The following is a 72,089-nucleotide window of genomic DNA, read 5'->3' on the forward strand; positions in this document are numbered from 1 at the left end:
TATACATGCAAATAAGAACTTCCAAGGTATTATCCTAATCTAGCATACAAAAACAATGAGTGTAACAAGATAGAATACATACCTTTTTGATGTAGAAAGTCTTCATGAAGCTTGAGTGCCTAGTGCCCCAAGTGTGACACCTCAAATGGAATCACAATCACCAAAACACTTAGAATAACTTGAGAGAATTCTACAACTCATGAAATCGGCTAGCCCTTTTTCTTCACACACTAGTGTGATTCTAGTCAAGAATAAGATGTTTATATAGTTAGGGTTACACCATGTAAACCCTAATTGACATGGCCTTTCATTTCCATGATCCATGGGTACAAATACACCATGGAGCATACATGAACCATCCTATGGGTTTTAGCCCAACTTGATTATCCATGGATCATTAGCCCACTATACAAGTATGGATGATTTACACAATCAACCCATATATTTAATTAGTCTTCTTTTGATCACTTAATTAATCCTAGATTAATTCTTGATCAATACTAATTAAATAATCTTATTATTCTTATTATTAATATACTAGAACTTATAATATATTAATAACCATAAGTGTCTTATTTCTCTCATTATAGTCTATCCAAGTGCATGATGGTATGCAACCCAAATGGACCATGCCGGGTCGGGTCAAGTCTTACCAATTATAGTTATGGACTTAGACATTAATCCAACAATAAGTTCTAGTATATTAATAATAAGAATAATAAGATTATTTAATTAGTATTGATCAAGAATTAATCTAGGATTAATTAAGTGATCAAAAGAAGACTAATTAAATATATGGGTTGATTGTGTAAATCATCCATACTTGTATAGTGGGCTAATGCTCCATGGATAATCAAGTTGGGCTAAAACCCGTAGGATGGTCCATGGATGCTCCATGGTGTATTTGAACCCATGGATCCATGAAAATGGAAAGTCATGACAATTAGGGTTTACCCTAATTGTAACACTATATAAAGATCTTATTCTTGACAAAATCGGCAACTAGTATTAATCAAGAAAGGGCTAGCCGATTTTCATGAAGTGTAGAATTCTCTCAAGTTATTCCAAGTGTATTTGGTGTTGTGTGAACCATTTGAGGTGTCACACTTGGGGCACTAGGCACTCAAGCTTCATGAAGACTTTCTACATCAAAGAGGTATGTATTCTATCTTGTTATATTCATTGTTGTGTATGGTAGATTAGGATAATACCTTGGAAGTTATTATTTGCATGTATAATAGAGAAAACATAGATCCAAGGTATTTAGGGTTGCATGTACACTTAGGAGTGTTAGAATGCTCAAAACCCAACAGTGGTATCAGAGCCTATGCTTGTTTTCTTGTTATACTTGCAAAAGAAGCTGGAAAATCGAGTTTTGATGTTGTCTGCCCAGCAGACTCGCCGAGTCCAAGGCAAAAAGCATCCAACTCGCCGAGTTGGTTCGTGCACTCGACGAGTTGGACCCCCAGACAGCATAAATTCGACTTTTTTGGCTGGAATTGGACTAGGAACATTACCCTAAGATGTTTTTGAACTTATAAACTTGTTTTTGATGTGGTAATGTTCATGCTAATCCAATTTCAAAGATAATTGTCAATAGATTCATGTTTTGTATTAGTTTAAGGTTTAGACTAATTACATGAAAAAGTTTGATTTGAATTATCTTGTTCTTATGAGTTGCTTAGATTAATAGAAAAGTTGAGTGAAATAGTTGTTTTCAATCCAAATTAATCTAAGAGTTGATTCTAAAATGTGTTTTTGTAACTTGTCCTCAAGTTATATGAAAAGTCACATTTAAGTTTCATAAAACTCATAATAGTTGGCAAAGGTTACAAAAATGAAGAGTCTAGTTCTAATTAAATGGTTTTATGACTCCATAATTTGTCCTCAAGTTATGGAGGTTCAAGAGTCTCTTCATTAAATAATAAATTAAAAAAAAGTGTAACCTTAATTAATTCCATAAGTTATAAAATAAAGAAAAGTTAATTCTTTTATTAGTTTAAAGTCTTCCATAACTTGTCCTCAAGTTATGGAACTTGAAGAGTTTTTGGATTAAAACTACTTTAAACACATAAGTTATGGAATTAATTAGTTTTGAATAGTTTCAAAACTTGCCCTCAAGTTTTGGAATTTGTAAAGTTTTCTCTTATGAATACTTTAATTCCAAGTTAGCCCTTATAATTTTAAAAGTTAAAATTCAACCCTTATACTTTATAATATTATAAGTTAATAATATATATATATATATATATATATATATGTATAAGAGTAAAGTCAGTCTTACCGCTAGTACGCCTCATTCACGAAGCCGGTCTATAAGGTGGGTATAAGGTTGTTGCCTATAAAATGACAACTTAATGGGTGTCCACTCTCACCCACCGCTTGCTTGACTGGTGGAGGGTCGTTAGCCGAACGGGTTTGACAGGACTATAATTCTCCCTTCATTAAAAGTATTAATGATAAATACTAAGTAACTAAACTCTTAATAATACCCAATCTTAGTTACTTAGGAAAATGTGAATAAGGTGCTAATCCATGAAATTACACATTGCACTTTGTTTAAGTCGGTTAGTGGAGCGTGTGTGGTTAACCGGCACACTAACTCGTATTTAACAAGGTAGGTAAAGGGTAACTTAATGTTTATCATAGTATCGATGGAGTGTGTGTGGTTAACCGGCACATCGATTGAGGGGTAAACACTTAAGGGTACCAAGTAATTTGCATGGTTACTTCACACCTTGTTTTGTGATCCTCGGCATCCCAGTTACAAAACCTGAAGGGCACACTCGAGATTGAAACATGCCATTGAACAGTTCAATGAATTTCAAAGATATAAGAGTTTCAAATCCAATTAAAACCTAATAATACATTTCGTTTATCTTGGTGGAAATTGGTGAATCGTCATTCACCTACCTTCAAATATTTTATAGCTTGGATTACGGCATACCTCTTCTAAGTTATAAAATAGTTTGTTGGGTCCTAGCCTTAATATTTCATATTGGGTGTCATATTAAGGACTTAATATCAACTATCTTGAATAACTCCCAAAAGATGTCTGGTTTAGACATTTATGATCTTCCCAAATCTCTTGAAACAAGCTTTCCTAAATGAAGATGATGTCCCTTGGAAATCATACTTCATTCACCTCCTCCAATTATTCTCCCCAACCCACAAGTTCTTGAAAAGTTTAAGGTCACTCAAGCCCAATTGGCAAGGCAAGGTCTAGGTGTGGTCACGTCTTGGAGATGTAGTCACATATTGACAAGCCGGGAGAGTTGGGTGTCAAAGTCTTGAGAAAGTTGGTGGTTCAATCACTTTCTAAGTCACATAGTGAGTTCCTTTAGGACACCTATGAAACAGACTATGACAAGACCCTTAATGATCTTATCTATTTGTTAATATCAACTTCCTTAAAACTTGATGGACATTGACAATAGTGACACAGGAAATCCAAGAAAGCATTCTCTTCCAAATGGAAAGGGATCGGCCATAGTCGACTCGGTTGACCAAATGGTAAAGAGAAAAGCTAAGTCTATGATAGTCCCGTGTACCATTATCAAAGGGTCCATATGTTTATATTTCCAAAGAAAGGGGCATTGGTTACGAAGCTGCCAAATTTACCTAAAGATGTTAATGTCAATAAGTTTGACACTACTTCAGGTAAAGTCCACTATCTAACTCTGCTAAGTTTCTATTCTGAGATTCTTGATACATGATGTGACTGGGTCACATGGAGATGTTTTAAGAATCAAAGAAAAGTGAAGAAACTTAAAGAAAGAATATGTCGAATCTGATCACATAGATGGATTTCTATCGCATAGTTTGAAGATTGGATTCTTGAGCCACTTCTTAGGAGTTATGATATATTGCTTAGGAAAGGATAGCAACAAAGTTTTCATGTGCTTTTGCACTGTAAGGATAGTTTTTCCGCAAAGTTTTAAAATAAAAGGAAAATTTTGATTTTATTTATTTTAAAAATATCCTTACAATGGCATTTGTGGAAATTTTTGTTGCTTATAAGATTCCATTAATAGCAAGAGTGGAAATATGAAATTGATTCTTTCATTTGTGGTAATATCTAAATTTATCAAATAAGGAAAGATTCTCATCACCCAAGTTTCAATTTGACCGGAACTTGGAATCATGCAAGTTGTAGAGCATGATGAATGAGAACTTTCAAGTATTAGAAAATTAAGACTAACTACTTGTTCACGTGGATGTGTGAGTCAAGTAACGGACTAAGGGATCGAGTACACATTCTTGTGCACTGATTAAGTCCACCACAAAAGATCGATAAGATTATTCGTCATAATTTACTAAAGCTTAGTAAATATGATTATACTTAAAAGCTTAAGTGTAACTCTGAGATATTGGAAAAAGGTTCCAATGTATGACAGAGCGAATAAGAAGAATCAAATTAGGCAGAAGGATAAAAGTTTCTCAAATCTGAAAAGATGGGAGAGTACTTTAGTATCAGTTTTTATGATCATCTTAATGATTTAGAGACCTTATCACAATTCATCCTCTAATTGCTTTCTTATAGCTAAGAAGAGGAGCTATGAATTGGTGAAGTGGCTAAATCAAGAAGATGAGTCATACTTCGTTCCAATACAAGTCTTAGAGTCATACTCCAAGATTGTAACTTGAGTGACATGTCTTAAAGAAGGTTTAAAACACATGTCAAATGTAAGAGTAAAAGTTTTCTACCCTTGTACACAAAGACCAACTTAGGCCAATTGTGTGAAGTGTTTGTCTTGATTAGAATCTGCACTATCTCTTGGATGTTTGACAAAGGAGTCTTATATGTCAAGAGGACAGTGGGAGTCTTAAAGGTCTTGAAAGTCTCAAGAACTAATCAAGAATAAAACCTGAAGTTCTTCACTAGCACACGACTTGAGGTTTATAAGCTATCGTGTTGATATATTCTGTGCCCATTCCAGTTAAAGTTGGTTGTGCATATGAGTTCTTAGAGTTCTCAATTTGTTGCACAACAACTTGGAAGCAATGGCAGGCCCTTGAGCTGCCAGGTGGCAAGAAATTAAGATTGAGTTCAGTCCATATGAGTTTGGATTTGTCACTATCCTTTCCTTGTGACTATGGTTTTGACAATTCACATGGATAAGAACACATACACCATTAAATCTAAGTGTCATAAGGTTTCTCTCCGATTCATGAAAATGATGGTGAAGAAACACTTTCACTAAGTAGATTTTAGCTTAGATAGCAATTGTGATATTTGCATTCTCAAAGTCGTTAGTAGAGCGTGCGTGGTTTACCGGCACACTAACTTGGACTTGTGAGAAGTGGCAAAAAGGTCTAACCATTATGATTACGACATCCCTCTTCATAATTGTTTAGACACACAAGTGTGCTATCTAAGGGAAGGTGTATGATTTTGATAAAGTCTTATCAAAACAATCTAGTATCAGAAATCTGAACTTTGGTAAGAAAGTCAATGAAGTATTGATTTCTAGAAGTCCAGCTGATTTATGAGTACATGTCAAAGCTAGTGGGAGCATAAGTGTTATGCTAATAATCATCATGTTAGTGGGAGCATGATAATTATGATAAAGGTTGCAAGTTAGCAATGTTAATTATAGAAAACCAAAGTTTCAATTGGGAAAGAGTTGTTTTGCTATAATTAAGGGAGAGGAAATTATACTTCATCTCAAATCTATAAGCTTAGATCGTGAGGTTTTAATCATTTAGTCAAGGAAATATATATGAATTTCATGTTGGAATGGCTCAACATAAGGAAATTCTGTATATGGGTCCATTATTTGCGTTCTAAAATTCGATTATGATTACGGCATCCCTTTTCATAATCTGAATTATGAGAACTTGGCAAATAGAAATGGAAATGTTATAGCAAAAGACTGGTTTAGTCTTTATGTGAGACATCATGAATCGTGTCCCATATGCTTCGGATATAGGATCGATTACATGTGCTATATTCATCCATTCTAAAATTTTCCTAATGTCTGGGGCATTAAGAAGTGAAAAGGTTTAGAACTGGATGTGACTAAAAAGGATTAAACAGTTGTCGAGGACAATCTAAGGTTTACCAAAGACTGGGTGCTCAAGGACAGTTGGAAGTATAATGATAATTTTGGAAGGACCATATTGACATAATCTGTAAGGAGGCAACTCCTGTTCAGAAGTGATAGTCAAAATGGAATATTGAAATGTTTCAAAGTTAGAATTTTCAATCTGTTTAAGATTAGGAAACTTAATGCAAGAAGGATGTTTCCAAGGAGTTGATCTCCTTTAGAATACTCTGTAATGATTGTTGTCAGGTCTTTCTGACTTTATGCATAATCATTACAAGAGGATCAATGCATATAAGTTTAGAATCTAACAGATTTCAGTAAATGACATGAATTTGGAATTCTTGTATTTGCAGTAAGGATTTGGGAGTGTGAAAAGAGAATCATTGAAGTTATGTTCAATTGATCTAGTTCACAAAGTAAAGATCATAGACAAACATAGTATGCATACTTGGTGTGTGGCATGACTAGTGTTTAGAAAACATAGTGTACATGCTTGGAGCATGGGACAACTATTGTTTTAAATTCAAGAATAAAGTTGATAGCTGAAACAGTATACAATGAATAATGTGTAATCATATGGTGATAAATAAAAGGTGTTTTATTTATGTTCATAGGTTTTGATACCATATTGGATTCAATTATTCTTGTGTTTCATTTTGCATGTTTTGACTTCCAGAATAAACTAGGTTATTCTTCCGGAATGACTAAGTTATTCAAACCATCCACAGTCGGTCATATGTTGGAAGTAGATATGAATTAAGACTGTCATGATGGGTTGTAGAGGTCTAAGGTGTTGGACAAGGCTACAACAATCATGAGTGCTCATAAGTTCTGAGTATTGGATTCAACCCACGCTCATTGGAATCACTTCATGGATTTTATCACGAGTGATCATGAGACGATAATATCTTATATTCTTCAAACCTAGAGATATGAGTTGTTACTATGAGTTGGTTGTACATTGATTGCATGAAAATGCATTTGGTAACTCGGTGCTATAAAACGTGCCTTTGTGTATGATTCAACAAGTAGTAGAACAAGCCATATGAGTCGAAGTTTATCCGTTCCTTTTACCTTCGGGATAAAAGCGATATCTGTGGGCCCCTCGATGATTTGATGATGACAAATGGAAGTGCTCGGCCGGGCCAGGACTGATTTGATTTGTTCAATTAGCCAGTCGTCATAAATCGGAAATCGGGAAACAACAAATGGACAGAGAGAATGATTATAATCCATGTCTCAGTCCATATGATATCTAGAATGGAGGAATATATGATCCCTTATCTAATGGACAAGTCATTGACAAAGGTCAGAGTTCATCTACAAGGTCAGAGTTCGACAGAAGCTTTTGAGAGCTACGATTGCCAGTTGGTTCCTGAAGTCATACGCAATATTAGTTTTAGACTTATCCAAGTGGGAGACTGTTGGATTAATGTCTAAGTCCATAACTATAATTGGTAAGACTTGACCCGACCAGGCATGGTCCATTTGGGTTGCATGGCATCATGCACTTGGATAGACTATAATGAGAGAAATAAGACACTTATGGTTATTAATATATTATAAGTTCTAGTATATTAATAATAAGAATAATAAGATTATTTAATTAGTATTGATCAAGAATTAATCTAGGATTAATTAAGTGATCAAAAGAAGACTAATTAAATATATGGGTTGATTGTGTAAATCATCCATACTTGTATAGTGGGCTAATGCTCCATGGATAATCAAGTTGGGCTAAAACCCATAGGATGGTCCATGGATGCTCCATGGTGTATTTGAACCCATGGATCCAAGGAAATGGAAAGTCATGACAAATAGGGTTTACCCTAATTGTAACACTATATAAAGATCTTATTCTTGACAAAATCGGCAACTAGTATCAATCAAGAAAGGGCTAGCCGATTTTCATGAAGTGTAGAATTCTCTCAAGTTATTCCAAGTGTATTTGGTGTTGTGTGAACCATTTGAGGTGTCACACTTGGGGCACTAGGCACTCAAGCTTCATGAAGACTTTCTACATCAAAGAGGTATGTATTCTATCTTGTTATATTCATTGTTTTGTATGCTAGATTAGGATAATAACTTGGAAGTTCTTATTTGCATGTATAATAGAGAAAACATAGATCCAAGGTATTTAGGGTTGCATGTACACTTAGGAGTGTTAGAATGCTCAAAACCCAACACTCATTTGCGACATAATTCCTCAAAAGGGCTAAACTTGACAACAAGAGAAAAGAAGGAGGATTGAATAGTTGTACCTGAATCTTGGGATGTTACATCCGATCTGTCCTCAAACCGATGATTCCGCCAAACCTCCAAAAAATCATTCCACTGGCATTGCTCTATCCCTCCCTAGGAATCCGACGAAGGTTACTCGGGTCCCAACCTATACCAACTCGATCTCTGATAGTAGCGAATTTATGATTATCCATGATTATCCAGGGCATAAATCCTAAGAAAAGAAACTACAAGGGGAGCCTCGTTTAACCATTTTTCATGCCAAAAACTCGTAGAAGCACCATCTCCTACCCTAATTGGGCATAAAGAAAGAAGATCAATTCCACGATCTCTAAGATTCGCAAGCATGCAAATAAGGAGACGTAGGTTGATTTTGAGACCCAAAGCGAGAAAAAAACATCTAAGAATACGAAGAATATGAGTAGCATCATCCAAACTCCAAGGTGAAAGAATGACAACATTGTTTGCATAAAGGAGATGTGATATTTCTATATCGCCAATAGAAATACCCCTGATGACATTGGCCGTCAGTGCTGTATTAAGTGCCACATGAAGACCCTCCATAGCTAAAATAAAAAGAAAAGGAGATAGATGATCTCCCTGCCTCAAGCCCCTTTGAATCTAAAACTCCTGAGTAGGAGAACCATTAACCAAAACAGAGGCTCTAGCAGAACTAAGAATCTCCGTGATTCACCCACGCCACTTGGCCCCGAATCTGATAATGCTCATGATTTTAAGAAGATAGTCCTAGGAAAGAGAATCATAAGCCTTCTCAAAATCCACTTTGAAAATCAGGAGAGGATTTTTAGAAGTTTTGCACCACGCTATGACCTCATTGAGGAGAAAATGACCTTCTAAAATATGTCTACCCTTTATAAAGGCAGACTCCTCTGGACTAATCACAGAGCCAATAACCATCGCCAATCTGTTAGCTAAACGTTACCAATAATCTGGTATTTGCAACCGATTAAGCTAATGGGTCTAAAATCACAAACAAACTTCAGGCCTTTGACTTTAGGGATGACGGTAAAGAAAGAAGCATTGCAACCTTTAGGAATTTTTGAATGAGTATGAAAATGTGTAACAAAAGCCACCAAATCCTCCTCCAAAAGATCCTAATATCTCTTTATGAACCCAAAAGTAAAACCATCCGGACCCGGGGAATTTGGAAGACCTACAATCCCAAATCGCTCTTTTGATTTCTTCCCAAGTAAAAGGAGTCTGAATAAAATGAATACAAGACTCCGGAAGAGAAGGAAAAGGAGGAACCATCAGTTTTAGGTCTAATCCCTTTCTGGCGCGAGAACAAAGACTGATAGAAATGCTGAAATTCCTCCTTCGCCCGCCCTGGGTCATCTACCCAACTATCGTCACTATATACCCCTCGAATTGTCATTTGACGCCTACAACACCATGGAAAAAACTTGAATTCTCATCCCCTTCTCTACCCCAATGAATCTTCGCCTTCTGAGCTAAATCAATGTAAGAAATATGATCTAACTCGTTTAAATCCTTCTGAATCGAAATCCATTGTTCATGCAAATCAATCGACTCGTTATTGACCATTAACCGAGCATCAATAGATTCAAGGGTCTCCTGCAATTCGTTTCTTTTTTACCCCATTCGATCCTGAGAAGTAACATTCCACACTTTTTGACGAATTAGTCAATTATGTTATTTATAAAAAGGCAGCCTTTTGTTTTAGGAAATTATGACGTCCAACTCTTTGTATAGTTTAAGACTTTAAGTAAAAAAATTCAGATTATTACAATATTTTTAATATCATAAATAAAACATGTGGATGACAGTTAGGTGCTGTTTGTTTTTTTTTAAAACCTCTTCAGACCTCTTATTGTTGCGCGATTCAGTACACGCGCAACACTTTTCATCTCGTAGTTGTTTGTTTTTTAGAAGTCTTCAGAATAAAAAAAACATTTGCGTTTGTTCTATTTGAGGCATCACTTGTATTGTCTCTTCCAACTTCATTCAACATTTTCTTCTTTTTTTCTTACTGAAATCTTGATTATATATTTGTTGAAATCTTGTTGAATTCATGTTTCACCTTCTTTTTTTTTCGTTTTTCGTTTTTTTTTTTGTGTATTCTTGCTAAATGATTTTTTTTCGTTTTTATATTATTGAATAATGATAATTTCTTACAGAAATATCATTATTTTTTTGTTGAAATATCATTATTTTTTTACTAAAATAAATTCTTTTCGAAATGTCGTACATTATTAAATTTTCGGTATTAAAAAACTTTTTTGGTTATATAAAATCAGTTTATTTTATTTTTTTAATATCTGCAGCAATATACAGATGTTAAAAAACAAGTACGCATCGTATTACAGTCTACAGCCGTTTGGTTCGCCTCTTCTACTACAGAAAAGGTTGTAGAGATGGTCTGCAGACTTCATAAATTTTTGTTTCAAAAAAACAAACAACACCTTAGTCTCTATTGCTTGTGTCTTAGTAAAATTTAATTGTTAGTACACCATGTTTAAAAAATATAACTATAAACCCCACAAAATAACAGATTTTATGATATTAACATATGTTATTAAATATTAGTGATCGGGTGTTGAAAATATAACACCTTTTCCGCTATAGGAAAAGACCAAATTTGACAAAGACAGTTAAACAACTTATAATATTATATTAAAATAATTCATATAAATGAGTTAAATACATAAAATAAAATAGTAAGGATGAATATGAATCAGTTTAAGTTTGGGTATAAACAAATCAAACAAAAAAAAATAAATTTTTTTATTGGAAAACATGTCGGTTTAGGGTTTTTGGGTTTGGGTTCTCGGCCTTTTCAGTTTGAACCTGTGGGATCTCAATTTATGGTTTTCGTTTTTCTTTTTAACCATTTTATAGCACTACATTTTGGTGATCATCATCTGATGCTCCTATTCAAAGCACGTCGCTATAAACAAATTCGAACAAAATCAAAATGAAAATACGTTACTATAAAGTGTAAAATGAAAATATTTGATGAATGTGGTTTTATCCTCTACGTACTTAGCATGTGAAAGACGAAATAAATTCTACAGTTCAATACTTAGCATCATAGCATGTTTTTGTTAAATTAAAGTTTGGTGAAAATACCAATAACTCAGCATATTTCTTTACTTGATATCACAGCTAACATTTGCACTCTTATGTATTCTCATTGAGTCTTATCTAACCAATAACTTCATATATATCTTACATGATATTAGTGGATTAACACATCATTATGTATTATCATTTAACCTTTATTTTGATGAAAAGTGAGTGTCTCGTATCGTTACAAATAATGATGCCTTTTTGGAAAAGGAACTTTCCTAACGAGAGTTTCTGGGTCAGCTTTTCGTATACCGACTAATCATCCGTTGCGAACATGAGGCTATGCCCTTGAATCAATTCAGACGAACCTCTATGGCTACTGGAACTAAGTAGTGCAAACGAACCTCTATGGCCACATGGGTTCAGTAGTTCCAGAATTTGAATATGAGTAAATATGTTATCTACCATATCTTTCATATGTCTCACTAAATCACCACAACCCAAGTAGTTACAAATAATGACTCCTTTAAAGAGTAAACAAATGATTCCCTATATATCTTACACTAATATATTAACTTAATTGTGTATTATGATACTTCATATTTATTTTTGTTGTTACTTTTAGTTTGCTTTTACTTTTTTGATGTTGTTATAATTGGGGTACACCATTATACAATGTAGATGGGCATGGACCTTTGCAATCCTTAACCTTTTACTAGAAACGTTAAATTTCAATATATATATATATATATATATATATATATATATATATATATATATATATATATATATAAAAGGTGGGTTCAATTGAGAAAAAATAAAAAATGTTGAGAATGGGAGAATCATTCGCAGTCACTCATTTAATCTAAGCATAAAAACACACGATGACAAACTTGTAAATATGATAATAACCTTCAATATCAAATATGTAACTGTATAGAAATAGATAACAGTTCAAACCCATTTTTAATCGATCGTTCATCATCCAAATTTCTCCTCCAACCTTCAACAATCATCCAGATTTCTTCAATTAAACCATCATCAACATCATCCAGTGTTAATCAATCATCGATCTTCGTCAATAATATGTTTATCAACACGATTCAACAGTTAATAACAAAAATTCGTTTTTGGTTCTTTTTAATCCAACCTTCAATTCTGCTTGAATACGATCAGATCTTCAACATCTACGATTAATTATACTCCCAGTGTCATTAGATCAACATCATCGATAATCAATAAAAAAATCCACTTCATATCATTCATTCAACATTGATTATCAAATAAAACTTCAAAATTGAGGTTAGAAAAAGATCAAATTGTTTTTTTTTTTGAAAAATTTCATATAATTCTCTATCAATCTACTATTTTGTAAGATTTAAATAGTCAAAGTATAATGTGTTTAACATTTTAAAAAAAGTTAAACTATATGCACTCCAACTGTTTGATGAAATGCATAAACTAAATTACCACGTGATATTCATATATGAATATGTTTTTCCATCTGAATCAGTATATGATTATTAAAACAAAAAAAAACAAATATGCAAGTTTGTATGTTATTCATATGTGAGTAACATATAAAAATTATATATATTTGTGAAAATACCTTGTAATATTCATATGTCAATATAATGTGTAATATTTATAAGTGAATATATCATCTAATATTCACAAGTGAATAACATACAAACAAAATTATTTTATCTTAAAACTATATCAACATGGATGTCTATTTATAGAGAATAAAAAATCATGAATTTTGGTATATTTAAAATCATTTTTCGATAAAAATAGTTTCTTAAAAATTAAAAAAAAATCGAAAAAACTATGTTTTTATATATTAAGATAATGCTTAACATAGTTTAAGGAAACATGTTTTGTTGGAAAACACATGTCTATTCCTTTCCCATTTCTGCTGGTACGACGGAGATTTTTGCGGCAAAAATAAATGAGTGTCTGAGAATGATTCCCCCATTGCCAACCTTTTTTTTCTCAATTGAACTCTCTCTCTCTCTCTCCGTCTATATATATATATATATATATATATATATATATATATATATATATATATATATATATATATATATATATATATATATATATATATAGAGAGAGAGAGAGAGAGAGAGAGCTAAGTTATTTTGTTTTTTACATTTATTGTGTGCTAGAATGCACCAATAGAAATTTAGTAAATTAAATAATTATTTAATTAAATAATTATAGATATTAAATGATTTCCATAATTATATGTATATTAAATTATATCCATAATTATAATTCTCTTTTTATGGAAACTAATTAAATTCGTCGTTAATGTCAGTAATAACATTCTTTCAGAATGAATTTGCATCTAGGTTTTTATATATGAGTTCGTACTTTGTCTCAAGACTCAATCACTTAAAATACAATAAAGTTATATGGAATATGAAGAACGAGAGTGTATTCTACTAGAATACACTCTTATTCTGCTGCAATACACTCTCATTCTTCTAGATATGAATTTATTCTAAAAGAATATTATTGTTGACATCAATGACGAATGTAATTAGTTTCCATAAAAATGAGTTATAAGTATGAATAGCATTTAATATACATATAATTAATACTAAATTTCTATTGGTACATTATAGCACACAATAAATATGAAAAACATTTGAACCTATATATATATATATATATATATATATATATATATATATATATATATATATATATATATATATATATATATATATGTTATGTAGTAAAAGTTAAATATACATATCCTAATCCAATACATTACATACACAGACGGATCGATCTAAAAACAGTTTCAAAAAGTCAAATTTTATATGCTTTTTAAAATTAGTTTTTTGAAGCTAATGAAAAAATTATTTTGAAAAATACTTTTGAATTTTTGAAACATTTTTTTTAACTTATTGGCTTTTCAAAAAGCCAATAAACCAATAAATTGTTTTGAAAAGTATTCCCAAACATCTCTGGATCTCTTTATCTCCTTATTATTGTAGCAATATGAATTAAAAGTAAACGACATTGTATTGTATTTAAAAAATTCTATCTATGCGTAACTATATTTGCTTTCTTTTACAATTTGATATTGCTGCCAGGTGGAACAATCAAAACAAAAATAAAATACTATATAAACAAATAAAAACCGCATTGTAGTTTTGCATTTAACCTAACTTAAAATACCCAAAGGGCATAAGTGCAAAATTATCAATTGTATTTGAAAGACACCTTTAACCAAAAATTTAGGTTTCAAACTATCAATGGATAAATGTATAGATTTAAAAGTAAAATTAGAAGTTATGTGTTAAACAAAAAAATAATAATTTCGATTGTTGGAGAACATTCTTCACTATTTATTTTTCCAAAAGCAAAATTCAAATTTAAAGAAAGCTTAATAAGACCATAAACCTTAGAAACTATCTAATAATGTTCAAAAATAATAATATTTCTTGTTGTTTGGCATGCATTCGAAACCTGTATATCAGCTATAGTCATTGAAAATCCCATAAAAAGTGAACTTTAAAAATTTCAGGCATGCCGATTGATATGATTGATGATTACGGAAAAGAAAAAAAAAAACCTTATAATTATGTTGAGTTGCTTGTGTAGTTTTAAATGTGTCCATGTGTATTGTTTGTAGAACCATGGTTGTTTTTTTTTTGTTTCTATTTTTGAATATATCTGGAATTTGTTCGACCAAGTTTAAACAGAGACCTCTTTTATGAAAGAATGACTTGCCAAACAAGGAAATTTAGTTTGAACTTTGAAAAGTTATACCCACAGCCTCTTGTTTTTTTAGTAGGGGTGAGCAAAAACCGAACCGATAAAAGAAAAACCGAAAAAACCGCAATAAACTGCCATCGAAAAACCGAAACCGACGCAAAAACCGATGGTGCGGATTTTATTTTTTTGAAAAACCGAATTTATTGGCGCGGTGCGGTTTTTATCTAGAAACCGGACCACCAAAACCGAACCGCACTGCAAGCTTATTAACAATAAAATAAATCACTAATTTTATATTATAAAATTATACATATTATTTAAAAAACTAATAAATTATAATTTATACATATATTATATATTAAACTTGAAGGTAATTAATAATTAGGTATTAGGTTTAATATGTGAGTTTGTTACTTTGTGTTTGTGACTTAATGATTATGTGTAAAATGTAAACACTATATTGACTACAACTTGCAAGCTTGTAACTTCTAAGCACAAATTGAATAAAAAAATGAGCTTGTGAATATGGGTTGCAAATGAAGTGATCAAGTAAACAAAGTGATCAAATAAACAACATAAAAAAAAACTCAAAATTACAGCTTTCAAATGTGAGGAAACGAAATGACACCATGTCATACAATCATCAGTGGCGGAGCCAGACTCAAAGCAAAGGGGTATCCCAATTTTTTTTCCTAAGTATCACTGCAACGGCTGAGCATGAGGGGTCAGGTTAGTTTTTCCTAAAACCGAACCCAAAATCGACAACCTCAGTTTTGAAAATTTTAAAACCAAACCGAACCCAAAACCATTGGTTTGGTTTTTCGGTTTTCAATTTGTACTTAGGTTTCCTGGTTTGTTTTTGGTTTTAAACCCAAACCTTAATCGAATCGTTAACTAACTTCAAGTGTTGTTATATAAACATGAAGTTGAAATATCTTTTGATACTTCAATCGATGTGGACTTAAAGGAGATATCAAATAATGCATGATGATAACAAACTTATATAATAGATGAAAATAACTAAGTTTACATGTGTTTGGCGATATGTGATAGAATAGTTGGGAAAATAAAAGACATGTAAACAAAGGATTTGTAAGGAGCAAGAATTGATCTTGAGACCTTTATTTCATTAAAACAACACCTTAACCAGTAGACTAGTTATTTGTTTATGCTTATAAGTGAAGGGATGCATATATATATATATATATATATATATATATATATATATATATATATATATATACTACATAAAACGATTTTTTTTTTCTAAAAAATCTACACTATCCCGGGATACCCCTTGGATCCGCCCCTGACAATCATAAATCTTCACATGAACACCATGGTTAAAAAAATCATACCGATGAACATAAAAAACCGCACCATATGTTTGACACGGTTTAAAACCGACACCGAACCGGTACAAACCGAAACCGCACTCAAAAACCGCAAAACTGAACCATTGAAAAACAACACCCAACAGTTTCTAGAATTCAAAAACCTCGCATTGCAGTATGCGGTTCAGTTTGGCCCTAAAATCGAACCATGCTCACCCCTAATTTTTAAAACAATAATTAACTCGAATCTCGATAATAGAAATATAGAATAACGTCTGACTAAATTAAAAGTAATAATGCTAAAAATTGGTCAAATATAGAAGTAAACAAAATTAAGTTTGCAGCCCATCAATCACGGAGCCCAAATGTTAAGGTAGCATTGATCCATCATTCATATATCATTTTTCAAGGCGTATCGAAACAAAATTATGTAAACACTTCTAATTATATACAACATTGAGATGCAAAATATTAAAAAAGTGGTTCAAACAACTAGTATAAACTCTTCTTATAAGAAATGGCTAGTTTTTCTGCTCATGTTTGATTCGGTCCCAAAACCCATCTTTTCTGAATTGACCTGTTAAGATGAATTGTCTAATTAATTAAAGCTCGGCTAAATTGGAATGACCCGACCAAAAATTGCTTGTCCCATGCTGACGCGGTTTTTGGTCTAAATCAGGGCCTGTGTCAAATGTACACCTCTATCTAAGCACATATTTAGGCCTAGACTTAGACAGGCCCGAAAACTTGTTTCAAGAGGATGTTTACATATCAGATTAGGATTAGGCCTAACTATCTCCTGAAAGACCTAACCTGATATTGGTATCTACTTTTTACCCTCTTAGATTATGTTATGTCAATTTGTATATATTGTGGCCTATTTTTTATAAGCATAAAATCATCTACATACCTTAATTAAGTCGTATTACATAAAAAAATGATGCAAACTATTCTTAAACTAATTAATATACATCATCTAAAAAACAATAGTCGCATAACATGTACTCATATACTTGTAGCATTATAAGTTTTGAACAAAAGAAACATATTTACGTAATATTTAACAAATTCTTATCGTAGCCAATACTAATCCTTCCAAATAGGAAAGCTATAGCGGCTCAATTTCATTATTTTATTTGTATCTCGGGTTGTGGAGATTGATTGTTTTTAGTGGATCAAAAGTGTCTTACATTGGAAATAGATCTAGTGAAAGATATAAATACAAAATCATGGGTGGTAATACGTAAGTATCTCACATTGTCTAGACATATATACCTAGCCCTATATATAGAGGCTTAATGAAATTGTAAACTTCGCCTCAAGATTAACAATAAATATCTCTAGTTCGTCCGTGATTATAGGACGATTATCCTAAATAACGTAATTCTTTTGTCTTGTTTAGTTTTTCTTCGCATCTTTTAGTTGTGCATTTGAGTATAAATACCTAACAATTACCATCAAAGACTATGGCTAAAAACGAGAAGGTTAAAATTGACAAGTTTGATTGCGTGATTTTGGAATTTAGCTAATGCAAATCAAAGACGCCTTTACCATAAAATGAGCTCTTTTCTGGACATAAATTTGAGAGTATGAAACATGAGGATTGGATGTTATTGGATCACAACCAACTTGTGATTAGTGAAAGACATTGGAACATCCTAAAATAAAAATGTTAGGTATTGGACTATTTGTTGTTAAATTATATTATAAAATAATTATGGGCTTTATAGAATTTAGCCCACAAGTTTTTAGCTAAAAAGTCAAAAGTTATGAACGTGTTTGAATAAAAATAATTGTATTTTTATCATACTAAATAGATTTTTATGGAAATGAAAATTAATTATTATTATTTTATATCAATAAGAGTTTAAAGAGAGTAAATATTTCTTTATAGTAGTAAAAAGAAAGTCAAAATTTAAAGAAATAAGACGTATTATTATAGATTAAGTGTTAGATATGAAAAAGATAAACACATTTTTGGGATTTTATTACCATTTTCATATTCTAACTAGAAAGAGAAAAAAAAAATAAAAAAATAGAAAGAGAGTATTATTTCTATTTTGGGCATACATTCGGTTTGTGAAAAAAACAAAAAAGGAAAGCAAGAAAATTATATGAGAAGTTATTCGTATTCATCAAAATTTATGTATATACAATAAATTATGATTGAAAATGTTGTATTATATAACCCTATAAAGCATAAATCGTTGTGTTTGAAAAAAATATATTATGTACGAATCACTTTCTAAATTATATACGTAGTATGATGTGTGGTGAGTCTGGACTAGAAGAAGAATTGAATAAAGCATCCACCCACCCAACCATCGTGTGTACATGTATGTGTGTGTGATCAAGTTTGAAAAATGGGATAGAAAAAATATAAGAGGAAGAGAAGGAGATAGAGACTGAGAGCTAGAAAGAGAACATGAGACAAAGGGAGGGAAAGCATTAAGCAAAAACAACTACAATGCTACGACTTCAATCCTTACATTTGATAATGTCAATGTATGTTGGAAATGGAATTTGATTATTGAAATACACCATAATACCATATGTAGAGTTCAAAAGGGCTAAATAATTATGTTTATGTGGTTGATGAATTTGAAATTTTCATGGGTTGACTTTGGTAATGGTATTATGTATAGTATCAATAAAAAAAATACTAATTATAAAATGTAGGAGTTTTTGTCAATAACACATGTAATTTACCATATAGGTTGAAGAAACATGTAAATAATTGAAATTATATAAAGAAAAAACATCATAAATGGTCCCTGTGTTTTCCCAGATTCTGAAGTTTAGTCCCTGTGGTTTAAAAACCTTATAGATGGTCCCTGTGTTTTCAAAACTTTTGACGATTGGTCCTTATTGCTAACTCCGTTAACTTTTGTCCGTTAATTGAGGGGCATTTTCGTCATTTCACACCACAGGGACCATTTATGATATTTTCAGTTATTTTTTAAAAAAAGAAAAAACTAAATATAATTAAAACAAAGAAAAAACTAAAAATCATTGCTTCCCAGAAATTGAGCCTGTTTGTTCCCAAACCAAAATTCTTTCGTTAGTCGTTAAACCCAAATTTTCGTTCTTACAGTTCTTCCCAAACCCAAGGCAAATAACCTTCGAATCGATCAACCCCAAAATCAGACTTCGTTTCTTCAAGCAATAACTTAAAATCGTTATCACAGTCCAAACAACAACCAGGAACACTTCGTACAACATCATTCCTAGTCGACTATCTGCAAACAATTTCCATTGAACCATGGCTTCGTTCGTTTTCAAGAAATTCAACCCTTAGATTCCATTGATTCCAAATCAGTAAACCACATCAACATCAACATTGTTTGCCAAGAATCGATTTCACAGCCTTTGTTCTTAACCTTTGTCTCATGTTGACTCCAAAATCGATTAGATAATGAAGCCATAGCAACCAAACCAAATCATCTATCAATGATATGAACAATCAATTACCTTTCTTCAATCAATCATTCTCTGACTTTCGTTTTTCATCCATCTCAACCATCGAAATTAGAGCCAGATCGATTTTACTTCTCAGTCGATATCAATCAACAAACTTTCAATAGCTAGCAAACCTTCGATTATCACTTATCATTCAAAATCGAAATCCAGCCAACATACTAAACAAGCGAGCAATTCGTTATTCAAGTAACGAAGCACATCCCTTTGATTTTTCGTTTTTTGAAAAAAAAATCGTGAACAAGGCTCTCGACTCCCCCTATTTACCAGATGCCAACAAATCACTCGCCCTTATAACTGCATCTCCAATTGATTTCGACCCTCAACCCGTTAAAATCGACTCTAATTTGATATCAGATGTGCAAGAACGAAATCAATCAAACTAATTTTGACTTCAAAAGGTCAACTGCAAATCGATTTCTTCAAAGCGTTTGATTCACCATCGAGGAGTGACCCCTCGTCCTCCTTCCGAACAACATCACCCCAAAACACCCCTGATACCGTCGTTGTGTGTTCTCTTCCTTAATCCGACGAAGACGAGCATCAGAGGATCTTTCCATTTCATCTTCTTTGCTGTCGATGACGGTAGAGGAACGAAGAGTCGCCGATTGCCTTCCTTCGCATCTGCCTTCATATGTATTCGACTGATTTCATTTGTATCCTCCACTTCTCGACCTGTTGGAAGACGGGAACTAAGGTTCCCCAAAAACCGATCGTTTGAATCATCTACTAACCCTTTCATTGGTTTTAGAGAGAGAGAGAGAAAGAGAGAGAGGACCATCTGCATATTATTCTCTTTTAAAAAAAATAAGTGAAAATGACGAAAATGCCCTTCAGTTAACGGACAAAATTTAACGGAGTTAGCAATAAGGACCAATCGTCAAAAGTTTTGAAAGAACATGGACCATTTATGAGGTTTTTAAACCACGGGGACTAAACTTCAGAATCTAGGAAAACACAGGGACCATTTATGAAGTTTTTTCTTATATAAATGATAAATTTGAAAGACTGTCAAGGCTTATGATGCATAAAATACAAGTAAATGCATTAACTTAAAAGGCTAATCACTAATTGTTGAAATTGATAATTTAGAAAGTAAAATGCTATTTAAAACATGTAAATGCAAGTCTAGGAAATGACTCAAAATACTAGTAGTATGTTTCCTTATGCATAAATACAGAAATAACAAAATTTGGTAGACAAAAGAAGTAAATTCCTTAAGTAGACAAGAATAAGCAAATTACCTGTATATTTTGGAAATTATATTTGTAACACATGTGTATATTTTAGCATGAGAATGATATTAAAGTAGTGCCGGAAGATTATTAACAAAATAGATGGAAAATAACAAGTTAGACAATAATTTCTAATCTTAGAAACTTACTGAAAGTAGAATGCCTATATAACATCCTCATTTTTTTAGTTTATATATATATATATATATATATATATATATATATATATATATATATATTGAAAAAGTAACAAAGTAAATAAATAATTAAATTATTAAATAAAAAGAAACAATAAGCAAATGAATTAATAAAAAGTTTAGACTAAATACCTAAAGAAAGTAGTCATTTTGGACTTAAGTGAAAAATGCAGAAAAGATACTAAACATGACAACTAAGAAAACTTAGAGATAAAGTGTTGACCTAGTCCATAGCTATCTAATCAATGAAAGTTGATTATAGTGTTTTTGTAAGAATAAAAGTTTTACTAAGAAGTTATTGGAAATGGTATCAAATTAATTTTGCATAGATCACAAGAGATCAATGAATAAAAGGAAAACAAGAGGTAAAATTACTATTTGGAGCATGACTGAGGATTTAGGGCTAATTTTCAGTTAAATATCAAGTGTCGAAGGTATACCTCTCCCTTCCTTACCAAATGAGTTTATTGACCAAAAATGTGTTTTTGAAAAAAATATTTTTAGATGGGTATAGTTTTAATTTTATCTACCAAATAAGGTGATTTAGTCATTTAGGTGTCGTTTGTTTTTTCGAAACGAAAATGTCTGAAGTCTGTGGACCACATCTGTAACCCTCTGTAGCAAAAGAAGGGGACTAAACGGCTGCTACATGCAATAGAAAGTTTATTTGTTTTTTAACATCTGCAGACTGCTGCAATAAGTTAAAGTAAGGTGCGAAGATGTTTGAAGCAGATGGTCAAGTGCTGCACCACGCAGCACACGCACAACAATTTTTAAGTCAGAAGTCTTCTGAAAAATAAACAACTGCAAAGAGCCAAGTGTTGCGTGTGTGCTGCGCGACGCAACAATAAGTGATTAGAAGAGGTTTTTTTAGAAAAAACAGACAACAGCTTAGTAAAAAAAAAGTACCATGCCCTGAAAACTCCATTCTTACTAGGGGTGTTAACTGTCTGGTGGTTTTTATGTCAAACCGAAGCCAAACAATTAGTAACGGTTTTTGTCAATCGACAACCGAAGCTGAACCATTGAAAATTAAAAACCAAACCTGTTATTAACGATTTAGCTCAGGTTTGGTTCCATGATTTGGGATTTTTAGGCCTATTTTAGTATAACCCATTAAACTAATTTTGTCAAAATAAAAAAATAATAATAACTACGGAAGACCGGTTTCACTCACAAGGATTGGGTTGTTATTTTTTTTTTATAAGACTTACGATAATGAAAATATAAGTTAGTGGGTTTTAAAGTTTTATTATATATATATATATATATATATATATATATATATATATATATATATATATATATATATATATATATATATATATAGACACACACACACACGGCTTGAAAATTTTGAAACCGTAAGTCAAATCATTCATTACGGTTTCTAAAGTTTGAAACCGCAAGCCAAACCATAAAGAAATATACAAACCACGAAACCAAATAGATGCCCGGTTTGACCGGTTTCACGGTTTCAAACCGAACTGTTAACACTCGTACCTCTTACCTCTTAACGCAAGCCACAACGTGAGAAAATGTGAACCACACCATTGTTTGCAATCTCCGACCGTAGCTCCATCTCCGAACATAGCTCTAGTCGACGATTCTACTTACCGACATACCAGACAACAACTACTCCACCTCTAATCACTCTTCAAGTCGGCGATTCATTCCCAGGTTCATTTTTGACCAGCTTCAATTTTTGAACTTTCATCTTGGATGTATGACTTGTTTAGGTTTATTGAATATGTATTAGACCATAAGGTGTGGACAACTAGATGTAACACCATTTTGGGGCCACATCACATGCCACATCATCAATGGTGTTATAACACCAAGTGAGGAAATGGACAACATGTTGTATCTTGTTATCACACCAAGGGAGTGTTTGATAAATGTCTGACTGGGTCGAGTCAGCAAATTGGGCTGACTCGGTCAAACCTTTGGTGTTCGATTTGAGCTTTCTCGGTAAGATCTGTTGACCCAAGTCGCTTTCTGGCTCAGTTTATAAACAATTGCTGACTTGAAATTAGACAATCTTGCCCTTATCTTGCCCCTGCGTCGTTATTATTTCTTTCCCCATTCGCTTCCCTTCCGGTGACCTAAAAGCACAGCAGCCGCCAGGAAGAACTCCACAACATTGAACGCCAAACAGTCGGACATGTGCCATCTCGCTGGACCTCCGCCGCTGGATCGCCGGACCTCCGCCGCCACCATCAGTGACGCCTTCTCGATCCATCACACAGGTTAGATAATTTTTCTGTTAATAATTTTCAAAATCAGATACCATTTATGCTTTGATGGTATGAAATTTGTAGTTCTTTATGAAATCAAATTAGTATTTGTTAGAATATTATGAATTCTCAACCTGTATGTTCATATGATAAGCTTTTTTTTGTTCTTTTTTGTAGTTCTTTGTGTACAAGAACTGAAATCTGAAATTGTTTGTTCTAATATGATGAATTTCGAAATTATATGTGAAATGGAAGTTTGATTATGTTTTGTTTTGTAGTTCTTTGTGTATAAGAACTGAAAATTGAAGTTTTTTTTTTCTAATGTTATGAATTCTAAAATTGAATGTGAATTGGTAGTTGTTTTTTGTTTTTTGTTTTTTCTGAATTTGAAGTTTTTGTTCTCCAATTCACATTGGAAGTTTTTTTCTCCAGTTCATATTTTATAGCTTATGAATTGAAATTGAAAGTGAATTGGAAGTTTTTTTTCTGAATTTTGATTTTATAGCTTGTGAATTGAAATTGAATGTGAATTGGAAAATACAAGTAGGTTTGTAAATTCCCATTTTCAAGCTCATAATCACATGTTTTACAGAAAATACAATCAAATGTTGTGTTTTTATGTGTAAAGTACAAAAGTAAAATTAATAATAAATAATTATTATAAGATTAATGGTAACCTAACTTTTTTAATAATCCAATTGTTCCTTGAAGAGTGGGCGAGAGGGGGAATGCATGCAACATCACATGCCTTCCAATTATTGAGCTTGTGTTAGTATCAAAAGTATAAGCTATAAAATCAAAAATTGGGCTGTTTTTTTTTTCTAATTTTATAGCTTTGATATTGTTGACCTTAATTGTTAGCTTGTTATCTTTTGTGAAATTGTTAGCTTGAATATTGATGTTTTGTGACATCTGAAATTGTTTGTGTATAAGTTATCAAATCATAATTTAGGATGATGTTAACTTCCTTGGTTGAAAATTGCTTTATGTTTAAAATTGTTCTTTAACTTGATAAAAACTATGATAAATTGCTTTAAATATTAATGTTTTAGGATGTTGGTTTGGAACGAGAGTGAGGAAAAAACTTTTCTTGATGCATGTATCCATGAACTAACCACTAATGGTCGTGAGGGTTTTGGGCTTAAGGCAAATTCATGGAAGACAATACGCGAAAAATTGATAAACGAACACGGTAAAGAGGTTGATCAGAAGCAAATGAGAAACCACTTTGACTACTACAAATCAAAGTATGTTGCTTGGGTGAAACTCAAAAACAAAACCGGCAATATATATGATCCTATAAAAAATAAATTTAATTTGACCGATGAACAATGGAAAGAAGAGGGGAAGGTAATATTTTTTTAATCCAATACTATTATGATTATTTTTATAACATATACTATTTGATTAAATTTATTTTTTTAATCAATACTATTATGATTATTTTTATAACATATATTAATATTTATAAAAATTGTAAACAGTTGAACAAGTTCGTGTTGTCATTGAAAACTAAACCTCTATTGTTCCCTGATCTTTGCACCCAACTATTTGAAGGGTCGACATCAACCGGATTTCAAAGTTGGGTGTCATCTTCTACACTCCCTCGTCCTGTAGAAGAGTTTAGTCCCCATGATTTTGATGATGATGTTCCAATGGAAACCTCAACACAACACGTAGGTGCAAGTGAAGAATCTTCGGGGCGTTCAAAAAATAAGGAAGTTGGTGGAAACAAAAGAGTTGGTGGAAAAAAAAAAGAGATGCAAGGGCATTAGAAGTTGAAGAGGAGATTGTCAAGCTTGCAAGGTCGTTAGTGGAAAAAAATGAAAGAATTGAAAAAAGTGAAATGGATAAGGATGTTGATGTGTGTATGGAGAAATTGAACAACATGGAATGGGGAGAAGAAGATGAAACACAAGACCGCTTTTTGCTATTTGGTGAAAGTGCTGATGTTCGAAAAGTTTGGTTACGACTTTCACATAGTAGTTGTGAGTCGTGGGTGATGGGTGCGGGTAGGAAGTATGGTTACCTTTGATAGGTGCAGGTAGAAAAGTTTGGATACTAGTTTTTTTTGATGATGTTTACTAGTTTTCTGTATCCTATGTTTGATGACTTTTTTGGATGATGTTTACTAGTTTTTTGGATCCTATGTTTGATGACTTTTTGGTTTACTAGTATTTTGTTCTATAAAGTTTGTTATATGACTTTTGTTACTTTTGATGTTGTTTACTCATTTTTTTGGTGCATTATTTTTTTTACTTTAACATGTTACCTAATTGTTTGTAACAGATCAAGTATGGTTTCTGATGGTGAAGTTGTAGCTTTTCTTTTACTTGCGTTTTATTGGTTGAGGTCAAACCGGCGCAGGCTAATCAGAATTCATAGAATTAGAGATAACGATTCAAGCGGGTATGCATATACACAAGGTTTGATGTACGGAGACCCTACACAATGTTTCGATATGATGTGTCTTACACAAGAGGCATTTGCATTATTATGCAACCATTTTACCCAAAAAAATTGGTTGCAATCTAGTAGGACAATAAGCATTGAAGAGAAGATGGCTATCTTCTTACATGTTATAGGACATAATGAACGTTTTCGCGCGGTTAAGGGAAGATTTCATCACTCCACACAAACGATTCATCAATGTTTTCATGAGGTCCTAACAGAAATGATGTGTTTTGCAAAAGAAATTATAGTACCAACAACTCCTAACCCAACAAGACATAACTCGGAACGACATAGATGGTTAAAAAATATTTTTTCCGGAGCAATTGGTGCATTAGATGGAACTCTTGTACATGCGGTTGTACCTGTTGATCAACAAACTCGTTATAGAGGAAGAGGAAAAGGAGAATGTTTTCAAAATGTAATAGGAATTTGTGATTTTGATATGATATTCACCTTTGTTTGGGCTGGATGGGAGGGTATAACACATGATTCAAGAGTTTTGAAAGAAGTTGCATTCAATTCGACTTCTGGATTTCCATTTCCTCCACTAGGTTTGTAATCTTTATATAATTTTTATTATCTATCTTCTTTATATAATACGTGTCATTATATAATGTGTCACATTCTTTTGCAGATAAATATTACCTTTGTGATGCCGCATATACAAACACTCGTGGGTTTATGGCTCCATACCGCAATACTAGGTATTGGTTAGCCGATTTTCGAAGAGGCAGACCTTTAACTAGAGAAGAAAGGTTCAATCATGCTCATGCACAACTTAGAAATGTTATTGAGCGTGCTTATGGTGTATTGAAGGCGAGATTCTCAATCTTAAAACAAATGGCTCCTTATCCTTTTACAGTGCAAAGAGACATAGTCATTGCTTGTGTCGCGGTCTATAATTTTATAAGGAAATACAATATAGAAGATGACTTGTTTAGAAATTTTGAGGAGGACACTATGGTTACTCCTGACGTCCAAGGTGGGGGAATTGATAGAGAAAACATACAAGGCATAGAATGGGGTCCAGAAGCCGTTGAATATATGCGTGTTTTGCGTGATCAGATTGCAAATCGACTACTTTCACCTACTTTACATTAAATTATGTTATTTTAAATTTCATTATGTTTTTATTTGTATATTAAATTATTTATGTTTAATTTACATTTTGTATGACATTTTTTATTTGTGTGTAATTTAGATTTTGTATGACAATATATATGTTTTTATAATTATTCAGCAATTTAATCCATCAATATATATAACAGCAGGGTAAAATGGTCATTTTTCATCACTCAGCACATTCAGTCAGATGTACAATCAAACAACAGGATTTCTTACCTAATCAGGATTTCTTACCCAGACAGACATTTCTCAGTCAGCACTTTCTCAATCAGCAACTATCAAACGAGGCCCAACTTTTTTTCCATTTTATAATTTATTTTTTATTTATTTCGATTTTTTTTTAAATTGAGACAAATATTTTTTAAATATAAAAAATAAATAAAACATAATGTTTAAAAATTATAAAAAACAATTAAATTTTTTTTAGATTAAAATTAACATAAAGACTAAATTACACATAATATCCAAAAACAAAAAAAAGAAATAACATCGAAATTCAAAAAAAAAATACTACGCTATTCATTATCGTTATTGTTACCATAGAAGATATAATTCGCCAAGTCCTCTCGAAGTTGTCTGTGTTTATTTGCGTCCTGAATGTCAACAACGCGGTGCAAATAATCTGTTGTTCCTGGTTGAAACTGAACGTGTCTGGGCTTCGTTGGGATATAGTATGCAATATTTCGCCCTTTATCTTCTACTACCATGTTATGCATTATGATACATGCATACATGATATATCGTAAAGTTTCTAAATCCAATGGTCGTGCTGCATGTTCAACTACATGCCACTTCGCCTCCAGCACTCCAAAAGCACGTTCCACATCCTTACGTGCTCCTTCTTGTCTTCTCTTAAAAAAATTGTCTCGTTCTTCAACCGGGTGGCGGAATGCCTTCACGAATGTGGAATACTGAGGATATATTCCATCTGTAAGGTAATACCCATATTTGTATTCGTTTCCATTCACCATGAAAGGAGCATCCGGGGCTTTTCCATTCAAAAGATCGTCGAATATTGACGACTGATCAAGAACGTTGACGTCGTTGTTGGAACCCACAACCCCAAAAAATGCATGCCAAATCCATAAATCTTGAGAAGCGACAGCCTCTAACACCAATGAAGGTGATCCGTGATGACCACTTGCGTATTGCCCTTTCCATGCTACCGGACAAATTTCCCATTTCCAGTGTGTGCAATCAATGCTTCCGATCATTCCGGGAGACCCATGGCGTTCTTCATGTGCCGCATACAATTCTTGCAAATCATGCAACGAAGGTTTCCGCAAATACACGTCTCCAAAAGTTTCAACAACACCCCTTGACAATGTATACAAACTCTCTCTTGCGGTTCTTTCGGACATTCTCATATAGTCGTCCATGGTGTCGGGTGACTCCCCCATAGCCATCAAACGAATGGCTGCAACACATTTCTGCAACGTTGTAAACCCCCGTCTACCTCTAGCATCATATCTTAATTGAAAAAATTCGTACCTAAACATAAATTAACTACAGTTTAAAAATATATTGCATATGTTGTAAAATTAAAGAAACATGTAGTACATTTTTATTTATTTTGTATAAAAATATAGTAAACAAACAATACCGGCTTTCCAAGGCATTGGCGATTCGTAAGAACACATCCCTACTCAAACGAAATCTTCTTTTGAAGTCCTTCGCCCCGTATACATAATTATCCGCAAAGTAATCGCGATATAGATGTTCGTGTCCTTCCTCGCGATTTCTGTTTAACATCACACGTCTTGTTAGTAGCGGGGCTGGGTCTGGTTATGGTTGTAGCAGGTCGGTAGTGTAATAATGATACATCATCCTAAAGAAAATATCGTCATCTGAATCATCGGACGAGTCGAAAAGATCCATATTGTTTTTGAAGATAATTGAAAGTATGTAGAGAGGAGAAGAGAAAGTGTGTGAAATTTTTAATAAAATGAGAGGTATTTATAGGATAAATTGTTTTTTTTAATAATTAATTTTTTTTCAAACCGTTGCAAATTAAAACTCAAACAGTCACAATTCTTCCGTTTCTTCCCGTCGCCACGCCAACGAGAATCACCCTCGACGAGTTGCAACGAGCAGGGGGGCGGTGATGTGCACAAAAGTACCCACTAATTTTAATATTTATAACCTAATAAACTTAGACTAACTATGCACTAATAGGCAGTGTACCTAGTCAGATTACAGTATAGCTTAAGTAAGTCGGGTGTTGATCACAGGGAACGGTGGTGAATTAATTTAAAATATTTGATTATAGGTTACAGGTCACACGAAAATAAAGAAAATGGTTTAATAAATCTCAAACTAGCAATTAACAACTCTTGATAAACTAACAGGAAAACAAATCTCTTCAGGTACTTTGGTTTAGATAAATTACACCTTAAAAACATAGACAATTGCATACACAAATTCATTTATTCATGTTCACCGATTCCTAAAATGATTAGATTCGCGTTCACTATAACTAATCCTTTAGCAAACAAGTCAATTCAAACAGTGATCAGTTGATTAAACTAACATGCTTCCTAGTGTTCAGTTCGTATCAAGCAAGACTTGTAAATATAGTTAATCGAATTACTAATTCAATTTAACCTCTTGTTGATGGTCATCAAACAAGGCTCACACATTAACTTACTTATTCCCAAGTTAATCCTAGTTTCACATTCGTTATTCCTAGACTTATAATCTCGATGGTCATCAAAATCATAAGAGACAAGCAATCAAGCAGGTGTTCACACAACTCAATTCACTTAACAATTAACAGCAAATAATCATCATTAATACGTAAGGATCTTTTAACAAGCTTGGCAAGATAAATTAAACATAAACAAACAATTCATTATAGCAATTAGTCTAATAATCAAAGCTTCATTCAATCATAAACACAAAATAAAAGGTTTTTACACCCAAATCAGAAACTAAATACAGAATAGTAACACAATGGAATGCTAAAGATGGTCACGTTAGCAACCCATATGATTACCGACACGTATCCGCTCTCCAACCCTTCCGATCTCCGCTCCCGTTAACTTAACGGCCTTCCAGCCGCCTTCTAGACCCTCAAAACGGCTTAACAGAAGTTTAATATCGATTAGATTACGTTGGAAGTCGAATCCCCCTTTCTGGTTAGCTGAAAATCGACTTTTATAACCTTTGTAGCCGACTTACGTACGCTGAGCGTAAGTCGGATTACGCTGGGCGTACTAAGGATTTCTACGCGATTGAGTTTATCCGGTGCCAGCCATTACGCGGAGCGTACCCTTAAGTTATGTTGGGCGTAATTCAATTTGGTCGCTACGCTTAGCGTAGAAGTGTATTACGCGGGGCGTAATTGTTCCTCCAGCATTTTTCCTTTCTTTTAGCTTCTAAGCCCGGTTTCTGCTTCAGTCTTTTCTTTTGTGCTTTATCGTCAACGAATAGCTGCAAATCATAATTCAAAGCATTATGAGTACTTTTTAGTTCTAAAAGAGAATAATAAAGACCAAAATATTAAGATATAATGCATAAAAATATATATAAAAATACACATATCAGGCGGTGTTCCCCCCGTTATGCAGTCGTCGCCAACTGCCACATCAGTTGCGTTGTTTCTCGTTTGGCCCATACCGTTCGCTCTTGTTGAACTTTTATCTTCATCCTACCAAGTTCTCACTTGATTAATACATGTTTGAACTATCTTGCCTGTATTTGTGAGCTACTATGGTGATTTCAAATTTTTCTCTGAATTTGACTAGCTTTGGTTTCTGGTGTTGGTGCTGATTATATCAGGTGCTAGTTACAACAAGGTGTTGGTTACAACAAGGAGAGGAACTCTAAGGAATTATGAGTTCGAATTTTGTTTACTGATGTGTTTTTTTGATTTCTGAGTTTAAGTTTCGTTTCTGTTTCTAGTGCAGATTTTGATTTTTGACTTTTGATGTGTGAGTTTGATTTATGTTTCTAGTGGTGATTATATCTGATGCTTCAATGTTGTTTGATTATGCTTTCTGGTTTACAAGTTTGAGTTGAGTTCTTGATTATAGCAAGACATGTTTAAGCACATCAATCGGGAACTTGACCTACGAGTGTAGTTTAACTGTCAAAGTGATCAAGTTTGACAAATTCTTGGTTCATTACTCAGAAGTTTGAAGAAAAAATCTCAGTGTTCATTAGTCTAAATTTATCATAAATATAAAACCGTTTAATATTCTTGAATATTAAACTAGATATATAAGCAATCAAACTAACAAATAATATTTAGAATTATATATTGATTAGTTGCGATTAATAAATCATATTATTTATTAATAATTACCAAGTTTCATTCAAAAATCCATATTTATCCTTAGCGATCAGATCTGATTAACGAAATATAGAAGTATACCGTCTCATTATTGAACAAATTAAAAACATAATAGTAATTAAATCTAACCTCGATTTCTCTGATGTTGACCGGTAATAGAATGCATAAAAAAAACTCCTATCCTTAAAGGTCTTTTACATCGTTCTAAGCATTATACCCATGATTTGATGCATAATAGCTTTTGCTTCAACGACTATGGAAGAAGTGATAAACGCAAAACAATTAATCAAGAACCAGAAAACCCAAAATTTTGCAGTTGCAAAAATCAAAGAAAGAGAGGAGAGAAGAGATCGATCAGATGATTTGGGGCAAAGAATACGACTCCTTGAGAATTGTATTTATAGTTGCAGAAATCCTAGAAGATTGAAAAAATCAAAGAAAGAGAGGAGAGAAGAGATCGATCGGATGATTTGGGATAAAGAATACAACTCCTTGAGAGTTGTATTTATAGTTGCAGAAACCCTAGAAGATTGCAAAAATCAAAGAAAGAGAGGAGAGAAGAGATCGATCAGATGATTTGGGATAAATAATACGACTCATTGAGAGTTGTATTTATAGTTGCAGAAACCCTAGAAGATTGCAAAAATCAAAGAAAGAGAGGAGATAAGAGATCGATGAATGATTTGGGATAAAGAATACGACTCCTTGAGAGTTGTATTTATAGTTGCAGAAACCCTAGAAGATTGCAAAAATCAAAGAAAGAGAGGAGATAAGAGACCGATGAATGATTTGGGATAAAGAATACGACTCCTTGAGAGTTGTATTTATAGTTACACAAACCTTAGAAGATTGCAAAAATCAAAGAAAGAGAGGACAGAAGAGACCGATCAGATGATTTTGGGTAAAGAATACCACTCATTGAGAGTTGTATTTATAGTTGCAGAAACCCTAGAAGATTGCAAAAATCAAAGAAAGAGAGGAGATAAGAGATCGATGAATGATTTGGGATAAATAATACGACTCCTTGAGAGTTGTATTTATAGTTGCAGAAACCCTAGAAGATTGCAAAAATCAAAGAAAGAGAGGAGATAAGAGATCGATGAATGATTTGGGATAAAGAATACGACTCCTTGAGAGTTGTATTTATAGTTACACAAACCTTAGAAGATTGCAAAAATCAAAGAAAGAGAGGACAGAAGAGACCGATCGGATGATTTTGGGTAAAGAATACCACTCCTTGAGAGTTGTATTTATAGTTGCAAAAACCTAGAAGATTGTCAAAAAGCCGATTATGATGATGATCAGCCCAAAGACAGGACGACATTCACATCCAGGACCCGACTAGGAGCGATTGGGCTAACTAACCGTGGGTTTAGCCCAACTTTCAAGATACACTAAAACCGTTGAAGGCTTAAAAGAAAGAATTTATAAATACCCACTGATAGTTTTTTCCTCACACCCATGTAGGATACTTGGAAACTTATGAAATTGTTACCCACGAGATTTCCAACAATTCCAACTTAGGAAAAATAGAAGTATATGCTACTTTATATAAATGATGACTAGTTAGTATGGTGACGTGTATAACTGCAACATGACTCACCTTGATGTATGTGGTGTGTCTGATATCTTGTTTTATAGCCAAAACAAGATAAGATTATTTGCATATAGATATGATTATGCAACAGATTGAAGACACAAGAATCACTTACACCCCTATTTTCAAGTTCTTTTAAGGAATGAAAGATGGAGGAAATGGGAGGAAATTGGTGTTCTTAAGTATTCTTGAGTTCTTTCTATAAAGAGGGGAAATAAAGGAAATGGAATAAAATATGTTCTCGAGTAAAGAAAGAAATGTACAGAAATAAAAGGATTGGAAAGAAAAGGAAAAAAAAACAAAAAAAGGAAAAAAGTATTCTTGAGTTTTGGTGCACCATGAATCCCCTGGACAATATATCCATAATGTTGTAACATCCTATTTACAGCATGATAAACAATGTTGTAACACAATGGGTATCGAACCTTTTTATTGTGGATTATACATATAATGATTTAATTACTATCTTTCATGAGAACAAAATACATCTCTAAAGGTTTCTACATTAAGTTTCGTCAGCACCTCACGTACTCATGACTAAAGCTTGCTGGAGACATGAATGTTACGAACTTTGGAGGCCTTGGGGCTGAGATCTTTCGGCAAAACCACCGTCAAAACCCCATTTTCCACCTGAGCTTTGATCTGATCAACTTTCACATCCTCCGGCAACTCGATTTCCCTCGAAAACCCAACACCCTCGACTCCTCCTCCTCTCTCAGCCACATGCCAAACAGTCCCCTTTTCCTTTTCCTTTTCTTTTCCACCTTCGCCTCTCACCACCAACACATTCCCTTCTTCCACCTGCACCTTCACGTCCTCCTTGCTATATCCTGCGAAAAAATTGATGAATTATAATCTCGTTTCCATTTCTTGAAGTTATTCTTCGTAATACCTGTTTCGGCCAGTTGAAATTGATTGTATTGGACTCGAATTTATGATGAATTTGATACATCTTCTCTTGGTATAACAAATTGGAGGAATGATTGGGATAGAATAGTTGTTTGCGGGTGATTTAAAGAGTGAGATTGAGAGGAAGAGTTACCTGGGACGTTGATTTTGATGAAGTGAGCTTGTGGAGTTTCGAACCAATCCATGAGACCTGTTGCTACTGATCCGGTGCGATAGATTGGAGGGTTGAAGAAGAATCGTCTGAATGGATCGCCAAGTAACGCCATTTTAGAAAAAATCCGGTGGGGGTGATTCAGTGGATATTGGATTTATGGAGGATGCGAGGAACTCTCTAGAATGTCTAGGAGCTTCTTCAATTTTATTTGAAGAATTTGAAGTTTGTTAGTAATTTATTTTGTAAAAAAAAAAGAAAAACTATTTTTTAATATATATATATATATATATATATATATATATATATATATATATATATATATATATATATATATATATATATATATATATATATATATATTGAGTAAATCACAAAGAAAACCTTTTATATATCCTTAACAAACATCAAAACATTATATTTGTTCGACCCACTTTCTAAATATCCTATTTACAATTTCTACATTTTCTAAATTTTCAAAATATCATATCTCCCTAACGCCTTGTTCCTGAGTTCTACTTAATGAGAGAAATGTGAGGATACGGAGGGAAAGTGAGGGGTGGTGAAGAAAAGCTGTGTTCCCGAGTTTCATTAATGGAAGGAAAGTGAGGGGATGGGAATGATTTTGAAGCCATATTTTCCTTTCAAATTTTCCTCCCAAATTGGACGGATTTGGGAAGAAAGTGAGGGGAAGGAAAATTTCAAATTTTTTTTTCCTCCTAACTCGGGAACACATAACTTAAAATTTTCCTTTCATTTCCTTTCATTTCCTCTGAACTCGGAACACGGAATAATTAATATTTTCCTTCACCTCCCTTTCTTTCTGTCAAAATCTTCCTTCCCTTCCCTTTCCTTTAATGAAGTTGCGAAAAAACTGGGGAACAAGGCGTAAATATTTTTCTAAACATCTTTTATTTATTTTTTATAATTTAAAATCATTAAAATCATAAGAAAATCATGATTGAATATAGTACCCCTAATTCTAAATTGTGGGAAGACTTTGCAGTATTTTGGATCCATTCTCACTTGACATCCGGTCAATTTCAAAGATTTCCTAATTTGATAACTTGACATCCGATCCATTTCAAAGATTGGAAGGAAATCAGCCCATATGTTCAAGGGCAATCTTCCTCGGATCAAGAAAGAAGATGTTAAGGTGGGGGTAGACTAAGACATGATCTTACAAATCAGTGGCAAAAGGAATGTCAAGAGATAAGATAAGAATGATATATAGCATACGGTTAAACACAACTATGGGAAGTTCACTAGAAGGTTAAGGTAGTCAGAGAAAGGGAGAATGCTATTATGGATAAGGTGAAAACAACAATGGAAAAGAGAGTGTTCGTTACAATTTCACCCAAGGAAGAAATGAAGAAGTTTGATGTCAAGTCCATTGAGATATTTGGTTAGAAATTCTCAAAAATCTCTACATAATCAATGTTATATATCATCAAGTCTAGTTATATATATATATATATATATATATATATATATATATATATATATATATATATATATATATATATATATATGGTTGTTGTGGGTGTTAATGATTATGGTTGTAATGTTCATTTGTAGTTGGTTCATCCACCATCATGTGTTCGATGCATCACAAAAATGTCCTGGTATATGGTTTTGTAATCTCTATGATTAATAGAATGTATGTTAACTTCTAGTTATTATTGGTATTGTTGTAATAGTGTATACATGTATTTTTTGCATCGTTATAAAATATGTGATCGTAAGATTCTACATCAATACCAATTTCATAGCAGTGGCTGACGATCGGAGATTGCGAATGACGTCACCGAAGATGGCGAATGATCAAGAAACATATGTTTTAAACCGAATGAGACATCACATTTTTTTCTTTTACTAATATTTTTGAAAGAAACAAAAAAAAATATGGAATATATGTGAATTATCTAGAAGACGTTAATCAAATATGATTATATTTACATTTACATTTAAATTTAAATTTAAATCTACTAGAATGAATTAATGTAATTAGTTTACTTTAGTTTGTAATTGAAAATCTAAAATTGAAAATAATACTAACTCTTTGGAGGTTGTAGTTTTTTTGGTTTTGAATGTTCAATATGAATGAATACAAGATTTCAATTGGTTTTGAATGTTCAAGATGAATGAACATACAAGATTTCAACAAGTGTAACTTGTTTGATATCGGATGTTAATAGATGAAAGAATGTTTAAAACTTATTAAAATTGATTAAACATAATTAATTAGGGTAAACATGATATATTGAAAGTTTATAAAAGAGTATAGATGATATTTTAAACTTAGATTTATAAGAGGCGTATAATAATATTTGATAAAACTAAGGATTTAAAATGATTATAAATTATTTAAAAATATTTAAAGAAATGATTTGGGTAAATATAATATTTTGAAAGTTTAAAAAGGATAAATATAATATTTTAAAATTCTATTTGACAAATATGATATTTTGGTGTTTAATAAAGCTATATTTGAAATTCACCTGAAATTATATAAATATAAAAGGCAGTGTAGGTAGTAGTTTTCGACGTTTCCTACCTTATATTTTCTATAATATTATTTTTATATTTATAAAATACTTTATAAAATTATATTAAATATCCTTATATTTTTTAAATTGAAAATTTTCAATTCTGTATTTTTATATTTTTTAAAGTGACAGTTTTTATCTCTAGATTTTATAAATGATATTTTTCTATCCTTATATTTATTAAAGACAAATTACAAAAATAGTGTATGTGGTTTGCCAAAAGTCACAAAGTCAGCTATTTTTTTTATGCAAATGGTCCTTGTGGTTTGCAAAACATGCAAAGATGGCCATTTTTACTAACACAATTAGTATTCAACCATTAGGGACTGAATCTGTAAGGACATTTTCGTCTTTTCAAATATAAAGGGAGTGAAGAGACCATTTTTGAAGTTTGTTTGAAAAATTGATATAATTGGAATGAGGGAAGGCTCGTGACCTCCACCCCTCTTATATTACAAAAGCCCTAACCAATTAAGCTGAATATTCACTTGGTTATATCTTCCTAAAACTAACTTATATAATAACGAAAACGTTAATACATAAATAATAAACAAATTACAAAAAAAAAACATTTTTTTACATAATTTTTTTTAAATAAAAAAATGTATTTTAGTCATGTTATAAAAAAAATTAGTTTTTTCCAAACAATTTGTATGTATTTTTATGTATTTATTTTACGTAAAATATATTTTTTATGTCTTTAAAAAATACGTTTTCGTATAAAAATATGTTTTCTTAAAAAATATGTTTTCATGTCTTTGAAATAATAATAATTAACACTACTCATGATATAAAATAATGTATAAATTATTAACCGTTTTTACAGTTATATGTATTAAAAACAACTTAACAACATTTTTTCGGTTATACTTGAATTAACGATAACTAATACTATTCTTGACATATAAAAACCGTATAAATTGTTTAGATACATAACAAAATCGTTGTTAAGTTGTTTAAAATACATATAATGATATTACCGAAAAAAGGTTTTAGAACTAGCGACCCAAAAGAATTTATACGTTTTTTATGTCATGAGTAGTGTTAATTATTATTATTTCAAAGTTATAAAAAAATATATTTTACGAAAACCTATTTTTTATACGAAAACGTATTTCTTAAAGACATAAAAAAAATATTTTACGTAAAATAAATACATAAAAATACATATAAATTGTTTCTAAAAAACTATTTTTTTATAATACGACTAAAATACATTTTGTTTTATTTAAAAAAAATTATGTAAAAAAATATTTTTTTGTAATTTATTTACTATTTATGTATTAACGTTTTCGTTATTATATAAGTTAGCTTTAGGAATATATAATTATAACAAAGTAAACATTCAGTTCAATTGTTTAAGGCTTTTATAATGTAAATGTAATGTAAAGGGGTGGAGGTTGCGAGCTCGAGCCTTCCCCCCTTCCTTCAACAAATTAATTCATTTTTTCATCACTTTGTCAGACAAACTTCAAAATGGTCCCTGTGGCTTATCAAATATTAGCCAATTAATTTACTTTTTCAAATATCAAATGTTAGCCAATTAATTCACTTTTTCAAACAAACTTCAAAAGTGGTCCCTATGGTTTATCAAATGCCACAAATTCATTTCCTTTATACTTGAAAAGACAAAAATACCCTTACAGATTCAGTCTCTAATGGTTGAATACTAACGATGTTAGTAAAAATGGCCATATTTGCAAGCTTTGCAAACCACAAGGACCATTTGCATCAAAACAATTAGCAGATACTGACTTTGTGACTTTTGGCAAACCACAATTACCATTTTTGTAATTTATCTTTATTAAATTGATACTTTTCACCCTTATATTTTTAATATATTTTGTAAAATGATATTTTTAATCCCTCTATTTTTTTAAATATCACTTTCACCTCTTCCACTTTGAACTTTGCATTATGTTACTTTCATCTCCTCTATTTTCTAAAGTATCGTGTTTATTCCAGGTAATATATATTATCTGATTTTCCTTAATAACTTTTGTTTGTTAACTTAAAAAAACTAATTTTTTTACGTGCTTATTTTAATGTATTTTTCGTATAACTTCAAGGTGGTCAACATTTTGGTATAAATTTACAGCTTTTATTCGTTAACGTTTTTTTAAAGATACTTGATTTTTTTAATTTTTTTGAAATGGTCCTTGTGGTTTGCAAAGATTTCACGTTTGGTCCCTAACTTTTCTTTTGCATTCAGGCTGTCGCTAACATATCATTTTTTTTACGTTTTTAGTCCCTTATAGAGATAAAAATGATGGGTTTTATAGGTTACTAAAACATGTAAATCGGAAAATCTTAACCCTTAAGTTCACATGCAACATACTTTGAATCTATGTTTTCTCTAATTGATAACAATAAATAATGAAAACCCTAATAAACCCTAGGTATTTTGAAAAATACAAGAAGAGTTAGGGTTTACATACCTTAGATTTATTATAGAACATAAATTTTATTTCTTTCCTTGTTGGTCTTCACAAAGCAAGCACAAAAAAGTTAGTGTCGCTAATGGTTTGTATCCAAAACCCTAGAACCCCTAGAATGAAGAGGAGAGAGATGAGAGGGATATAAATTTCATACCTAAGCTTGTAGGTAAGGGTATGAACAAAATTTGTTGGTCTTGGGTCGTATTTATAGTTGACGTAACTTACAGAAAAATTTAGATTTGAATTAATTAAATAATAAATTTAATCTCAATTCAAATCATTTCCTTATCTGCATCCAAGAGGCTTTCAGAAGCCATAGGAATCAAGCCAAAATCGTTCATACGATGGATGGTTCTAGAATTGTTTTTTTGTTCAAATATGAACAATTACAATTCACCATTTGGACCTTTAATTAATTCCATCTAATCCCAAATTAATTTTAGATTAATTATGATTAACAATTAATTAATTCTGATTGATTTCTCATTAATTTATCAATTAATAAATCAATTATTTAATTATTGATATCATATTAATTTATTAATCACATAAAAAATTTACAAGATCAATTATCAATTTTCAGTTAATATATTAGTCACATAATATATCGAAAAATCATTTCTCTGTCTTTCTCTCTCTCTCTCTCTCTCTCTCTCTTTCTCTCTCTTTCTCTCTCGCGCCTAATATCATTTATAGTTATTTCTGGTTATGAGGGCAACCCAAAAGGAACTTTGTTTTTATTTTCAAGTTTATACCAATTTAGTTATAAGCTTAGATACCTTAATCCAACAGTCTCCCACTTTGATAACTCTATAACTACAATTGCAAGTATAACTAAACAACAAAGAGTGCTTTCTAAAGCCACTACCGAACTCTGATTCAAATCAAACGTCAGCCCTAGGATAAGTGATCAACTATTCTTTCATTCTACAACATGGATTCTAGACAAATCTACAAACGAGTGGAATCACAAGTGCTGTGATTTTTTAGTTCACTTAGCTTTAAGATCGAATTCATGGGATAAGATACAACATCAATATGTACATTATCATGCAACTTTTGTAGACACTTCACCATAATATGCCTTGAGGTAAACGTTTATGCTGATAAATATACCTCTTATACACAATCATATTCTTTTGTAGTCTTTGATAATTTTGCAACTTTAATTTCATTTAACTTTTGTAGTGTTTGTTCTCATTTAATCCCTTTCCTTTTTTTATATTCAATATACCATCGAACTTGTTGTTTTATGTTCACCATAACCCTTTGACCGGCTATCACATGTCAAAAGTCAGTCAAAAGGGTTATGGTGAACACAAACAACAAGTTCGATGATATATTGAGTACAAAAAAGGAAACAAACCAAATGAAAACAAACACAACAGTTAGTTACCCTCAAGAGTCATTTTCCCCAACTTTTAAATATAACAATGTAGTGAGAAAAAGAGAAATCATTTAGAGTGAAAAGAAAAGAGGAACCTAAAAAATTTAACTCCGGCGGCAATGACTTTTGAGAAACACATAGAAAACAGAGGCCAGTCAAGTTTAGCATAGCCGTGTGTAGAGGAAGCACCGGCGAACTCCTGTTGAAGCAACAAACGACATAAAGGAAGCACCGTCTAATGGTGAACGGCAGAGGAGACCAGAGAAATCGTCGTATTCTTTAGTTTCAGACGAAATTTTCTTTTTCTCTAGTGAGCAATTATTTTGTGGCGGCAATACTTTTTAGTGTATAGGTTAAGGGTTTGTTGTTTCTTTAAGTTAGTATTTGAAATTTGGGATGTTTGTTTTTCGTTTTATAAGGAGTTTTACTTTCTAAATTTTACCGTATCCTAATATCATTAGGAATTGGTTTGATTTTTTCAGTAATTATTTGTTCTTCTGTTAACAATATAGATTTTTTTTTGATTTTGTTTAGAGTAATTTAGTCATTTTTCTTGAAGTATATATATATATATATATATATATATATATATATATATATATATATATATATATACCTTAATAAACATTTACCCTTAAATGTTGATAATTAAGAGGTACAAGTATTACTACATCATGTATAATGATTTTATGCTTTGAAATCTAATCCGATCAAAAGTCAAATTATAGTCTTGGCTCCTCCACCTTTATATCTTTCCTTATGTATCGGTACTTTGTTACTTTATTTGACTCATCTCCATTTTATATCACATGCGCATAGATAGGTCAAGAATAAGATTTTGAATCAGTCAATCATCCCCTAATTTTCGGCTGGAGGAGATGAAAACCCGCTCAAAGAGCTCAACAAATTGAAATTTCCACTGATCTTCTTTAAAAGCCACCATCAATATCTCCAAAAACCTAGCTCCTACCACTACCGCCGCTATATATATATATATATATATATATATATATATATATATATATATATATATATATAGAGAGAGAGAGAGAGAGAGAGAGAGAGAGAGGAGGGTTCAATTGAGAAAAAAAAAGGTTGAGAATGAGGGAATCATTCTCAGCCAATCATTTAATTAGCACCTTAACATAAAATACACGGTGACAAACTTGTAAATATGATATGATATCCTTCAATCACAGATACGTAACTATGGATAATTTGATAACAATTCAAATTCATTACTACTCGATTGTTCATCATCCAAATTTCTTCTCCAAACTTCAACGATCATCCAGATTTCTTCAATTAAATCATCGATCAACATCATCCAGTGTTAACCAATCATCCATCTTCGTCAAAAACACGTTCATCAACGTCATTCAACAGTAGACAAAAAAATTTCGTTTTTGGTTCTTTCAATCCAACCTTCAATTTTGCTTGATTACGAGCATATCTTCAACATCTACGATTAATTATACTCCCAGTATCATTAGATCAACATCATCGATAATCAACAACAGCTTCACTTCATATCATTCATTCAACATCGATCATCAAACAAAATTTCGAAATTAAGGTTAGAAAAACATCAAATCATTTTTTTTTGAAAAATTTCATATAATTCTCTATCAATCTACTATTTTGTAAGTTTTAAATAGTCAAAGTATCATGTTTTTAGCATTTTTGAAAAAGCTTACTTGTATGCACTCCAACTGTTTGATGAAATGCGTAAACTAAATTACCATGTTATATTCACATATGAATATGTTTTCGCACCTTAATCAGTATATGATTATTAAAACACAAAACAAATATATAATTTTATATGTTATTCATATGTGAATAACATATAAAAATTATATATATTTGTGAATATACCTTGTAATATTCATATGTTAATATCCTTTGTAATATTCATATGTGAATAAACTGTGTAATATTCACATATGAATATATCATCTAATATTCATAAGTGAATATATTATCTAATACTTACAATTGATAATACTATGTAATATTCACAAGTGAATGCATCGTTTAATATTTAAATATGAATATATTGTATCATATTCACAAGTGTATATACTATATATTATTCATATGTGAATATACTGTGTAATATTCATGAATGAATATACCATGCAATATTTAGATGTGACTAGAATGTGTAATATTCACAAGTAAATATACTATATAATATTCACATGTAAATCTACCATATAATATTCATATGTGAATATACTATGTAATATTCATTTGTGAATATACCATGTAATATCATATGTAAATATACAATATAAACAACATATATCATATAATATTCACATATGATTATACATTCATGTGTGAATATATCATGTGATAATTAGAATGTGATAAATCGTTATTATTATGAACTAAAAGTATATTTTTAACATTTTTTTATGTGTATTCACATGTTTTTCAAGTATCGTTATAACTCAATAAAAGAATAATATTTCAATCAATGGTTTGTTCATATCCTGGTGGTTGACGATTGATTGACGTAATTGAGAAGATATCATTGACGAAGACAAGATGTTTTTATATTCACGTGTAAATGTTATACAATTTAATATATTCTTCATTTTGATCGTGTTAAATTCAAATTCAAATGCAAATGATATTCATTAACCAATACAATGTTGTTTGTCTTAGTATAATGTTGATTTTACATGTAAAATAATATTGTTACAATATACAAAAAAAAACTATTCACAAACCAATTCGTATAGTGTATTGTTTATTTTTATATATAAAGGTTGTATTCACAAAATAAATAAATATACATGTATAGTTTATTCACATAAATACAAATAACAGATTACAATGATGTTTTTACTAGTGGGATGGAAGTTAGTAATATCAACAGTAAATATGTCGTAATGGTTTCTAAACTTTATTCATATATGAATACATAGCATGTCATGATGATATCATCACTAGTAGGAATGAAAATTTAGTGACATCATCAAAACAATTTGCCGCAATGAAGTTTAGTCTCGGAATTGGACGAAATTCGCATATTTGATGTAAAATTGTGCGATTTACAAAACTCGCAGCTTCGCCGTGACGTACGGTGTTTTTCGGCCATTCGGGACTGTTTAGGGCCTCAAAATGACGTTTTTCTATTTTTATAATATTCCGAAAAAAAGTTATCATTTATTCACAAATGAATATAACATTAATAAAAATATATATGCTTATATAATTATTTTATTAACCTAAAAAGATTAGTTGTATGTGAATAAATATACCTTCTTATCAAATACTTTTTTTTTATCTTTAACTTTATATATTTTGTAGTCCTCGGTTTTATTGACAGATTTATTCATTTGTGAATAATACATATATATTCACATTTGATTATTACATATATATTCATTTGTGAATATTACATATGTTCACATGCAGACATAATTTTTATATGTTATTCACATATGAATTACAAACTTGTTTAGGACCTCAAAACAATGTTTTTTTTTCGAAAAAAATACATTATCATTTATGAATATTACCTGTATTCATTTGTGAATATTACATGTATTCGCATGTGAAAATAATTTTTATATGTTAGTCACATATGAATCACATAGTTACTCTGTATTTTTAAAAGACATACATTGATTCTCGTGTAAAGACATATTCACTTGTGATATTACGTGATATATTTAGTTTATTCATTTCATCGAACAGTTGGCGTGCAAATAAATGAACTTATATAATTATGGTAAAAAAATTAACAATTGAAGCCAATAATTACAACACAAATCAAATCCTATCAAAATTGATCGATAATCAGTAGGTTTAGATCAAAAATTGTGAATTTTTTTTTATGAAAAACGAAGTTTTTCAAGCCTGAAAATCGATTTTAAAAAAAGTCTTCAAATATATGGTTATCTTGATGCACTTTCGATTGCTATCTGTTTTTTGATATTGGTGAATGTTCGATTGATGAAGTTTCGATGACTGGTGATCGCAAAATGATGTGACATCGATAAATATGGATTATGTTTATCGATTTTGCTTGACATCAGTGGAACTGGATAAGATTGAATCACGACTTACACTTAATAGTACGAATAAATGTTTTTGATGATGAATCACAACATTTTGATGAAATAACGAAGATATTTGATGAAAAATTGATGTTTTATGAAGTGTCGATGTTTTTTTGATGATGAACAGGTGATGTTGATGTTTTTTTGATGAAGAACAGATGACGTTGATGAAGAACAAATGATGTTGATGGAGAAGATATGATGTTGATGAAGAACAACGGAACGATCCATATGAATGAATAACATATGTTGTTGATGAAGAACGAATGAACGATTCAGAAAAACAGTGTGTCTTTAATGACTTAATCTAAATGTGTTTTACATATATAAAATGATTGGCTGAGAATGATTCCCCCATTCTCACCCTTTTATTTTTTTCTCAATTAAACTTACCTCTCTCTCTCTCTCTCTATATATATATATATATATATATATATATATATATATGTATGTATGTATATATATATATATATATATATATATATATATATATGTTTAGGATATTCTATTCTAACTAATTATTGTGTGGATATCGTATGCTATGAGAATTACTAAGATAATAAGTTGTTTAGCAATGCGAATACGTTTAACCTTACAAAAATATCGTCATTTTCATGCATTCTTACTAATTATTATTTATTTTTGTTCTCACACATCGTTTTTCACTTATTTTCATTCTGACAGAATATGACCAAATAAAAACATTCTGACAACATTATGACAGAAATGAGAATAATAATAATAAGCATATAATAACCTTATAGATGATTTAATTAGTGAGAATGTGTGTTAATGACAATAGTTATGTAAAATTGAACGTATTTATATTATCAAACAACATATTTTCTTTATCATTCTCATAACATACGGTATCCACACAATAATTATTTAGAATACTTGAACCTATCTCTATCTCTCTCTCTCTCTCTCTCTCTCTATATATATATATATATATATATATATATATATATATATATATATATATATATATATATATTAATTACCTTATAAAGCATTTTTTGTCAAATGCTGAATTTTAAGTCGTACAAACATACAATGCATTTGTACAATCAATTTATGCATTACAAAAAGAGTAGAGTACATATGGTCAACCGTTGAAAATGTCAAATCTCTTATCCTTTATTCTTATGCTATTTTGATCCGATTCATTCCTTATCTCCGTATTTCCCCAAATCTCGTAATTTCTGTTCACAAATCTTGGATATATATCATTGACGTTTCCATTTCTAGAGTTTAATTCATCTTTCAGCATTCAACCACTATTGTCACACACGTCGCTTGGCGCGGGTAAACGGCTAGTATATATATATATATATATATATATATATATATATATATATATATATATATATATATATATATATATATATATATATTGGGGGCTGAAACTTACTAGAAATATAAAACCAACTCCTATATATATAATCCAAATATTAAAAGTTAAAAAACCAGCATGCGCCTTTCCCCTGCATAGTTCCGCCCCTGCATGATGGGCAAAAAAATGGCCAAATATACACAACCTTGTGAGGGAGAGGGTACTTTTGTGATGTCACGTAGGGTTACCATTAGTCGCTGCATCAAAATGACAACCTCAATAACTAAATTCAAACTTTAAACTAAATTTCTAAACATCATAATGCATAAATCATCAATTGCTTAGAATGGACTAGATGGTTAATACTTAAGAGATGAACATGAACCAATACTTAAGAGATGAACATGAACCTGTCAATCCAAAGGAGTCCATTACGCATATTGGCTGGCTGAGATATTGAACTTTCCTAAGGATGGGTTCTTATATATTGTTAGTAAGATATTTTTCTTTTCTTTGTACGGGCCTGGGCCTTATTAACTTGGGTCACCAAATATGACTTGGGTGTTATAATGTTTTTTTTTTTTTTTGAAACACTTTGGACGTTAGAGGCTTGACCCTCACACTCGTCCCCCTCCTTTTTCCTAAGCGGCTTGATGCACCATAGCATGCTAGTAAAATTATATGCCTCAATTAACTTATATTGGGAATTTGAGTGGTTGATCAAAGAAAGTTTTTTGTGGTTACTAAAGTATCTAAAAAGTTAGTAACAAATTTGAACTTTGCCATTCCAAGACTTATATTTGAAATCACACTTTAACCAATTGTAGTTTTAAGTCATGTATATAAATTAGAACAATAACATAATATATATATATATATATATATATATATATATATATATATATATATATATAAAACGTCGTGGCTCGCCACGACTCATAACACTTTGATGTTTGACATTGTCGCTATGTCACGTCTAACGGTATTTAGAACCTTGATAATGACTATCGATATAATTGAGTTGGGTTTAAACTGATGAGATATTTTTAGGGATTAAATAATATTTCTTTAAATATATTAGAGAATTTAATTTATCAATCTATGAAGTTTGATTGGTTCCATACTTATATGATGTTTTTTTTGGAATTGCAAAATTTTATTAAAAACATATATTTTTTTTGGAAAGATGTAATTTTATTAAAAAAAAGACAAACAAGATGCTAGGTAAAATTACAACCAGTATGATTTTATAAGTAAACTACCTAATTCGGCTTGAACGCTCCAAAAATCAGCTCGTGGTAAGAACCATATCAATGCATTATTTTTAAGATGTAATTGTTTTTTAGATTATCTATCCATATAAAAATTATATGATCTACGTACGAAAGGTGGTGGCACGACATGGAGTGCGGTGCCACCATCTCTCATAGGTAGATCATATAATTGGCGTAGATCTACGTACGATAGGACATCAGAGCTCACTTCCTCGCTATCAGTGAGAGTTCTTCAGCAGAGAAATTGCCGAAGATCTACGTACGAGATTTGGTGGCACGACATGGAGTGCCGACATCGATAGTGTCAAATCGAGATGTGCGCTTTACTTCCAGGTTCTGGAAGAAGTTTCATGAGGAGTTGGGTACCCAGTTGCACTTCAGTACCACATACCACCCATAGACAAACGGGCACAGTGAGTGGACGACTTAGATGCTTAAGGACATGCTACATGCATGTGTTATGGACTTCGGTGGAAGTTAGGACACTTGTTTTCCCTTGGCTGAGTTTTCTTACAACAACAACCATCATTCCAGTATTGTAATGCTTCCCTTTGAGCTCTTATATGGGAGGAAGTGTCAGACTCCCATATATTAGGGAGAAGTAGGGCAGAGAGTGATGGGTGACACTGAGATAATGCTCAAGATGACTGAGCAGATTCAGCAGGTCAGACAGAGGTTACTGACAGCTCAGAGTCACCAGAAGAGTTACGCAAATCGACGATGATCCGAGCTAGAATTCCAGGTTGGAGATTTTGTCCTCCTGAAGGTATCCGTGGAAAGGGGTGATCCGATTCAGGAAGCGGGTAAAGTTGGGTCCTAGATATATCGGTCCTTTTAGAGTTACTGCCAGAGTGGGGATGGTAGCTTATCGGTTGTAGCTACATGCAGAGTTGAGCCAGATTCATAACACCTTCCACGTGTCTCAGCTGAGAAAGTGTGTAGTCGATGAGACGGCAGTGGTACCCTTAGAGGGCATTCAGGTTGATGCAAGCCTGAACTATATTGAGAGACCGACAATGATTTTGGATAGAAAAGTTAAGACCCTGAGGAACAAGGAGGTGTGACTGGTTAAGGTGCAGTGGGAGAACCGCAGGGGATCCGAGTGGACTTGGGAACCGGAGTCCGAGATGCATGAGCAATACCCAAAGTTGTTTCTGGAGCATGACTTCAAGGGCGAAGTCTAATTCTAGTGGGGGAGAATTATAACATCCCGACTCCTAAGTATAATATTTATATATTTATTTATGAGTTGATTGAGAAACTCGACGAGTTGGATGCCCCAACTCGTCGAGTAGAGTCAGATTGGCTACTTGGGTTTTATGACCAACTCGACGAGTCGGAGGGACAACCTCGCCGAGTTGGCACTGTGAGAGGAAACCCTAAATCTCCGAGGTTAGGTCCTACTTAAAGGACCTTAATCCCTCATTTCCGTCTCACCAGCCACCTTACTCCCCTATATGAAACCCTAATCGGCTACATTGAGGTAAGAGAGAAAGATAGCTAATCTTTGGGCATTTGTGCACTTTTTGAAGAGAATGGAAGATTATCAAATCAAGGAAAGAGAAGAGACTATTGGATCTGATGTTATTTCATATATAGCTTCTGTTGAAGGTAAAAAGTCTTCACCTTGCTCATTATCGTGATTAGATCTCGTTTTCATGGAGTTTTAGGGATTTTTCCATCTTTCCTTGAGATTTTGAGTGTGTTGAACTTACCAAGTGATTAAGCCTTCAGATCTGGACCTTGTGAGGTCCCTAGAGTCCAAAGTGTTGGATTAGGTGTCTAAGCCCATAACTATAATTGTTATGTACTTGACCCGAGAGTAGCATGATCCATCTGGGTTGCCTTCACCAGAACAATCTAATAGGATGGATATTTGAGAAAGAGGTTATTTATGATTTATTAATATATTACAAGTATAATATATTAATATGAAATCATAATATTTAATTTGTATTGATCAAGGATTAATTTGTAATTAATTTAGTGATCAAAAGAGACTAATTAAATTAACGGGGCTGATTATGTTTATCAGTGATATATATAGTGTTTGGGCTATTGATCTATGTTAGGCTAAGTTTTATGTAAGTATCCATGAAGAGTTAGTCCATATGAGATATGGATCATAACCTAAGTGTATGGATTAGGGTTTACCCATGACTCTTGGAATCCTACACTATATATATATATATATATATATATATATATATGATATCCCTTAGCCAAAATCGGTTATCCTAAGCATTCTAATGAGTTCTAAGAGAATCCTAGCCAATTTTGGTGGTGCTTGACCTCTCTCTCAAGTCCTCCTTTGTTCATGGTGTTTGTGAACAATTTGAGGCATCACACTTGAGGTGCTAAGCTCTTGAAAGGCCAAGAACTACATCTACATCATGAGGTATTCATCTAAAATGGTTTTTATATGGTATATCCTCTATTGTATGCTAGTTAGGACGTATACTTTGGAAAATTCAAATTGCATGTATAGTTAGAGAAAAAATAGATCTAAAGCATATAGGGTTGCATGTGCACCATAGGAGTTTTATAGTGCTTAAAACCCAACAGTGGTATCAGAACCTATGATTGTTTTCTATTATATTTGATGATTGTTAATTTTCAAATCTGAAAAAATTGATTTTCTGGCCTCTGACTGATGAACTCGTCGAGTCAGTCGCCGAGTCCACTGGATGACTCACCGAGTCCACTCGGTAAAAGGTCAACTTGACGAGTCCAGTTCATCTACTCATCGAGTAGATGCTTCTGGTTGCAGAATTTCGAGTTTTGGGCTAGAATTGGACTAGGATCATTACCACAAACTGTTTTGTAATCATAAAAAATGTATTTTCTGATTTGGTAATGATGATCCTCATCCAATTAAATGACAATTGTCAAATTTTAAGATAATAAAGTACTTATTTGAATTATTTGATATGAATAGCCTTGCTATATGAGTTAGATTAGATTAATACAATATTATATGATAATGTTATAGTTAAAATTGATCTAAGTTGTTGTTGAAATGAGTTTTGTAACTTGTCCTCAAGTTATATGAAGAGTCTCATTTATGAACATTAAATGTAACGACCGAAAAATTCCAACCAATTTAAATTTTTCAAAAACAACCCGATTTCATTAAATTATTACAAAAAGGTTTTCAATACAATTTATTTAGAGCATTCCCAGAATCACATCACAACGTAAACGTGAGGAGCGGTACGATCACGCCTTCGCCTTGCCACGGTCTCCTGAAGAACCTGAAAAACATAAAACCACAACTGTAAGCCCGAAAGCTTAGTGATATATCCCCAAAATACCAACCACATATACCATACACGCATAACATGCCATATCATATCCGATCACAGAACAACCATGCACTTCGGGCCTACTGTGTGACTGGTCCGCCACATCGGCCAACAGTCCACCTGGTCCACCCTCCGAGTCTAGCCATATACATCGAGTCTACAATGTGATTGGTCCGCCCGTACCGGGCATTTAATCGACCTGGTCCACTCTCTGAGTCTACAATATGACTGGTCCGCCCGTACCGGGCCTTCAGTCGGCCTGGTCCACTCTCCGAGCCTCGGCACGTCTGGTCTGCCCTCTTGGGGCCTACAGCCTATCCGGACCGCTCGCTGGGCCTTCGGGACAACGGGTCCGCCCTGAGTATCTTGGCCTACAGCACAAAGCAGGACCCGCCTCAACCCAACTCCAGTCCAAATAACCATGTGCACATAAACATACAATCATATAACAATTCGTAGTCAACAAGCCGATCAAACAGATCACATAGCATATCATCATCCTAACCAGGATACCGATCTAACCGGTCACTAGCATAGCATCACCCTACATATCAGGTTACCGACCTCAACCAGGTCTCTATCATACACCATCCTAGCTACCAGGATGCAAACATATCAAAACAATAACATAACAACAATACCCGGATCTCAATCCGATAAAGGGTCGGCCTTGGTGCCTTAGATCCTGTTGATATAGTGAGGATAACTCACCTCGAAATTGTCGACTGAACAGATAAACCCAAGCTACACCAACCACTGATACGATCTCCAACACTGGCCAACACCAAGACACTGAACTCAAAACAATATTCAAAAATTACCAAAATGCCCCTAGAAAATAACTGGTCAACCCTTGGCCAAAGCCAACCCCTGACTGACTCTACTCGCTGAGTCATCCCAATGACTCGCCGAGTCCACATACACAAAATCTCCCCCATCCGCGACTTAACTCGCCGAGTCACCCCAAGACTCGCCGAGTCTAGCAACTCTGAGTCCTTTCTCACTCGACTCACCGAGTCATCCCTTGACTCACTGAGTCACAGCTCAACCAGAAGAAACTTGGACCTCACGACCAGACTCGCCGAGTCCAAGAACAGACTCGCCGAGTCTAAGGCTATCTTCAACCTACTCGCCGAGTTGTTCTTCCAACTCGCCGAGTTCCAGACCATCTTCAAGAAACTCGCCGAGTACACCTTTATGACTCGCCGAGTGCCTCTAGATCTCATCCCAAACAGAACCTTCCAGGCCATGCAATTGATCCAAAACATAGATCTATCCTCCTACAACCCATCCATCACGTAAAGTGGCAAACTTTACGTGAATCCAAAGAGATCTAGGCATTTCACACTTTAGGGCTAGGGTTTGGGACATGATGGCTTCACTAATCACTCAAGAACAGGGACTTTAATGCACTTTAGACCTCCTCCACTCCAGATCTGAGGTAGCAACCTCAGATCTACTCTTCAAACTCAAGATACCCCAAGCTAAACCTCCCATACATTCCAAGAATAATGAATCTAGAAGAATAACAGCCCAAGAACGAGATAAGACCTCAAAAGGAAGCCCCAACAACAATGAAATCCGAATCTAAGCAAAGCCCCTTGCTCCAAGCCTCCTAACTCTCCAAAATCTTCCTCCAATTCTCTTCTCCAAGGCTCAATTGCACTCAAAACCTTCACAATCGCGTTTCTAGGGTTTTCTGGACTTCAAGGGAAGGTAAGGAGGCTGGGGAGAGGATATAATGTCCTTTATATAAGGCTCATCCTCCGAAATTAAGGTTTTCTCCACTCAGCGCCAACTCACCGAGTCGGCCACTTAACACGCGACCAAAATCGTGACCCTACTCGCCGAGTCCACTCGTGGACTCGCCGAGTTGCCCTTTCCAATTTACTCTTTTAGCCCTTCAACTTCACTCTTGATATTCCGGGATGTTACAATTCTCCCCCACTTAAATTAGGCTTCGTCCTCGAAGCTTGCAGCAACTCAACTCCAGAAATACTCCTGCAACGCACCACCTGGCATTAACCAAACCAGGTTACTCAAAGCACAACCATAGAAACCCGAAACTCACCTTCTCCTTTCTGGCCGTGTCCTGACCACCGTCTCAAGCCGGCCACCGGCTTTACCCTCTGATAACCACACCCATCAGGCTCCACACTTAACAACCGAGTACCACTCCATGACACTTTTCTCGATCCTGATCACCACAATCACTTGACTCTTACGAGCTAGATATAACCCTGAACCACCGGGTTCCTGATCACTACCGTATATTATATATATATATATATATATATATATATATATATCAAATTGATTAAAATCATATACTTCATCTAACACATATATCAAGTAATACAAATAATAGGAAAACATAGCATTTAATAATCTAGATACTTTATATCTTTGTGTAAGTTGAAAGTAACCATACACTCATTTGCTAAAGTGGATGACAGGAAAGTTGGGTAGCGCTTTGCTTTAGCACTTAGGCTTTCCTTTCACACGACCTAGTATAATTATAGCTAAGTCTTAGTCTAATATTCTATGTGACTAATTATAGACTAGACTGATCAATCATTCCAATGTCTACATCAAAATCTATCAAGTAAGGATCAACCAGGTAAGTTCATTTCGAAGGTAGGGTCTGTTTGGTATACAAAGTATACAGTTTGGAAATGCCACTTTAAACACCTCACTAAATGTAACCTGTACATCGCCCCCGTAATTAGATCAATCAGTATAACGACATGAAATAACTGATCAAATCTTATTTATAGGTTCATAAAAGCGACCTATGATGATAATATAACTTACACTGAGAAGACTAGAGTGTAGCTTAACTTACAGAGGTTCTTCCTAACAAATGTCTGAAAAATGCACTGAAAGAGCTTCTACTTGATAGCTACAACTTGATGGGCACTTTAGGGATTGTAAGGCTTCGTCGGAGTACATAAATCTATGGAAAAATGGGCTAAAAGAATGGAATCCTCAAGTAAGAAGGCTTGTAGGGGTCTAAGGGTTGAATCATATGCGGAGGCAAGTATTTATAATCGAAAAAATCCAAGTGCGTCGTGCCAATAGGCATGTGCGCCACGCCCTCTGATCTTGCTGGTTCCATTGGTCGTTTTCCACGGGTCGCCGTCCCATTCATCCACATATCCACCTTTTAGAAGGTGCCACATGTCACCTTCGTATGGTTCCATGTGTCATCATTTTCTTGGGCCATGTCAGTTTGTCTCGGAGTAAAGGGGTTGTCCCAACCGTTCTATGTGGCGCTCTCTTGTGGTGCCACGTCATCACCACACGCCACACACAACACGCGTACTAGTATGTCATATTTTCAAAATTGCATAAGTTGTTTATACGAGCTCAGTTTTTGACGTTCTTTATATCCCTAGAATCCTATCGACAAGCTCTACAACTTTCCTTTAAATCCCAACAACTAGTTCTCGTTCTATCAAAAAAGAATTATTTTCATAGGCTTAAGTTGTTAAAATCACTGCGTGGTAGTTGGTGGTGGTGGTGATGATAAAGTTTGAGTTTGAGTTCCCTGAATATGTGAATTAATGTATGGTAGATTGTATTAAGTTGTGAATTTATGTATTAAATTGAGAATGGACGGTTCTAAGTTGTGTATTTTATACAAATTTTGTGTGAAATTATAAATTAATGTATACATGAAAATAATAGATTGTGAATTAGTGAATCAATATGTTTATTAAACTATGAATATGATATTTTTCAATTATTGATACATTTTTTAAAGAGGTCTACAATTTAGTTGAGAGAAAATAGAATTGGTTAATGCATAATTCTATTTTTTTTATTAAATTTTATAGATTTAGCAGTAAAAATGAAAATTTATGTGTTCCAAAGTATTACCAGAGAAATTTGAGTTATAGTGTTTGTTTTATTAAGTTGTAAATAGAAATTAGAAAAATGTCACTGAATTTGTTGTTAGTTTGGCGGTGGTCCGACAGTCGTCCGGTGGCGGTCTGACGGCGGTCCAATGACAAGTGGCAACTAATTGTACATTAGGTAATGAAAAGTTTGTTTGATATAATATTACTGTTTGATTTCTTCAAAATGTCCTTAACGAAAATCTCAAAAAAATGGTTCTTAGAGCTCTTAATATTTTTTTGTTCTCATTTGAACCACTTATATATATATATATATATATATATATATATATATATATATATATATATATATATATATATATATATATATATATAGGTAAATGTTCAAATGAGAACCATAAAAAATTAAGAACCCTAATAACTACTAATTTTAAAATTAGTTTTATAAATTGCAAAAAGATAAAAGGGCATAATGGTCTTATTTAAAAACCCATTCTTTTGGTTAATATCTAATAGATCGGATTACATTTTCTTCTAAATTTCCAAAAACAAAATAATATCTTCTCTCAACTTCTCTTATTCTCTCTCCACTCATCTTCAAGAACACAAACTCTACCACCATTTTCTCCGGCCAACACTACCGCCGGCCGCCACCAACATTGTTGACCACCACCGTCGACCGCCGCCACCGTTGATACTATCATGTCATTTTCTTTTACTATCAAATCTACAAGCTGTGTTCGAACCAAAAACCACTCGATGTATGTGATCTCCGACAGATGTTGATTCTGGAGGCTTTCCTTTGTTCTACTTACTCAGATTTGGTTAGATCTGCGCGATTCTGATGGTTTTCTTGTCTCTAATGGTGTTCCTAGTCCAGATCTGGTTAGATCTAAGAGAATTCGACTTTTGAAAGCTCTAATCTCTCGTCTTCGATGTTGGTTATGTGATTTTGAGTCGTTGTCGGTGTTTCTACCGCCACCACCTCCGATGACCAACTTTATACCACCATTTTACAACAACCTGGTCTTCCTTGTCCACCATACTCGTGATCTACCACCATTTTTTCCTTGACTGGCGGGTTGATCTTCACCGGAGACGAAGCTGAACATTATTCATTTCGATGCCTCTCGTTCCAAAATCCTAGGTAGAACATCCTACTCACGATTTCATCAACGAGACTCTCAGATCTTCCAAAATCCTAGGTAGAACATCCTACTCACGATTTCATCAACGAGACTCTCAGATCTGAAGTTTTTTGGTCTAGATCTACTATCTCTGATGATAGATCTACACTCTCTGGTGACATATCTACAATGTCCTTCTCTAGATCTATGATTTATATCTCCAGATCAATGATCTCCGACTAGATTGAGGGATCACATCAAAGAGCGCCATCAACCACCACACTACTACTACCTCCCCGCTCCGGTGAACCACCACTAGCTCACAACCATCTTTTAGGTATGTCAATTTTTGTGTTACTTGTTTTTACTTCTGTTTAAACTGTGAATTTAATGTTTTGATTTCTTATTTGTTTATTTGTTTTTTTTTTTTTTTTACTTTTGTTAATCTTATTTTTACCAGGCTATTAAGTTGTGAATCCAAGCTTATTATCTTATTTGTTCAGGTGTGAATTTAGTGTTTTAAACCGATTATGTTTTGTTGTTGTTATGATGTGAATTGAATTTATAATGTGGGTTATTATGTTAATGTTTTTCAAATACTATGAGTTCAACTCTTTTTAAGTTGTAAATTGTTTTGTTTTAGTGTTGTAATTATTGTTTAGTTATGTTAATGTTAGTTTTTACTATTATTAATAAGAAAATATAAGTTTTTAAGCTATGAATTCATGAGTTTTTAAAGTATTAAGCTGTAAATTAGTGTATTAACTAGTCTATTAAGCTGAGAATGTGGTTGTAAATGTATAATTTTTATGTATTAAACTGTAAATTTATTATATTAAACTGTGAATTTTATGTATTAGACAGTAAATTAGTTGTATTAACATGTGAATTGATTATATTAAACTATAACTCAACTGCATTACAATGTGATTTTTTTTTTTGGTCTTTGTAAGCTGTGGATTAACTATATTAAACTGCGAATTAATTGTATTAAGTTGTGGTTTTTTTAGGTCTTTATAAGGTGTGGTTTTAAGCTGTAAATTAGTGTATAAATCTATCAAGTTGAGAATAGGACTCTAAATGTATAATTTTTATGTATTAAATTGTGAATTAACTGTATTAAGCTGTGAATTGACGGTATTAAACTGTAATTTTTTTTAATGAATTTTGTTTTTTGCTAATGAAATATGAGATAAAACAAAACATTATACACATATATGATTTTCTCTAACTTTGAATAAAGTATGTAAACTTTAAATTGTTAATATTATATAAACTCTGAATGCATATACGTAAGTCTTAAGTTGATAATATAGTTGTGAATAAATAATTTTTGTGTATTAAATTGTGAATTTTTTTTATTACACTGTAAATTAACTATATTAAGTTGTGAATTTGACTCTAATACGCTACAAAATTTTTGTGAATTTTATGTTAAAATATGAATTATTTATGTATTTGTATTCATTTTTTTGTGATTATATTTATTTTTTTTGTGTTAAATAAATATGTACAATAGTATTAATTTTTAAAATTATTTGTATTAAACTTTGAATGAGTAAATTAATATGTTTATTAAACTGTGAATACATAATTTAAGATGCAAACACATGATTTTATCTATACAGATCTGATTTGGAAGGACGGTTACGACGTTGGAACAAGTGGTTAATGGCATCATGTGGTTGTTGGTAGTGGTAGAGTTTATGTTTGACTTTTGTGAATTAATGTATAATGGATTTTTATTAAGTTGTGAATTTTGTGTATAAAACTATGAATGAACTGTATTAAGTTGTGTATTTTATATAAAATTTGTGTTTGAATATAAATGAATGTATGAATGAAAATACTAGGCTGGAAAAATTACAATTTTGCCTTTTTCATACAAAAAATGGTTTTAACATATTTAATAAGTATTTACAATACATAGTTAATAAATATTTGTGAAATAAGGTTCTTAGAGCTCTTAACCTTTTTTGGTTCTCATTTGAACCACTCCCTATATATATATATATATATATATATATATATATATATATATATATATATATATATATATATATATATATATATATATATATATATATATGGAAGAGTTATATGGAAAACAAAAAAACTCTAAAAAAAACCCTAAAAATCATAAAAAAGCCTAGATATCAAAAAACTTTTTTTTGACTTTACACATTAAAAAATCATAGCTTTTTTTAAAATTTCATTGAAAAAAAAATAACTCAATTTTTTTCAGTGATTTTGTGTTAATAGGTTCAATTTTAGGAAAAAAAATTTTAAAAAAAAAATTGTGATCTATAATTATTTTTTATGCATTTTATGATTTTTAGGGTTTTTTTTTTTTCCATATAACCTAAACCTAAACTTTTATATATATATATATATATATATATATATATATATATATATATATATATATATATATATATATGAATGTTTAAATGAAAACATTTCTTAAATTGAGAACAAATGAAAACAAATTTCAATAATTCGGATAATTGGAGCTGGACAGCCATTAACCACCGGAAAAACGGCCTGCGCCACCGGAATGTCGTTGGAATAACCGGAACATCGTTGGGATCACTGGAAAGACGTCGGAATCACCGGAACACCAAAATGCCATCAGAAATGCTGAGAGTGTCGGTGAATTTTCTCACAACGACATGCAACGAAGTTACACCATATGCAAGCTAATAAATTCTGGCGATGTTTAGTAACTCATCAGAAGGTATCGTATTTTGTTTTCCGATTTACTCATCTGTGACGGATTCCAACGACTCTCGGTACTAAATTTTCTGATATGTAACTTCGTATTGTTTGATCGTTCTAGCCTTGATGTGTTGATTGTCACCGGTTGATTGAAGATTCTCATATTAAGTTATAGGAGCTTTGTCAGAGTGTTGATTGTCACTGGTTAAGCGGAAATGAAGATGACTAGAATATGTGAATGGAGCGATTAGAGTGCATCTAAGCGAAATAATTTATAGATTTAATGTCGTCAGGGAAGGAAGTGGTGGTCGGAGATAGAAATGGATGTCGCCGGCGGAAAACTAGTGGTCGGAGGTGGAAATCGTTATGAGCGGCACTCAACTGATGAAGTATAACTATTTGTCTGTGTTTCAATCAAATGAATTAGGTTAAAATTAGGTTTTATTTTTTATTTGGGCTTAAAACCTTAGACAAGTTTACATGGACTTAGTTTGGGCTTAAATTACAATCGTAAAGACTTATTTAATTAAAACCACTGATGTGTTAAAATAGCGACACATCTGATTCCATTAAAATAGAATTACTTTAAAGGCTTCATATATGTATCTATTTTTTATAACCAGGTGGATCTATAATTACCTTTAAAAATTATTATTTTAATTATGCATAACAGGTGTTTGCATGTACTAATAACTAACAAAATTCAAATCTTATTAACTTAATAAAATTTAAATCTTGTAAACTTAATCCAACATGATGAATTGTATTTTTAGAAATATTCCTAAAGCTAATTAGGAATATTTTCTTAAAAATGTCCATAATTACTATTTTTTTTTAAATTCAAATCATAGAAAATAATGTTTCTAAAACATTTTGTATCGTTAAAAGAGATATTATATAAAAATCATATGTGATTAATACATATAATCACATGTGATTAAATACACTAAAAATAGTATTGAAATGATAATACAAAAACGAATTTTGTTTATATAAATTAGATGTGATTAAATACATATAGTTACATGTGATAAAATACAAAAAACAACTATCAAATTGAAAACGTGAATTTTTTTCTTCACATTAATCATATGTGATGAAATACATATAATCACATGTGATTCAACACATGAGAAAAAAATAATTGAATCGAAAATGCAAAAAATAATTTTTTTTCCATATAAATCATATGTGATTATATGTATTTAACCACATATGATTTATATGAACAAGATTCGTTTTCGTGTTCTCGATTTAATAATTGCTCAGTGTTCATATTAATCATATATGATTAAATACATATAATCACATGTGTGATTTTTTTCTCCACATTAATCATATGCGATAAAATACTTATAATCACATGTGATCCAATACATGAGAATAATTATTGAATCAAAAATGCAAAAAATGAACATTTTCCATATATATCATATGTAATTATATGTATTTAATCACATATAATTTATATGAACAAGGTTCGTTTTCGCATTCTCGATTTAATAATTGCTCACTGTCCATATTAATCATATATGATTAAATACATATAATCACATGTGATTAAAGATATAAAAAAAGTTATTGAATAGAAAACGAAAAAACTAATCTTGTCAATATAAATCATATGTGATTAGATACATTATACATATAATCACATACGATTAAATACATGAAAACAAATCTTGTTTATATAAATCATATGTGATTAGATACAAATAATCACATATGATTATATATCTTTAATCACATGTGATTTATGTGATTAAATACACATAATCACACGTGATTTATATGATTATATGTATCTAATCACATATGATTTACGTGGACAAGATTCATTCTCTTGTTCTCGATTCAATTGTTGATTTTTTTATAACTTTAATCATATGTGATTAAATACATATAATCACGTGTGATGATATGTATCTAATCAAATATGATTTATATAAACAGGATTCGTTAAAACAAATCTTTTCCAAATAAATCATATATGATTAAATACATATAATCACATATGATTAAACTCAATACCTACCTACCTACCACCCTCCACCGTCACCCACCACCACCACCTGCCACAACTATACCCACCCACCACTACCACCAAGCATTGCCACCATACGACCACCACCCACTACCTACAACCACTAACATTATATGTAATTAAATACATATAATTACATAAATCATGTGTGATTATATGTATTATTTATATGTATTTAATCACATAAATCATATGTGATTAAATACATATAATCACGTATGATTATATGTATTTAATCAGATATGATTTATATAAACAAGATTCGTTAAAACAAATCTTTTCCAAATAAATCATATATGATTAAATACATATAATCACATGTGACTAAACTCAAGACCTACCACCACCACCCTCCACCGTCACCCACGACCACCACCGTCGCCTACCACTCACCACCCACCACCTATCACTACTCACCACTACCCACCACCTATTTTATTCATATGTGATTCAATATTTGTTCTCGTGTATATAACTAGATGTGATTATATATGTATTTCACACATATGATTTATATTGAGAAAATTCATTTTTGTCCATATAAATCATATGTGATTAGATACATATAATCACATGCGATTAAATACAAGAGAAAATTTATTGAGTTGGAAGAGAAAAAATAAATCTTGCCCAAATAATGATATGTGATTGGATACATATAATCACATGTAATCACATATGATTTATGCGGCTAAGATTCTTTTTCGCGTTCTCGATTCAATAATTGTTTTTTTCCACTTCAATCATACATGATTAAATAGATTTAACCAGATTTAATTATATGTTTCTAATCACATATGATTTTATTTGGAAAAATCAAATCTTGTCTATTTAAATCATATATGATTAGATATATACAATCACATGTAATTATTTACATGATAACAAATATTGAACCAAGAACGTGAAAACAAATCTTTATCCAAATTAATCCTATGTAATTAAATACATATAGCATATGTGCTTATATGAATCTAATCACATATTATTTATGTAGACATAATTCATTTTTGATTTGTCAATTCAGTAGTTGTTCTCATGTATTTTATCACATGTGATTATATGTATAATCGTATGTGATTAAGTACATGAGCACAATTATTAAATTGAGAAGGAAAAAATGAATCTTGTCCACCTCAAATAATATGTGATTATATACATATAATCACATGTGATTAATTACACAAAAACAATTATTCAGTCGAAACCACAAAAATAAATCATATATGATTAAATACATACTAGTGGGTTACCCGCGCAATGCCGCGAGCAACAAATAATTAACTTTCGACTAATTTTGTTTTTCCAAATATTAGTTTCTTTTGTTGGGAAGTGGATTGTATCTTTTTGCGGATATCAGCCGACCGGTTTCTTAAACGATGTCATAACATTCGCAGAACCGGTTCGGTGTTAGTTCCGATCATCCAATTTCTATATTTTAGAAACTCATTGAGAAATATATATAGATTGATCGTTACACAATTAATAAAAAAATCATATAAATAATAAATAAACAAACCATGACAAGCAATAAAAATTAACTACTATAAACCATTAAAATTTAACATTACATTTTAAAAACCATATAAATGAAGCCTTAAAAGTTTATTAAAAAGTTGGTCACATTTTTTTTTGCCAAATAGTCATATAAAGTTAGCAATATTTTTTAAGTAAAACTAGTTCAAGAAAAACCCCGAAGTTTTGTTCCTAAATTATGATTTGTTTGTAATTTATATGTAATAAACATAATGTCGTATCAAGTCAAAATGATTTATATAACCAAAATTAAGATGAACTAAAAGATAATGAATTCTCAATTATTTATCATTTTATAGTTTAGCTTGATAAATGTTTAAATGTTAGGGGTCGTTTGATAGAATTACTAACTGAGTTAGGATTGATTGGATTAGAAGCTGACTGAGTTAGAAGTTCTGAATAACTTAACTTCCTACTGAAACTTGTTGTTTGATTTTGCATCTAACTGTCTATCCAAAATGACTATATTACCCTCAAACAACAATTTTTTTTATAAAAACATTCAACTTACAGTTAAAAAAATAAAGAAATTAAAGGTTTATAACTTTTGTTTGGAAAAAAACCACTCAAACAACATATTTTTTTTTATAAAAACATTCCACCATCCTTATTTCTCCAAAGGTTAAACATATCTTTTAAAACATAACAAATATACACACAAACCATTCATCTGTTTTCATGTGGAAATAGCAAATATATTTTTTTGAGAGATTCATAACATATAAAACTCATTCTTCTCTGTTTCTGTATTCTGTTTTTACACAAACATACACACTTTTTGCATAAACAAAAATATATAGCCTAAAATTCAATGAAAATCTTCTTCATTATCACCGATCGAAGCTGGAACTTTCACCTCTTATCCAACAGTCAGCAAAGAACAAACATCAAGAAAACAACCAAACAAATAATGGTTAAACAAAAATCAAGAAAAAAACAAACAAACACAAACATACTAGAAGTCCAAACAAAAATCGATACCATCTATAAACAAAGACAAGCATCTGAACAATCGATTTGGAAATTGAATGTGACTCAGAATTGTTTTTGCAGAGATAGAGAGGAGATGAGATAAGAAACTAACAAAGAAGGGGGGCACATGAACAACAAAAGGAACAAAAGAAGGACAACGAAGTAGGAAAATACAGGAAAAAAAATCAAAATTTTCAACAAGGATCAAGCAAAAAAATGAGAAAAAGGCAAGGAAAACTAACTTGGTCAGGAGGTGCTTTGTCTCCGTTTGAGTGGTCGGAGGAAGAAAGCTGTTGGCGAGTAGCAAATCGGGGTTGGGAGGAACGACGTTGCTGTCTTTTTTTTTTTTTTTTTTTTACTGTGGAGGTTGTCACAAAGCGTAGGGCAAAATCGGAAATGGCACGGCAACTCACATTTTTGTCTTAGTCCATCAATTGAAAGTGAAGGACCGAATCAACCCTTTTTCTTGGACCGAGTCCTTGATTTTAAAACGAAATCAAATATGTTGATTGATCTTTTTCAGACTGCGTCTTCTATAAGACCCAGTTAGAAGCAATATCAAACGACCCTCAGTCGTGTTTTGGTTAACGTTATTAGGAGTTTAAGTTGTTTTATTTTAATTTATTCTAATCATAAATATGATTACTATCTACGACTTTGTAAAAAGTTATATTTGAACTCACTAATTTTTAACATTTCCAACTTTAATGGTTAACTTTTATAGTTTATAATATGTATTTTCTATGATTCATTTGTCTATATTTTAGTATTTAAAATATTAAATTAATAATGAGATGAGTGAATAAAAAATAAAAAGCCTGATGATACTGGACATTGCAATTCCGGAACCATGAAATTTAACAAATAATTGAATGTATATTGACGAATAGTTAAATGCAAATAAGCCTAAGAAGATAATAATATTAGTCTTCGCGTGTCTTTTTTTAATGAATTCATTTTGTTTTATGCTTTTTAGTTTTATATAAGGCATTTCTTTCATCTCTCTAATAGCCAAGAAAAAATTCTACAGATCCCCTCGGCAGAATCATGCTCCCCAGATAAATTCATCTTCATCAGCTTCTAGGTTGGTTGAAGTGATAGTTCGGACCGCAATCTAGTTTTACACATAAGTAAGCTTACGCATAAGCATGTTGCCCAGATTTAATTAGCTGCCATGTAAGTTTATGAAAGATAGAAGATAAAAGTTACAAGTCGGTGGATTGCATTCCAAAAATTCTAAAAGATATGCATGAGTGTAATAGTTTTATGCTTAAAATTGAACATATTTTTATCTAAAAGGAAGGTTTATGTTCAAAAATATCACTGAGTCTGAGATAACTAAACTTACAACTTATTAACCATGTAATATGTGCTCATGAGTTCACATACATATCTAGCTCAAGAGTACTTATATACCTAAAATAGATATAGAAAAGTGAAGTCATAATGCATGCCTAATGAAAAAATTAATAATAACTTTAAGATCTAATGGCAATTACTCACTACTACCAACATTTTGGGGATAATATGATTTCAGTTATTCCATATTTTCTTGTGATTTTTTGACGATAACTTTTAGCCTCATGGTATTCATCGTCTTTTTTCTTGATATGTTTCTTGTGGGATTTGACTATTTTTGGGATGGTCAATGTTAGCATCTGAAATAAAAGTGTACCATATGTTTGACATAAAGAAGCTTTGTACATCAAGTAGATCTTTTAGTTGTCCTGTAGCTATAGAACCTGTATCTATCTTCTGTTGCAAAACTTAGAAAAAGTAGAAGGATAACACATTTGAATTAGAATAAAAACAGAGAAATTAGATACATAGTTCAAAAAGTTCATAATCTTCAACTTACCATTTTCCCATAGATTCAGATCTAGTCGCTTATGCATCTGATAATCAATCCTTTATCCCTCTTTTCTCAAGATGTACCTGTTGGCCAAAATGCCAATAAACACCACACAAAAAAATTATTAGTAATAATTCAACAAAAGCTTTAAAACACCCAATATGGGTACAACTCGTTTGTACGCTTTGAAGAGGAGGACCACTCAACACTAAAAAAAGTGTTGAGGGTATAAATGGACAAAGGAACATCTTATGTGAATCCAACATCTCAACTGTTGATGAGTGAACAAATAAGGTAATTAAGGGTATACTTTAAAGATACCTGGACTACATTATATTCATGACACAACATTGATTAGATGAATTATAAATATTACAAAAAGCTTTACTTTATTCCTAAAAAACTAAGTTCATATAGAGTTATACTCATGAACCTTCAAAGATATTTCCAACACATTAAAAAACAAAAACAACAAAAAAAACAAACAAAAAAAAAAAACAAAAAAAACAACTTATAATACCTGCACAAACTAACTGAATTGGTTGTGTAATTTCAAGTTTATGAAGAGCATCGTAGCTAACAACATAATTATGCAACACAAATTAGGTTACCAAATGGTGGGTACAATAAAGTTATTCACTGTGACTTCATACCAGTGAAAAGAAGAAATTCACACATTCCCTTTCAGCAATAACAAACACATGTATGGTGAAATTACCTAATTATGTTACCAAGAGAGGTAATGTCTATGGCGATGAGACAAATCAGTCATGGTTGTGGTAATATCAATGACGATGAGACAAAGCAGTTGTGGTACACTAGTTTTTTCAGATCTATTGCCAAATACTGTCGTGGTGAGACAAAGCAGCAACAACGATATTGGTGGCAGAGAGGAAGAGCAGCGAAGCATGTGGTGGTAGTTAGGCAAAGCAACGGCGACAACTTTGTTGGTGGATAGGAAAAGCAGGGACGGTCGTGGTGGTGGTGGTGGCGGCGGCGGCCATATAGGTGTGAAGGTGCATAACAACAAATCGATGGTTCTCCATAGGTGTAGTGTCGGAAAATTAAGAATTAGATTATAGGGTTTGGAGATAAAACGTGTTTGACATTAAACACATAAGATGATATAGCATTTAGGGATGTACAACAAGTAGTAACATTTGTACCTCTTAAAATTCAAGAAACACAAAATATGTTTTATATAATAGTAAAGATAATCACATGTGATTATATGATTTATGTAGATGAGATCATTGTCACATTCTCGATTCAATAATTGTTCTTTGTCCACTGTAATCATATGTGATTAAAATACATATAATCATATGTGATTATGTGCATCTAATAACATATGATTTATACAGACAATAAGTAATGATGTCTATATAAATCATATGTGATTAGATACATATAATCACAAATGATTATATACATAAGAGCAACTATTGAATCGAGAACACAAAGATAAATATTGTCCACATATATCATATGTGATTAAATGCATATAATCACATGTGATTAAATGCATATAATCACATGTGATTATATGTATCTAATCACATAGAATTTATGTGGAAAATATTTATTTTCGCTTTCTCGATTGAGTTGTTATTCTTGTGTGATTAGTTACATTAGATTAAATGTATCAAATTAGATATGATTTATATGGACAATATCAATTTTCACATTCTTGTTTAATAGTTGTTCTTGTACATTTAATCACATATGATTTTTGTACACAAGATTCATTTTTGCGTTTTTGGTTAAATAGTTTTTCTTTTTCCACATTACTCATATGTGATTAATACATATAATCACATATGATTAAATACATAAGAAAAAATATTGACTCATGAATATTATCAATATAAATTATATGCGATTTGATACATATAATCACATATGATTAAGTATATGAGTACAACTATTGAATTGAGAAAGAAATAATGAATCTTGTCCACATAATTCATATGTGATTAAATACATATAATCACATGTGATTAAATATATTAGAACAATTATTGAATCGACGCAAGAATAAATATTTTCCATACGAATCATATGTGATTTTATATATATATATATATATATATATATATATATATATATATATATATATATATATATATATATATAATCACATGTGATTAAATACACAACAACAACTATTGAACCAACACGTGAACACAAATATTGTCCATGTAATTCATATGTGATTAAATACATATAATCACATGTGATTGAATATACGATGGGTGGTGGTGGGTAGTTGCAAGTGGTGGTTATAGTGATGGGTTGTGGTTTTGGTGGGTGGTGGGTGGAGGTGGCAGGTGGTCATGATGGTGGCGGGTGGTGGTTCGTGGTGGTGGTGGGTAAGTGGTGGGTGGTGGTGGTGGCGGGTGTTGGGTAGTGATGGGTGGTGGTGGTGGGTAGTGGTTGGTGGTGGTTATGGTAGGGGTGGCGGGTGGTGATGGGTGGTGGGTAGTGATAGGTGGTGGGTAGTGGTTGGTGGTGGTGGGTAGTGATGGGAGGTGGTGGTTACGGGTGGTGGGTAGTGATGGGTGGTAGTGGCCAGTAGTGGTGGTGGGTGGTAGATAGTGGTGGCAGCGGGCGGTGGTGATGGGTGGTGAAGGTGGTGGGTGGTGATAGTTGGGTAATGGTCGTGGGGGGTGGTGGTGGTGGTGGTGGGTGGTGGGTAGTGTTGGGTGGTGGGTAGTGTTGGGTGGTGGGTGGTAGTGGTGGTGATGGGTGGTGGTGGTGGTAATGGGTGGTGGTGGTTTTGGTGTAGGTGCGTGGTGGTGGCGGGTGGTGTTGGTTGGGTGGTGATGATGGTGGGTGGAGATGTTGCTGGTTGGTGGTGGTGGGTGGTGGCTGGTGGTAGTGAGTGGTGGGTAGTGATGGGGTGGTGGTGGGTTATTGTGGTGGGTGGTAGGTGGTGATGGGTGGTGGTAATGGTTGGTGGTAGTGGTGGGTGATGGGTAGTGATGGGTGGTGGTGGGTAGTGGCGGGTGGTGGTGGTAGTGGGTGGTGGTGGTGGCAGGTGTTGGTGTTGGCAGATGGTGGTGGGTAGTGATGGGTGGTGGGGGGTGGGTAGGTGGTTGCAAGTGGTGGTGATAGTGATGGGAGATGGTTTTGGTAGAGGTGGGTGGTAGTGGTAGGTGGTGTTGGTTGGGCGGTGATGGTGGTGGGTGGTGATGGTGGTGGTGGGTGGTGATGGTGGTGGCGGGTAGTGGTGGTGGTTGTGGTGAGTGGGTGATGGGTGGTGGTGGATGGTGGTGGGTAGTGATAGGTGGTGGTGGTGGTGGTGGGTGGTGGTGGTTGTGGTGGTAGGTGGTGGCGGGTGGTGGTGGGTGATGGGTAGTGATAGGTGGTGGGTGGTAGTGACGAGTGGTGGTGATGGGTGGTAGGTAGTGGTTGTTGGTGGTGGTGGCGGGCGGTGGTGATGGGTGGTGAAGGTAGGTGGTGGTGGCAGGTGGTGGTGGTGGTAGCGGCTAGTGGGGGTGATGGGTGGTGGGTAGTGGTTGGTGGTGTTGGTTAGTGATGGGTGATAGGTGATGGTGGCAGGTGGTGGTGGTAGGTAGTGATGGGTAGTGGTGGCGGGTGGTGGTGATGGGTGGTAGGTAATGGTTATGGGTGGTGGTGGAGGTGGGTGGTGATGGTGGTGGCAGGTGGTTGTCATGGTGTTGGGTGATGGGTAGTGATTAGTGGTGGTGGTTAGTGATGAGTGATGTTGGTTGAGTGGTGAGTGGTGTTAGTGAACGCTCATATATATATATATATATATATATATATATATATATATATATATATATATATATATATATATATATATATATATATATATATATATATATACTAGTTGTGAAACCCGTATATTATACGGGTTAATTAAAACATAATGTTAAACAAGACCGATTAAATGAAGAGTTTATTTGAATTTGAAATATGAAATAAGTGAATATTATGAAAAAAAAAACATGCAAAAAATAAAATAATTAAAATTATGTGTTTAATTGTTAGACCCGTGTACTAAACGATTTATTATAATAAAATGTTAAATACAAATGTTTAAAGTGTAAATTTATTTGAAATTGAAATTGAAATTTCAAATTTGAAATTTGAAATTAATAGTTATTATAGTAGGTTTAATTTATGGAAACTAAATTAATGATATAGTGAAAATGAATAATGAAGTAATTGACAAGTGGAAAATAAATATATTTCAAAATTATGACAAAATGACATGTGACCAAATAAATGAAAGAATGACAAGTGACAATAACATTTTCATTTATTAGGGTATATATATATATATATATATATATATATATATATATATATATATATATATATTGGGTGAGGTTCAATAGAGAACCATAATTAACCAAGGAACCAATCGTGAGCATCGGAAATCATAACGATCAACGGCCAAGGAAATAGATGTACACTTTTACATTGGACGCACACACACCAGATTATATCAAAAACATCCACCATTTACAAAAAACCTCACCACTTTTTTTTTCGTTTAAAATTTTTTTAGGCCATGTTTTTTATCAAAAAAAAAAAAAAAAAAACGAATATTCCGTTGTTCACGATTTTTTGTTCTCTTTCCATAGAGATCCATGATAATATATAAAAAACAAACTTTTTTTTTCGAAAAAAATCCAGTTCATTTTCTTTAATGAAAAAAGTTAAGGCCTATTTTTTTTATAGAAAAAATTAATAAATATATCAAAATTCATATTTTTTGTACTTTTTAAACATATATTCATATTCATGTTAAAAAAAGATATTTCAGTTCAGATACATATTGTGAACCTGTTCAGATTCACATTGTGAACCTCCTCAGATTCACTGTGTGTATAATAATAAATCAGATTCACAGTGTGAGTCTAAACTGATCAGAGCTTTTTCACATTGTGAATGTTAATATTTGAAATATTTACAATTTAGATTCACAATTTGAATCTACACTGATCGATGATTTTTTTTTGTGAACCTTCTCAGATTCACAATGTGAATCTGAAGTGTTCGAAATTTTTCATATTGTGAATGTTAAAAATTGAAATATTTACAGTTTAGATTCATAGTGTGAATCTACACTGTTCGAGGTTTTTTTTTAATCGGTGTTGATGTTTATTAACAGAGTACAAAAAATTAATATTTTTGGTATAATTAGTTTTTTTTATAAAAAAAACTTAAATATTTAAAAAAATAAGAAAATTAAGTGGGCTTTTTTCGAAAAAAAAGTTTGTTTTTTATATATCATCATGGATCTCTATGGAAAAAGGACGAAAAATCGTGAACAATGGTATATTCGAATTTTTTTTCAATAAAAAACTTTGCCTAAAAAAAATTTAAATTAACAAAAGAAAGTGAGTTTTGTTATAATCCGGTACATGTGTGTCCATTATAAAAATTTGCAACTTTTCCTTTTACCATTGATCGTTTTAAATTCCGACGCTTTGGATATATATATATATATATATATATATATATATATATATTATATATATATATATATATATATATATATATATATATATATATATATATATATATATATATATATATATATATATATATATATATATATATATATATATATATATATAAATATAAAGAGTAGCAAATTTGTCACGTGTCAATCAATTGGAGCTTGAAATTAATTATTTGTCACTTGCCATTCTTTAGTTTTTTCTCATTAATTAGATTTCCACTAATTCACTCATCATTTTACACAGATGAAACACGTCAGCAAAAAATTGATTTGTAATATTAATTGCCTAATTTATTACAATAACCCTTAATCAATAAATGTAATTTCAAACAATAATAATAATAACAATAATAATAGTTAATATAATAATAATAAATAGATAAATAAATCTTAATTTTTATAATCTTTTAATTTCGTTCAAATATAATGAATTTCGGTTTACCCTTGATAATTATGTAATTATTGGAAAAGGGGCTGGTTCGTTTGTAAATTTGTAATATACGATTTTTTTGCTTTTTATTTATTTTAATGTTTCCAGTAAAAAAAATAATATTATAAATCACTATCTTACCAAATAAAATATTTAATGTTATGTATACAAAAATATATATAATTACAAAAATATATATCTTAATTAATAATTTATTTACAATAATTGATTAGTAATTATAAGTTTTTTTATAAATATTTAATTTATTTTATAACTATGGTTCCCACGGGTTATAATCTAATATATATATATATAATTTATTTGTCGGTGTCAACGATACCTCCCATTAGGGAGTTAATGAAGATGCTTTTTTATCTAGTATTGGATGGCGACGTCCCGATTTTTCGTATTTATTATATTTTATGTGGACTATTTATTATTTTTTGAATAGTGAAAATACTATCTTGCCCGTAATAATAGAGAGAGAGACATATTATTTTGTGAAATATATTATTAGAAAAACAAAAAAGGTTTTCCTTACCAAGTCAATATGTAGTACCTCTCCACTCGTTTGTTTGAGGGCCGTCTCTTTTTAATGTAGACTTCACACTTACAGTTTTCTTGTTTTCTTCAATAATTGTGTTTCTACCTATAGAATCTGATCAACCAACCGGAAACTATAATTATTTTAACGTCGATATTATTTCTTGGAACCTTCGACCTAACATACTTGAAACTTTTGTCGATATTGTTCCAAGGAATGGATCACAATATCACATAGACGGAGTCAATACATACATATAATACATCGGTTCCTAAGCGCTAGGCGGCCTCGACCTTAAATAGTCATAATAATTTTTAAGTGCTTAATTTTACCAAATATGACCTTATGATACTCATAACCTATTTAGAAATCAATATAACTTGGTTACAATAATTTGGCTAAGTAATAATCGAATGTAGCATTATAGCTACTTAAACCATTATTTCAACTAACAATTTTGTCAATGGTTTTACGACTCCTCAACCTATCATTTACATAAACATTCAATAATAAATTATCAGTTGTCATCAAAGGATATTGCTACACAGTACTCGTTATGCGGGTCACCATACTCGTTGAGTGTTAATTGAAACAAGATATTCGTTATGTGACCTACTAAACTCGTTACATATCACCATAAGGTTCTCGTTATGTGATATTTCATACTCGTAAATTATCATTATAAAATACTCGTTTAACAGAACCAACAGATACTCATTATTTAGCATATTAAGCATGTTCAACTATAATTTAACTCTCTCTCTCTCTCTCTCTCTCTCTCTCTCTCTCTATATATATATATATATATATATATATATATATATATATATATATATATATATATATATATATATATTAGCTCACTACACCATGCTACAACAAACAACTATATATACATACTCTAACCTTTTAGTAACTTGTATAGCAAAATTTCAACTATAAATCCCACTTATGACAACCCATTAACTCGGGTAGCAATAATATATATATATATATATATATATATATATATATATATATATATATATATATATATATATATATATAT

The 72,089-nt window shown here is 32.0% G+C and overlaps 3 protein-coding genes and 1 long non-coding RNA gene across 4 annotated transcripts; 2 read left to right on the top strand and 2 right to left on the bottom strand.

Annotated features, from left to right (window-relative positions):
• Positions 1 to 25,403: 25,403 nt before the first annotated feature.
• On the top strand, positions 25,404 to 27,112 carry LOC145095511 (uncharacterized). The gene is made up of 4 exons (XM_079033373.1): positions 25,404 to 25,576; positions 25,847 to 26,429; positions 26,487 to 26,562; positions 26,646 to 27,112. The coding sequence occupies exons 1-4, from the start codon at positions 25,404 to 25,406 to the stop codon at positions 27,110 to 27,112; spliced, it is 1,299 nt and encodes a 432-aa protein (XP_078889499.1).
• A 539-nt stretch (positions 27,113 to 27,651) lies between these two features.
• On the bottom strand, positions 27,652 to 28,888 carry LOC145095512 (uncharacterized). The gene is made up of 2 exons (XM_079033374.1): positions 28,740 to 28,888; positions 27,652 to 28,627 (listed from the first exon to the last, which is right to left on the bottom strand). Exons 1-2 carry the CDS (start codon positions 28,886 to 28,888, stop codon positions 27,652 to 27,654), a joined length of 1,125 nt encoding a protein of 374 aa, XP_078889500.1.
• Positions 28,889 to 33,384: 4,496 nt separating this feature from the next.
• Positions 33,385 to 34,282, bottom strand: LOC145094569 (HSP20-like chaperones superfamily protein). The gene is made up of 2 exons (XM_079032714.1): positions 34,070 to 34,282; positions 33,385 to 33,857 (listed from the first exon to the last, which is right to left on the bottom strand). The coding sequence occupies exons 1-2, from the start codon at positions 34,200 to 34,202 to the stop codon at positions 33,565 to 33,567; spliced, it is 426 nt and encodes a 141-aa protein (XP_078888840.1). The 5' UTR covers positions 34,203 to 34,282; the 3' UTR covers positions 33,385 to 33,564.
• Positions 34,283 to 57,916: 23,634 nt separating this feature from the next.
• Positions 57,917 to 58,609, top strand: LOC145094570 (uncharacterized). Its single transcript, XR_013703418.1, has 2 exons — positions 57,917 to 58,179; positions 58,282 to 58,609. It is a non-coding gene; the product is annotated as an uncharacterized LOC145094570 (long non-coding RNA).
• The last annotated feature ends 13,480 nt before the right edge of the window (positions 58,610 to 72,089 follow it).

Source organism: Lactuca serriola, chromosome 3, assembly GCF_051521515.1.
Source record: "Lactuca serriola cultivar US96UC23 chromosome 3, Lser_US96UC23_V15, whole genome shotgun sequence".
NCBI lineage: Eukaryota > Viridiplantae > Streptophyta > Magnoliopsida > Asterales > Asteraceae > Lactuca > Lactuca serriola.

Bases quoted from the DNA above. Each gene is read 5' to 3' on its own strand.
- LOC145095511 (XM_079033373.1), top strand. From the start codon at position 25,404: ATGGATAAGGATGTTGATGTGTGTATGGAGAAATTGAACAACATGGAA. The intron at 25,577-25,846 runs GTATGGTTACCT...TGTTTGTAACAG, and splicing joins GTGATGGGTGCGGGTAGGAA to ATCAAGTATGGTTTCTGATG. The intron at 26,563-26,645 runs GTTTGTAATCTT...ATTCTTTTGCAG, and splicing joins ATTTCCATTTCCTCCACTAG to ATAAATATTACCTTTGTGAT.
- LOC145095512 (XM_079033374.1), bottom strand. From the start codon at position 28,888: ATGTTAAACAGAAATCGCGAGGAAGGACACGAACATCTATATCGCGAT. The intron at 28,628-28,739 runs GTATTGTTTGTT...ATTTATGTTTAG, and splicing joins GCCAATGCCTTGGAAAGCCG to GTACGAATTTTTTCAATTAA.
- LOC145094569 (XM_079032714.1), bottom strand. From the start codon at position 34,202: ATGGCGTTACTTGGCGATCCATTCAGACGATTCTTCTTCAACCCTCCA. The intron at 33,858-34,069 runs GTAACTCTTCCT...ATTTTTTCGCAG, and splicing joins CATCAAAATCAACGTCCCAG to GATATAGCAAGGAGGACGTG.